Genomic DNA, 69,959 nt, shown 5'->3' with positions numbered 1-69,959 from the left:
ATGATCAGTTCCAATCTCTATATTTTATAGATAGGCTGAAGTCCAGAGAAGACACACAACTCACCCCAAATGCCAGAAGTAGTTGGCAAACTGGGATTAGAAGCCAAGCTTTAAGACTCTCAGCATGATGCTTTTTTCTATTATTCTTGCTGTACTGAAGTGGGAAGGGGGTGCTCTCTGGGGTGAGGATAATACAGCAGGAGGGCCATGTATATGTATGTGGATGCAATTATGACAAGGAGTATACACTATAATCCTTACTGATCCATCATCATCTTTATCATCAACAAGCATTTATTAGACTCTTACTATGTGCTAAATCCTGGGGGTAGAAAGAAAAGGAAAAAACAACCCTTGTCCTCAAGGAGCTTACAATATAATGAGGAATCTAACATACAAACACAGATGCATTCAAGGGGTGTAAATGCCAAGTAATCTGGGGGGGGGCGGCACTAACAGTGGGGAGGAACAGGTGAGAAAGGACACTTGCAGAAAGTAAGATCTGAAATATCTTGAAGAAAGTTAGGTAATCCAGGAGGAAGAGGTGAGGAGAGGGGCCACTGTAGTCCTGGGAGGACACAGAACGGACAAAGAAAAGGTGAGGAAGTTATTGCTTCTCTATGCCTTGGGACCATGTTTTGGTACTCAGCACAAACTACCCACTGACTGCTGTGGGACAGGAAGCAAGAGCCAATGTTGGGGTGTGGGATTTAAGGCATCTTTGAAGTCAGGAAACAAGGAGTGGCCCCAGAAGGGGAGAGAAGAAGGGGTGGGAATGGTAGACACCTGAGGTTTCACTCATGATGCCCAAGTTCATAAAAACCACGCCCTGCTAGGCACTTCTCTTACAATCCTCTTCTGTTCCTTCTTTGACTTTTGGGCAACTTTGAAAAGCTAAAATAGTGATAGTGGGGTGTAAGAATAGAATCCGGAAGAAGAGGACAGTCTAGGAGAAGTCCAAGGCGGTGGCTTATGCCCTGCCTCTTTGGATTGCCCTTCCTGTATGAAAAGCCCAGTCTTGGGTGTTGAGTGTTTGATGGAAGTATACCAGAGAAGCCAAAAGAAGGAACAGAAATGGTCCCTACCCTGGGAAGTTCTCTGGAGGAGCTAGGATCCTAGATCCAGAAAGATTCCAGGAAAGGAGTGCCTTCTGTGCCCAGGGTGACTATTGGGGGGTGGACGGGAGGAAGCAGGGAAGGACGGGACTGCTGTTTTTATTTTTATTTATTTTTACCATTAACATATAATAACAAATTTCCACGTAAGTTTTCTGATTATTTGATCCAAATTGTTTCCCTCCCTCCTTCCCTCCCCCATTCCATAGCTGGCAAGCAATTCAATTTGGATTATACATAAATTAGCATGCAAAACATTTCTCATATTGTTCATTTTTGTGAGTGACTAATCTCATAAAACCCCAACCCCCAAACACAAGCCCAGATAAACAACTGAAAAATCATATAAAACACGTACATACATCTGCATTCTGACTCCAGCAGCGTTTTCTCTGGAGGTGGAGGGCATTCTTTGTCCCAAGTCCCTCAGAACTGTCCTGGGTCTTTGTATTGCTGAGAGTAGCTCAGTCTACCATACTTGATCATTCCATAATATTGCTGTTACTGTGTTCGATGCCCTCCTGGTTCTGCTTTTTTCACTCTGCATCAGCCCATGTAGGTCTTCCCAGCTCTTTCTGAAATTGTCCCGTTCATCATTCCGTACAGCATAATAGTATTCCATCGCCATCACATATCATAATTTGCTCAGTCAGTCCCCAATTGATGGGCATCTGGAAGGGACTATTGTTAATCAGGGAAAGCTTCCCATGAGAGTCTTTGAAGGAGAGGCTGGGCTATTCAGGGACAGATTATTAACCCCAAGCCAAGAACTTCTGGCAAAGGTTTAACAACCATCTCTCAAAAAAAATACCTTTAATATACTGGTTTAAGTCTGCATTACCACTATTTTCTCCATCACGTTTCTTTAGTCTATATAATCAACAAAACAATAAATTAAGCCGTGATTAGTAGTCTGCTGATTTCCAGGGCACCAAAAATGCTCACACTGAAAATTTAACCATCAGTTCCCCAAAGCTAGTTTAAGCAGGTTCTGGGACACTCAGCCCCTGGACCTTTTGAACATGAGAAAAATCAGCAGGCTGCCCGCTTGGATTCAATCGCTCCGGTAGTGAAGCTTGAGTCTTGTTATAGACTCATCCAGCCTCACTAGGGGCTCTGGGTTTCAGGCACCTCACCCTCAAAGAAGGCAAACCTTCCTCCTACCTGTTGGCCTTTGTCTTCAGCTATGTGATCTTGACACGTTACTCCTCTGGACCCACTTTTATTATGTGTAAAATGAGGTCAGATCTTTTCCTTTCATTGTGTTACGTTTTCTACCTTCCAAAGGGCACACCAGGTGACCTTACATTTTTGGACCTTAGCTTGCCCCTTCCCCTTCCCCAACCCCCATCCCCTATGTGACTCCCGTCATATAAGTTTTGGGTCCTTTTCTTTCCCTAAGTTTTCTTCCAGGTTATCTACTGTGCCTGAAATACCCTCCTTTAGTGACTGTCTCAGGGGCAACCAGGTGGTACAGTGGATAGACTGCCAAGCAGGAAGACCTGAATACAAAGCTGACCTCAAACCCTTACTAAATGCCTAAACCATTTAATCCAATTTGCCTCAGTTTCCTCATCTGTAAAATGAGCTGGAAAAGGAAATAGCAAATCGTTCCAGTATCTTCCCCAAGAAAACTCAAAATATGATGATGAAGAATTGGACACAACTGAAAAAGGACTGAACAACAACAGTAAAACTGCAATGACTGTCTCTCCCATCAATGAAAAGGACCCTACTAGGCTTCTTCAGGAAGACTTCCTGGGCTCATTAGATGACCCATCATGATTTATCTTTCAACCTATCCCCATGTCAACATATAACTTTTAAGACTCCCTTCTTGCCACTCCATAAAAAGCTCTTTCTGGCCTTTCCAGCCTCACTCTAATTGTCCCCTCCTACATATAAGCCTTCTTCTTGCCTCAAGGTAAATTGTTCCATATCCTCTTTGTAAAATTGTCCCCTCTTGCCCTCAAGCATTCTCCCAGGCACACCCTACACCTGGAATGCCCTTTCTAATGGAGCCCATGGAATGGTATCCCTTCCATCATTTAAAAAAGAATGGAAAATGCCCTTTCTTTCAGGAAGGAGGGGAAGGTAGCAAGCAGCCAAGGGCACAGTATACATGTTATTGTTCGGTTATTTCAGCTGGGGCTGATTCTTCATGACCTCATTTGGTTTGGGGCTTTTATTTTATTTTTTTGGCAAATATACGAGAGTGGTTTGCCATTTCCTTCTCCACCTCATTTATAGATGAGGGAACTGACAGGGTTAAGTGATATGCCCAGGGTCATGCAGCTGCTAAATGTCTGAGTGCAGGTACAGGGTGTGCCTGGGAGAATGCACTCATGTCTTTCTAAATCCAGCCTTTGGCACTCTTTCCACCGCACTCTCTAGCTGCCCAACTGTATACAACAGGGATATTTTAAATATGACTTTCCATAGTTACATATATTTACATTTTAAATTGAGTTTTATTTATTTAAAAATTATTATACAATCCAATAAACTTGTATGATGGTGCGCATTTAAATTTATTCACTCATTTAAATTCATAAAATAGCATTAAACAGCTGTTTTAAGTCTGGCATGATTCTTTGTTCATTCCTTCTTTCCCATTTCATCAATTTTACTTTTTACAAAGTTGTTCTCTTCAGTGGATTTTTATGTGTCTTATACTAAGCTGTTGACTCTCATTTCCATTTCCCAATTTTTCTTCTTCCTCTCTTATTATTTTATTTTTAAACTCTTTTTTGAGCTCTTCTAGGAGTTCTTTTCAGACTTGACACCTTTCCACACTTTCCTTTCAGGCTTCACATGTTCCCATTTTGGCACTGTTGTTCTCTTCTGAGCTTGTATTTTGATCTTCCCTATCATTGAAGTAACCTTTTTTTTAAACCCTTAACTTATGTCTTAGAATCAACACTGAATATGGGTCCCAAGACTGAAGAGTGATAAGGGCTAGACAATGGGGTTAAGTGATTTGTCCAGGGTCACACAGCTAGGAAGTGCCTGAGGACTTCTTTGAACCCAGGATCTCTCACTTCTGGGTCTGACTCTCAATCCACTGAGCCATGTTGAAGTAACTTTCCAAGGTTAGGGTTTTTTTCTTTTTCTTTTGCTCATTTTTCTAGTCTTTTTTTTTTTGTGACCTTGCCTGTATGTTGAAGCTGTACTCTATGTGTAGGGTGGAGGGAATATTGTCCCGAGCTTGTATTGTGGTCTACTCTAGTGCTTGGCATCAGTCTAACTGCCTTTGGGTCCTACAGTGTGTTCTTTGAGGTGCCAGTCTGGCTGGCTTCCTGTAGGGAGGCTTTCAGCTATATTGTCCAGATGCTGCCTGTGCTGGTGTGATGGACTCCTTTTCCCCCTGCCAAGTTCCCCTGGGTACCGAGTATAGTAGAGTGTTCTCCCTGTCTTACCCCAGTGAGAGATCTTTTCTGCTGACTTTCTACCTGGTCCAGGGATGGAACACTGTTTCACTCTGTCTTTTGTTGGTTCTATCCCTTCAGAATTCGTGTGTGTGTGTGTGTGTGTGTGTGTGTGTGTGTGTGTGTGTGTGTGTGTCTTTGGAGGTAGATTCGGGGTATCTTGGAGCTCTCCTTACTCCACCATCTTAGCTCTGTTCATTCATGCTTAGACCTCTTCCAGTGATGCTGCTCTCTCTTTCTCATTCCATTTCCCTCACTTTTTCCCAATGTAACCAACATTTTAAGTGTCTACTGCGGTCGAGGCACTGTATGATGCGTTAGGAGGATAGATCCAAAGTTCCTAAGAGGCAACGTCCTTGCTCTGGTGACATGTAGTGCTGTAGGCATCAAAGCAGCCTCAGATGGGGAACCCCCACAAAGCTAAATCTGTCTGTAGACTCTCAGGCAGGAGCTCAAATGAATTAAACCCAACAAACATCCATTAACAGTCATTAGAGAGAAGATGCTGACCGTGGCATGGGGAGGGCGCTTGTAGTTGGATTCATAAAAACAAAAGATTCCAATGAAGAAAGACTACCTACCCTATCTATCCTCTCGGACTTCATTAATAAGGGGAGGAAATCTCCCCACAAAATAGCAATAGAATGACTCCATATCTGTAGAGGAGAGGTTAGAATGGCTCCAGAGATCCAAGGAGGGAGGAATCGCTTTTACCTGGAGGGGTGACGAAGGAGGGAAAGGATGTGTACAGGCAGATGAAAGTGGGAGAAGCTGGTTTCTAGCAAGGGCTATAGCATAGAGAATGCAAGAACAGCCTGAAACTAGGGAAGTTCAATTTGGCTGGAACAGAGAATAAACACAAGAAGAAAAGGGAAAGAAGCTAAAAAGGCAGGCTCTAGACTAGGGGACAGCTGGGTGACATCAGGGACAGGAGAGTGAGGAAGACTCATCTTCATGAGCCTCAGATACCTGTGTGACTCTAGGCAGGGCGCTTAAGCCTGTTTGCCTTGGATCCTCATCTGTAAAATGGACTGGAAGTGGCAAACAACTCTAGCATCTTTGCCAAGAGAACCCCCAATAAGGTCATGAAGAGCTGGACATGATTGAAAAGCCCCAAGCAACAATAAGGATGTAGGGATGTTTAGCATGGGCATGCGGAGCTTTGTGGGGTAGAGGAAGGCATGGTAACTATCAAGTCTTTGGGAAGGCTGTCAAGTCAAAGATGAATTAGGCTTGTTCTGTCTGGCCTTGATGACAAACTAGACACAATGGGTGGATGTTAAAAGGAGGCAATTTTAGCATTGATAATAGGGAAAACTTCTTTACAAAGGAGCTGGGGCACTTACTCTCTGAAGGTCAAGTAAAAAAAAGGATGGCTAGCTTAGGGGTATGTGGGAGAAAGCTTTCTTTTCCAGGCTCGGCTGGACTAGAGAGTTGTTCTGTGGCTTTAAGGAAGCCACTTCACAGCTAGGAGACCTCAACTTTCTCATTTGTAAAACGAAGGGAGTGGAACTAAATAACTTAATTCCCCTCCAGCTTGAAAATCCTGTGATGATTCCCAGTCGCAGCAGGGCTTTTTCAGTCTGTGACACATAGGTCTAGGTCAATCCCATCCATTTGGGGAACAGAATGCCTTGTTACTCAGATCTTAATTGGCTTCTTTCAGGGTCCAGCTCTGAATCAGTGCCATTATGGAATAGCTGTGATAGTCAGAGCAGCAGGAATGAAGTGAGAAGCTGAAGAGAACAATCCAACTGTTCACCCTGCCTCAGTGACTCCTCAGATTGGACTCTGCATGCCAAGCAAGCAAACATGCTCCCTCCCTTTGTGTTGGGTCATTCTCTCACTCTCCATGCCCCAGGCCAGGTCTTCCCCTTGGAAGAGGGGCTATGTGATCTAGAGGCAAGAACCTTCAAACTTGGGAATTAGGGGCTAAGTAGGGAGAGGCAGGTCAGGAAAGCCTGCTCATTCACTTACTGGATGAATTTAGCCAGATCACTTCCCTCTGTGGATCTGAGTCTTATTATTTGTATACTCCACAGTCCTTTTAAACTCTACACATTTCCCTCTAAACCTTGTTTCGCATGCACCTCTTCCAGAAAACCTGTAACTCCCCTCTCCCCCCAGCTTTGCTTCTCTACTTACCTCTCGCAGAAAAGCCTTCCCTTCCTGCTTCATTCCTTCCTTCTCCTCAAACTGTACTTTCCAAAATATCACTGGAAATAGAGCTGTGAGGGATTTATCTAATTCAACTCTCTCATTTTGTGAATAAGGAAACTGAGTTTGCAAGGGGTGAGCTAACTGCTCAGTTTCACACAACTAGTAATGAGTAAAATTGTTAAGTCCATAACTCCAAGTCTAGGATTCTTTCCCCTGCACTAAGCTGCTTCCCTGTGCCCTTCCTTCCTTCCTTCCTTCCTTCCTTCCTTCCTTCCTTCCTTCCTTCCTTCCTTCCTTCCTTCCTTCCTTCCTTCCTTCCTTCCTTCCTTTCTTTCTTTCTTTCTTTCTTTCTTTCTTTCTTTCTTTCTTTCTTTCTTTCTTTCTTTCTTTCTTTCTTTCTTTCTTTCTTTCTTTCTTTCTTTCTTTCTTTCTTTCTTTCTTTCTTTCTTTCTTTCTTTCTTTCTTTCTTTCTTTCTTTCTTTCTCTTTCCTACTCCATCATAGACCTGAAGTAAAACCTGAAGTGGGATTAAGAGGGACAGTGTCTAGATCCTGCCAGGAACCAAGAATCCAGGCCTTCATGGGCTGAACCTAGTGTTGTTTCAGCATTAAGACTCCGCATCTTTCAGGTACCCCTGGACACTAATTTGTTTAATTTACACAGCCCCTTCCCTCTATTCTGTTTTTTTCAGGTAGTGCCATGAAGGCTATGACCAGCAGAGAGCAGCAAACCCTTGCAATTATAGGTGGCTGGGAGCTTGTATCTGATGAACTCTGTCCACAGAGAGGCAGGTTTAGGCTTAGGAATATAGATTTAGAACTACAGAAAAACAATCCCCAAACCACATAGAACTATAGAATGCAGAGCCTGGAAAGGGCTCTGGTTATAATGAAATTTGACCTTTTCATTTTACAGATGATTAGTTCAATTTTTGCATTAAGTTAATCTCCCTCCCCAATACATGTAAAGATAGTCCCAACAGTTTAAAAAGAGTTTGGGGTCACGAATTCTCTCCCTCCTTATCTCTGAGGTGGCAAGAAAGCTGATAGAGATTTTACATGTGCAATCGTCTAAAACTTTGTTCCATATTAATCTTTTTGTGGAAGGAAAATCCAACAAAAAAAAATTTAAGAAAGGGGAAAAAAGTTTGCTTTGGTCCAGAATCAGACTGCATCAGTTCTTTCTCTGGAAGCAGATGGCATTTTTTAAAAATCATGAATTCTTTGAGATTGTTTTGAGTCATCATATTGATGAAAATAGATAAATCATCCACAGTTGTTCATTGTATAGAATCCCTGCTGCTGTGAACAATGTTCCTCTGGTTCTGCTTATTTCACTTTGCTTCGGTTATCGTAAATCTCTCCAGGTTTTTCAGAGCTCCATCTGCCTGTCATTTCTTATGGCACAATAGCATTCCATTCACTGTAACTTACTCAATCATCCCCCAAGGCTAAGGTGGCCCAGATCATTGACCGGCAGAACTATGATTCAGTGACATTTCTGCCTTCCTCACACCACTTGCCCTACTTCTTGGTGATGGTATTCTCTCTGGCTCTTTTGAAATTACTTTGTATTGAACTGGACCTGGAATCAGGAAGACCCGAGTTCAAATCCTAGATGTTGCTGGCTGCTGACTGATTGGGGTGGTGGTTGTGGTAACATCTTAAAATAAGAATACAATGAAGTTTGCCCTATCGCTGGATTCTTCCTTTCACTTGAAGCCATCGCTGTTATCAAGTGACCTCATTTCAACATTGTATCTCCGAGAAAGGCAGGCTCAAAGAGAGGGAGAGTGATGTGGAGCCACAGGCTGGTGAATCAGTTAGAACTTACTTATCGATAATGCTCCTTTGATTAAGTTCTGCATCTTATAAAGGTGTAGGTTGCAGTGTCCCGAAACAATTAAAATCGTACCTTCAAAGATTACTGATCATGCAAGATCACTACAAGAGATATCATCATAATAATGGAAAAGCCTGAAATATGATGAGAATTACCAAAATGGGACACAGTGACATCCGATGAGACCATGATGTTGGAAGGATGATACCCATAGACAAGGCTGCCACAAACCTTCAGTTTGTAAAAATCCAGTATCTGTGGGGTTCAATAAAGCAAAGCCCAACAAAACAATACGTAGATGCTCATCTGTACTCATCTGTACACTTGTTACATCCTGCTAGTCTGGGATGTTGGGAGGTTCAAAGGAGACATAAAGCACTTTGTGAATCTTAAAGTAGTTTTACAAATGCCATTGTTGTTGCTGTTGTTACTATTTAATCTTCGCAGGCTTCCAGTCTGATAATGACTTCATTCCTTGAAACTTTTTCTGAGTTTCTTATGAGTTCAGGCAATGTTTAGAGAACTCTTCAGGGATGTGCTGATAAATGTTTAACAACCGGATTTTTAAAAAAAATGCATGCACTCATACTTCTAAGTTCAATCTGCATTATTAACACTTCCTGAAGTCTAGACTCCAAGTGAAAACCCTTCAGCCCTGAGCCAGATTCAGACTCAGACTGTTTTTGTACCCTTAGAGCCAAGAATGGCTTTAAAAAAACATTTTTATGTACAATAAAACTTTATTTAAAAATGTAATAAGCCATTCTTAGCTCCTGCTCTTATAAAGACAGGAGGCCTATCCCTGCTCTACACAATTAACAAAACAATAAATCAAGCCCTCATTTGCAGTGATGGATTATTTCTGGAGTATAGATATACATACTGAAAATTTAACAATCAGGTGGCAAGCCCGTTTTCAGCACACTCCTGTTCCTAGCAGAGTAGTAAGATCTTTCACAGCATGCTCAGTTTTCTTTTTCTCTCTGTATCTCACAACTTCAGGGCTACTAGATAGCACAGTGGATAGGAATCAGGAAGTTCTGAGTTCAAATCCAGATTTGGACACTCACTAGCTGTGTGATCCTGGGCAAGTCACTCAACCCTATTTGATTTAGTCTCCTCATCTGTAAAATGTGATGGAGAAGGAAATGGTAAACCATTCCAGTATCTTTGCCAGGAAAACTTCAAAGGGGTTCACAAAGAGTCAGACATAACAGAAAAATGGCTAAACAACAACAAAATCTCATGACTTAGTTAAATGATTTGCCCATCATCTCATAGTTGCAGCATATGCCAGCTAGATGACAAAATGGATAGAATGCTGGACCTGAGTTCAGATCCAGTCTACGACAAGTTCTGTGAACTCAGGAAAGTGAACCACTTAACCTCTGTTTGCCTCAGTTTCCTCATCTGTAAAATGAGGGTAATAATAGCATCTATCTTATATGATCATTACAAGAATCATGTGAAATGAAATGAGATTGTGAAGCACTTAGCCAAGCACTAGAAGCACAAAATAGATGTTAGTTATGATGATGATAATGATGACATATTTTAAAATTTTATTTATTCATTTTTAAAAGATTTTTTCATGCTTACATGATTCATTTTCTCCCCCCCCCTCTTCCCTTCCCACTCCCAGAGCTGACAAGCAATTCCCCTGGGTTGTACAAATGTTATCACTTGATACTTATTTCCGTGTTATTCATTTTTGCTATAGAGCAATCTTTTAAAGCCAAAACCCCAATTCATGTACCCATATATACAAGTGATAAATGATAAGTATAATGGCAATATTTAGAGGCAGGACTCAAACACAGGTCCTCAAGGCTAACACTTTATTCTCTATTCCACACTGCCTTGAAAATAGATTTTGCATAGTTATTTTATTAATGTTTATTAAACTGAATTCTAATTCCAAGGCTAGTGTAGTGACCTCAGGGTTTTGACTCCTTCAGGAATGTGTAGCTTGGGTGGTGAGATGGGAAAGGAGGGGTGTTAGGGTTGGGAGGGGTGTAAAAGATGCAAGATATACTTCTGGGATTTAGGCTCTACTGATCTCTCAGAGTTGGTCCAAGGGACCTTGCCTTCAACCCTACATTGCATTCCTTCATTTGTTATTGTTGTTCAGCCCTATCCTGCTCTTTGTGACCCCAATTTGGGGTTTTCTGGGCAAAGCTACTAGAGTGCCATTTCCTTCTCCAGCTCATTTTACAGATAAGAAAATAGAAGCAAACAGAGTTAAGTGACTTGGCCAAAGTCACACAGCCAGTAAGGATTTTTCCTGATTCCAGGTCCAACACTCCATCCACTACACCATCTAGCTGCGAGCTGCATCACTTCATTAGGTCTCCTAGTCCTTGTCCTCAAGAATGTATTTGCTAGGGTAACAGTCTTGGGAGCCAGGTGTGTTACATTTTCACCCCTCCCTCAGGCTTTTCCCAGAACTGTCTAGTCTATGCTAATAGCTTAAGCCCCTACTAACTGTATTCCCCTAATTTTAAGAGTTCCCAGAATTCTAGTTTCCTTGCACCACTCAACCGTCATAGAAGCTTATTCAAAGGAATATTTACTTCAAAATAAAGCAAGAGGAAACATAAAAATATTCTCTTCTCTCCCTTCACTCTATCCTCCCTAAAGCTTGAGACTCTGGGAAAGGGATTCGGTTCTCAATTTAATTCATTTCCTATATGTAGGAGTTCTAAGTTCCAAGTCCAAATGCTCCCTCCTTTACCTTTACATTTCAGTACCTGGCTACTCAGGTCTTTGCTGCTGCTGTGACGGTAACCTGGACCCTCGAATTCTGGCTCCAAGGTCATCATGGCTCTCGGATCTAGCAGCTCCACCATCTATGATTAGAACCAAAAAGGAGACTTCTCGGGGCCACGGGGTCTAAAGGAGAGGTGGGAAGTGCCTTCTGTACATGAGCAGGACTGTCATTTTAGGAGGATTTGGATTATAGAGAGAAGGATCTTATGTCAAAAGCAAGTGCAGATTGAGAGAAAAATAAAAAGAAATAGAAATCAATAAAAGAGAAATTAAATGGAAAAGAGCAAAAAGGGAAGAACAAAGCAAAAATCCAAACAAAACCAAAAGAATAATACTTCTCCACCTTAAAGTTGTCCAGTAAGTACAAAAGCAGCCATATTTCCAGATTGTAGACATGCTTCTCGGATCCTAGAGAGTCTCTGTTGCTTCCTCCATGCTGATACAACTGCTAGGATCCATGGCGAGGGTCATAGCACAAGGTTTTGTCAGCAATGCAGTCAGAGCCTGGACTGCTCTTGCTCATCCTATAGGTAAAAAAGCTTTGCATCTAAACTTACTCCTTATCTTAAAGACTCCCGCTTGTCTGTGGCCCTAACTGGTCAGAGTACCTGTGCCCGACTTCAGAGACCCCCTTTTCTGCCTTTATGACTTCTCTCTGAGACAAATAAGATGTCACACATGTTCAAAACCTTCAACAGCCTCAGAAGATATTGGGGAAAGGGAGAAGGGATTGCAGGGAGAACCAATGATGAAAACTCATAAAGAATTCAAGAATGATCATCAGGCAGTGATAGTGGGAGGTTATCTCAAGGCAGCTATTAGGTGCTCACCTCAGATACAATAATTATTTAAAGGACACTGGAGAAAAGCTACTATTATCTTAATATGCGGGTAAAAACAATTACAAGGAAGGGCAAAAATGAACTCTGTCTTACCTTTGACATGTAACTTATGAGGATACAAGTTGTCATACTTCAAAGAAAGCAAACTCACCACGTGAACAAAAAGGATTACAATAAATCATACTTAATAAATCATTACAAAAGTGTCTTCTGCTTCCAAAATGAGGGTTGCCATTTTAGTATTACGATCATTAACAATATTAATAAGTAGTCGGTCATGGTGATGGTGGTAGTGGTAGATTACTACTAATTGACATCGACTATATTAATAATAACAGTGACTCAAGTCATCACTTAATCTTGCTTCCTCAGGTGGACACATATTTTTAAACCTCTTTCTTTAGTTTTTCTAAAAATGTTAAGAAGTGATACTTCCCCAACCTAAAGACTTTTCTAGACTTTTTGCTTTGGGCAATGCAGGAACAAAAGCTAAGACCTTCCTGTGACATTGGATTGCATCATAACTAAACTTGACTCTTGCCTAGATGGTATGATTGCCAACCCACCTCGTTGAGTGAGTTGGTGCCATGACCCTCCTGTGTTCTCATTTGAAACCCAAAGTTAGAATATTAATCACAGGGAGGAATTCCTGAGGGGCAGTGATCCAAGAAGGAAGTTAGTGTTGATGATTCTGGAATATTAAACCCAAACACCATTTTCTTGCTCAAAACCCCTTTAATTGTTTCCTGATATCTTCTTGGGTAGAGTCTCAGGTGGGCGTAGTGGACTTAGTGTCATTTTGGACATTCTCTCTTTCTTTTCGTCTCTCTCTCCCCAGAGTAGACCTCACTTGGCTATATATTTTTAAAAGTTGGTTTGGGCAGACTCAAGCCTAAATCGAAGAGTTCATTATTAGTATTAATGATTTTCTTGGATAATTCCAAACTGTTAGGAAGATCACGTTGTTGAAATAAGACATTGATTGATGGATAAAGACCATTCAATGACAGGTTCAACTTTGGCATTTTTCCCCAGTATCCAGACATCTGAAAAAGAAAAGTACCAGTTCTAGTTCTCATTGAATACTCTCAGACCATGAATGGACTGATAACTCTGCCTAGAGGGTCAATTTCTGTATCTGATGACCAGTCCCATGGGAAATGTGAGCCAAACCTCTGGGGTACCTCCATTATTGTACTTATTAGCCTGTTCAAGAGAGGGTCTAAATTATACATTGCTTAGAACTTATGATTCTACGCTTGAGGGAACTTCTGGAGTTTGGGAGAATGGAAGATGCTTCACCTCATTAGAAATTCATTATTGTTCATTGTTTCTTCATATGAATAGTTTATTTACTTGCTGATTCTATGCTAAGAGTAAAAACTCCTATGTGGAATTTTAGAATGTTTAACTGCTTTTTAAACTCCAAAGAGAACAATGTCAGTTAAAAAAAAAAAAGCTGCCATACAACAAGATACTCAGAGCAGGACTCTTCGTGGAAGCTAAAAGCCAGGGATAAACTGGATACTCATCTAAACAAACTGTGTTATATAAAGGCAGTGGAATATTATTGTGCCATATAAAGCAATGAATATGAGGAATTCAAATAAACAGGTGAAGACTTGTGTGAGGTCATGAAGAGTGAAGAAAGCAGCATCTGTGTCTGTAATAACAGAATTCTGATGAATACAGTAAAGAATTCCAGTCCTGTGAAACTGAGTGAAATGAACCTCAAACTTTTCCATATAGAGGGAGACAGGGGACTACGGAAGTGGAATAGAGAATATGCTGCTTGACCAAATTACTATATACATTGGTTTTTCTTAACCTTTACAAACAAATTATGAGGAGCAGCTAAGTAGCTCACATGCTGTTTGGATAGAGTCAGGCTTAGAGGTGGGAGGTCTTGGGTTCAAATCTGGACTCAGACACTTCCTAACTGTGACCTTGGGCAAGTCATTTGTCACTTAACCCCTATTGCCTAGCCCTCACTGTTCTTCTGCCTTGGAATTAATTAAATTGATTCTGACAGAGGTATGATGTGATCTGTTAGAGAGGTATAGTAATGGCTTCATTTAAAGTTCTTAAGGGAAAAAAATGCATTTCCCCCCTTTGATTGTTGTAACAGTTAAAATTTAGGAATATGGGGAGACTGAGGCAGGTAGAAATTAGTTTCCCTCTGCAAGGAGTATTATATTTTTTAGGGGTTTATTAAAGATTAAGGATTAAAGAATATACAAGTAAGAAACATGTGCCTAGGCCAGAGGCCTAGACAAAATAACCTCACATCATGGAAGAGATGCCTCTGCTCCCAAACGGAAGTCCAAAAGAAGAGAGAGAGACCCAAAAACCTCTGCCACCAGCTTAAATCCTTCCTCGATCTCAGCCCACCTCAGAATTCCCGTGAGATTACAAAGCATCTTGGGAAAGTGGAACAAAGGCTTGTGGGGATTGTAGTCCTGTATTCGAGTCTATTTTTTTACATTGTAGAACAAATTGTTTTAATCTATGGATGTGCCTTACTATTCTGTTAAAATCAAATTCTTTGACTTATTGATAAATACTTGAGAAAAAATATGGAAGGTAAGTCTTTTAAAAAGAGAGAGAAAGAGATAGAGGAAATGGAGATTAAAATATCAGATTAGCAAACGCTTTGCCTTTTTTGTTATTTTTAAAAGAATTGTCTCCTGGTTTCATTTATTAGTTAACTTTGTGTGTCTTCAACAATGTCTCTGCTTTTCAGAGTTTCTATTTTTGTATTTACTCCTTTTTGTTTCTTTTTTTTGTCCTTTTAGTTGTTTAAATAGTCTATTTGGTTTTTTCTCTTTTTCTCTTTTGTTGACTAAAGTTGACTAAAGTGTCAAACTTTTTGGTATCGGGACTCTTTTACACTTTTAAAAATTATTGAATATCCCAAACAGCTTTTACTTGTATGGGATGTCTATTGATGTTTATTATATTAGATATTAAAATAGTTTAAAATTATTTACTTGTCCATTCAGTTCAATTTAAAAATTTTAAATAGTTATTAGTAACTATAAAATAGTTAAAAATTTAAAAACAAGCCCATTACATGTTAACATAAAAAACATATTTTGTGAAAAATAACTCTTTTCCACCAAAAAAATTAGTAAGCGATATTGTTTTATCCACCTCTGCAAATCTCTTTAATGTGTGACTTAATAGAAAACAGCTGCATTCTAAATCTGCTTTTTTGCATTCAATATATTCTGGCAGGTTGTTTTAGTTGAAGTATCTGTTATAAATTCAGCTTTACACAAATATGTTATTACAAAAGTGAGAATTGTTTTTAATAGGTAAACAATGTGAGTTTTTATTATTTTTTTATTTTATAATAATATAATAATTTTATTATTTTTATATTATTTATATTTTTTATTATTTTATATTTTATATTTTTTATTATTTTTATTATTTATATTTTTATATTTTATATAATTTTATATTATTTATAATAATATAATAATTTTTTATTTTTATTATAAGAGTAGTTTTAACTTCCTCTGATAGAGTCTTGAAGACCCCCTCTCCCCACCCCAGAGTCCACAAGAATCAATGGTTTAGAGGTCACTTTCTCTTAAGGATTGCTTGGAGTCAGGCAAAGTGACATACCTGTGATACCTGTGATCTCTGCTATAATGGAGACTTGAGCTTAGGCACTTTGAGCTGTAGTGGGGCTAACCTGATTGACTGTCCACACTAAACCTAGCACCAAAATGGTGAAGCTTCAGAAAAGGAGAGAGAGGCACAAGACTGCCTAAAGAGGGGAGAGTCATTCCAGCTCACATTCAGAAGCAGATTATAACTCCTGTGCCATTTGGTAGTGGAATCAGGCTTATTAGGGTTGCTTATTTCAAAAAGAGAGAGAGAGAGAGAGAGAACTGCTTTGATCACACCTCAACATTTTGACATGATAGCTCATTATTGTCATTTTCTTGAATCTGTGATGAAATTGTTATTTCCATATGGTCTTTGACTCACCAATTTCTTTTAAATTATTTAATTTTCATTTAATTTAAATCCTTTCTTCAAGTGCCCTTAATTGATCATATCTTTTTAAAATACATGATCATTAAGGATATATTTGATATTTTTTATTTCTTACATGTGTTTCTTTCTTTTTCTTTTTCTTTTCAACCCTTACCTTCTGCCTTAGAATGAACTGTGTTTTCATTCTAAGGCAGAAGAGCAGTAAGGACTAGGCAATGGGGGTTAAGTGACTTGCCCAATCCAGTAACTCTCATCTCTATGCTTGGCTCTTAATAGACTGAGCCACCTAGCTGCCCCCACCCCCATGAATTTCTAAATGATTTTTAAAGAATTTCCACAGTATTTAAAAAGAGAATAAAAAAATCCGAATGGCAAAAGAAAAAAAAAAGAATTTCCAAGGCTAATATGGTCAGGTTTTGTAAATGCACTAGGTAAAAACATAGAAATAGGTGTTCTCTTCCCATTCAATGACTACCAGAAAATGATCATATTTAACTTTTAAAATATTCTATTCAAATCTTAAATTTACATATTATTAACATGTAATAACATGTTATTTGGACATGAATGACATGTAATTAATGTAATAACATGGAATAACATGTTAATAACAATTAACCTTGTTATGTTCAATCTCTAATTCTGAAAGGGGTACACAATTTCCAGCTATAATTTTGCTATCTAATCTATTTTTCTCTGCAATTCAATTAATTTTTCCCTTAAGCATTTAAATGCAATGTCACTTGATGTCTATATATTAAGAATTGATATTATTTCATTTTCTATGGTATCTTTTAGTAAAATTTAATTTCAATGTTCCTTTTAACTATGTCTATTTTTACTATTGTTTTGACCAAGATTATAATTGTTACCCTTGGTTTTAAATTTTTCTTTCAGCAAAATAAATTGTGCTCTAGCCTCTGATTTGAACTCTGCAAGAATCTTTATGCCTCAAGTCTTCTTAAAAGCAATATATTTTTGGACTTTACCTTCTCATGTTTTCTATTGCCCTTGTTTATTTTTGGGGCAAGTTCATCTCATTCATGTTTGTGGTTTTGATGGTTAATTCTGTATTTCCTTCCATCACAATCCTCTTTTGCTTACATTTTCTTCTCTTTGTCTCCCACCCCTCCTCAGTAGAATGAAGAGAAGGCTGTGAAAGAGAAGGAATGTGGCTAGCATTAGTAATCTATGATTGACATGGTCTACTTTCACTCCACTGCCTATCCTCTCTTCATTCCACACCCCTGTCTCTGGTTCTTATTCTTTCTTTGTTTTCTCCTAATATTCCCTTTATGACTCATGTTCTGAATAAGTTTATTTTACTTGTGACTATTCCCTCCCAGACTATTAAATCTCTCAAACTTCCCTTTACTTTCTTCTTATTTCTGCTGAATTGAATATGTGACGCCAACCCTATTTCTTCTGATTCCCATAAGAGAAAGTTCCATAGAATGCCCACTTCCCCTACCTCTTCCTTCAATTTTTTTGTATTCTTTTGTTCCAGAGACCCAATCATGAGAAAAAACTGATTCTGTTTAGTCTTTCTATATCTCTTCCTGGGACATTCCTTTTTCCTTCCCTTTCTTTTCTTCTTTAAATAAGAATAAAATCCCACCTTGCGCTTATCTCATTTTATATTCCCCATGACTCTTGAAAAGATTAGGATTCTAGGGGGCAGCTGGGTAGCTCAGTGGATTGAGAACCAGGCCTAGAGATGGGAGGTCCTAGGTTCAAATCTGGCCTCAGCCACTTCCTAGCTGTGTGACCCTGGGCAAGTCACTTGACCCTCATTGCCTAGCTCTTCCACTCTTCTGCCTTGGAGCCAATACACAGTATTGACTCCAAGAAGGAAGGTAAGGGTTTTAAATTAAAAAAAAAAAAGATTAGGATTCTGAAAAGACATTTTCCCTTTGTCTCTTATTTCAATGTAACCCCTTAATTAATGTTTAGCCCTTTCCAAATGTTCAAATATATTTATCCTTCTAAGTTTCTCTAAATTCATATATGAATTTCAATTGGGAATGCTATTAAGGGTTTATTTTTGTCTACTGAAGGCTGTACTAGAGAGGTCAGGAACCAAAGTTAGAAAGGTCTGAGGGGACAGATAAGAGAAAGCACTACTTCCTCTCTTAGGTAGGACTACACAGGGGAAGAGGAGAGGTTTGACCAAGGTCCAGAGCTGAGAGCTAAAGAGGAAATCCCCTTCAGTCTCTGATTTCTGGTTGCTTCCCTTGACAGAGATTTCCTGATTCCCCTAATCACATTAGATGAAAAGGGATGATCAGTCTCTTTGGAGTATACAGGAATGTGGGGTTTAGGATAGAGGGAAAAATAGGTATCCCTAAACTACTGTTAATACTAAATCCCCCCTCAGGGGTTGATGGCTCAGGTCTGGGGACCTAAGACCCTGGAGAGATGTAGAGTCAGGCTGTCGGATTTCCCTGATCTAGAGAAATTACAGATAGAGAATGTGTCTTCTAGTGGATAGTCTCTTCTGTTCACCAAAGGGAAAAGTCTATCCACTAATGAGGAATTGATGACTAATCTGATTTTCTTCATATAACTGAGGGACCACGACAGGTTGGGCTCAGCAGGATGATATTCTCTCTTCTTGTTCAAAAAGAGAAAAGGACCCTCTCTCCAACTATGCAGCTGGTTTTCTTAGCTAGAGATTCTAGTCCATCCCCCGCTGGTAGCAGAATTCCATCATCTTCCTGCATGATGTTTTTTCAACCACTCCTTAAAATGCAATCTGTAATTCTCTCACCCACAAGGCTTATAAACAGCTTTACAGGGTATATTATTCTTTATTGTAAGCCCTTATTTTTTATTTTTTGGAATATTGTGTCCTAAAGTTTTCTAAAGAACTGACCTTGAAGCTATAAAGATCTGGGTTTGGGTTCTGCCTCTGAAACTTAATGACTGTATGACCCTGAGTGAGTTATTTTAGTGCTTTAGACTTTACTCAGTGCTTTAGATAACTCTCTTAGATTACAAATTACAGAGAAAGTATATATTTGCATTGTTAGGAAGAGCCCCCTTAGGAAATCCTATTCCAATGAAGTCACAGGTTCAAGTCCTAGACTGCTCTCTCTTTTATGGTCGTTGCTGTCATGTCTCATATGTCAGAGCGCTGTCAAACTTATAACCTGTTCACCTGAAGTCATGCTGGAATCTTTGGCAAAATCCTTTCCCCAATGCCGCCAGGCTTCTGGTAGTCTGGTCTGGATGAAGATACTTTCTATTTTTTGTCTTTGGATAGATATCTTGATCCTCATTGGATTGGTTGTGGTTTTTAAGTCTCCTGGAATGAATGTGGGAGAATGGGCTTCTTTATGCTTTCTCATGTTGCTCTTTGATTTAGAAGTGAAGTTCTACGGTTTGAACCAGTAGCAGAACCCCTGTATGTGAGATCATGACTCTTGAAAACATTAGGATTCTGAAAAGACACGCTCCTCTTCATCTCTTACTCCCATGGAATCCCTTACTTATGGTCCCTTCCAAATACTCAAATACATTTGCCCTTCTAAGTTTCTCCTGATTCAGATATGAGCTTCAAAGTTACTACTCAGCTATGAAGCGGAACACAGGGCAAGTCATTTGGCTTCTGCAGGCTGGTGAATATCTGAGTTGCTCAGGGAACTTAAAAACTCCAGAGAAGACTGAGAAACTACAACCAGGCTGAGATGCTTGACTAGGAGAACAGGCTACGAGGTACAAAGTGTCCTCCTTTCAGCAGCTTCTAGTATGGGACACCCAGCACATCCATATAGTGGCAGAAATGGAAACAATACAAGAGGCATGTGTGGGTAGACCTGGAAACAGCTGGACAGAGTTGTGGAGCAAAGGACTCTCAACCAACCTATCTAAAAATCTCTGGGAGCCAGAATTCTCCCGTAGCGCAGTAGAGATTTGAAGGTGATTGAATTGAGGATGTGTGCTGTAATAGATATGTTGGAGAATAACCATTCACATTTCTGCAACACTTCAAGATGACAAGCACTTTCTTGTGAGTTGCACAGCTTAAAGAAAAGCCAAGAAAATGGGCAATCCTGTGAAATATCTCAAGTACCAGATCGTGAGCACCAGGAAATGAAGAAAGGTGAGTGGTGGGTGTCTCAGGGATCCTCCTATTCAGGTGCTGCCTTGTTTTGTCATAACCCTCTGCTCTGTTCAGGGGACTCTGTTCCCTACCTGGGTCCATGATTGTCTCTCCCCTTGGGATAGGTAACTATTCTTTTTTTTTAACCCATACCTTCCATTTTAGAATCAATACTGAGAAACTGGTTTCAAGACAGAAGAGTGGTAAGAGCTAGGCAATGGGGGCAAAGTGAATTGTCCAGGGTCACATATCAAGCATCTGGAGCCAAATTTGAATCCAGGTCTTCTCATCTCTAGACTTAGCTTTCTAGCTACTGAGCCAATCAGTTAATCCAAAAATTCCATTTCAAGGTGAGGGAATTGAAGCCCAGGCAGAAAAATGATTTTGTCCAAGCCCACATAGTAAGTTACTTGGGCGGCATAGAGCTTCTAAGTATTCTTAAAGCCTTTGCCACATGTCCTTCCTCAGCTTGGTTTTAAGCTCCGTCACTTCCTTAGATCCCCAGAACAGGGCTCCTTGGGGACTGAGTGTTTGAAAGGTGCCGGAGTTGCTCGATTCCTCTCTAGTGTCCACTTTGTATTCCCACAAAGAATCTCAAAAGGATTGAGGCATGAGGTCAGCTTGGCAAGTTTATTGGAAACACCAGATAACACATAGAGCAGCATATACAGTTATATGTTTGAGGACCTTCCCTCCCTTCTCTCCTCTCTTTGTAGCTTGATAGAGACCTTCCTGAGGCCAGCAAGCAACCTGAGGTCTCTAGCCAGAGCTGAGAAGAGACAGGAAGCCTCCAGAGATAACCCAGCCAACTGGTCTCATTTGGGCAAGGACCTTCCCTCCACCCTCCTGAGACTCTCTCCTTCTCAGAAACAGCAAGCACAGCCCTAAATAGAACTCAGTTGTAGGCTTTAGGTCCTACAATGTCAAACAGCCCAGCAAGAGAAATTTGGCATCTAGTAGTCAATACTCATACACACATTGGACAGACACAGTTCCTGAGAGAATCACCCTGGGGACAGCCCCAACCTCCAAGCCAAGAGTCTCTCTTTGAGGGAGAGACCAAACCCCGAGGGATCTAGGAGAGCAGAGACTTCTGAACCCCTTATCAGAGAAAGAGGGCAAAAACGATTTCATTTTTTCCTGGGAGAGAGAAAGGAAGCCAGGCGAGTGTGGACAAGAGAAACGTGTTTCAAGCACAATCAATTACTGTTCTTCAAGGAGAAGGAAGCAGGGGCAGGGATAATTTAAAATGAATGCAAAATATCCTAAGTTTAAAGATTTCTAGGGAGATGGCTCATCTAGCTCACACTCCACATTTAGCAAATAAGAAAACTGAAACTCAAACCAGTAAAGGGATTTAGCTGAGATGACAAGGCTAATAATTGATCCTGTCAGCACTCAAACACAGATCCTCTGAGTCCAGAGAGAGTCAGTGATGGCTCCACTCTACCACACTTCCTCCTTCTCTATTTCTTTGGCTTTGAAAGATGTGTTGGTTGACAGATGATACACTTTCCTAATCCTATTTGTCATGGGCAAATTAATTGTAATTTTCTTCCTGACTACACACTGATGGGAGCTGCCAGGGGACACAGGGGAAAGGCATTCTGGGACCAGTTGTTATCCATGTCATCTACAAGACAGATAGCTCCTCCAGAGAGGGGAGAATTTCTTGGCCTATTCAGATTGAGTGAGTTGGGGATTCGTTTAAGGGCATCTCATCCACAAAGTCCATATTTAGGCACCTTTTGGGACCAATGCAGGACTCCTAGACATGATTTTCTTTCTCTTTCTCTCTCTCAGGCAGTAGTGGCTCCTCGGTTCTTCACTCAGTACTTGGTTCGACGGGACGAAGTATTGGAGACAAACTGGACAGTGGAAGTGCGGCCACACCGGCCACCACTACTGCTGCTGAAACCCTCAGTGGGGAGACAGGGAACACAGGGGGCACATGCCTCACCCACCATCACAGTGCTTCCTCCACTGTTGACTGCCACATCCCCACCTGCAGCAGAGATCCTAGACGACCCCCAGATCAGACCCGTGCCACAGGAGCTACCTGAACTCCGGACACCCCTGGAACTCAGGACCCCACTGCTAGTAGTGGTATGGATATTGCTGCTCCCTGAGAAGCAGTGCCCACCACCTAGGGCATAGGAGGAACTGGAGACGAAGGGTTCTGAGCCACAGATCACGCCACCTCTGGAGCTGCTCACAGCTGGAGAAGGAAGGGGATCATCAGGAACAGACAGAGAATGTGATCTCAATCCCACCCTACACATACGTATTCCTCCAAGGCTCCCTCTAGTCAGGATGGGGCGGGAAGGAGGGCATTCATCATATGACTAAAATTCTGTTGTCTACTCAGCCCATAATCATTTTCTTCAGTAAGTTCAGTATTATTTAAGTTAGTATTCTCCAAGCACCCCCTCTCCCCAGCTTGATTATAAGCCCCTCCCAAGCCAGGGGAAGGTCTTCTCCCCAACATTATCCGGACAGGACCCTGCCACCAACATTCTATAACATGGATCTCCCCAGCCTTGGGGCACACTCCTCTTTCTACCATGCTGATCTGAATCCTTTCCAACCTTCAACCTTCAACTCCAAGCTCAATTAGCCATTTCTTCCACAAAACCCAACTCTGTGCTGCCCTGATGATGTCCCTCCCTGAATTCCTACAGCATTTATTCTTTGTATCTCTTGTAACTTAGCAACAGCTACAGGAAGGCTTTTCTGGCAATAGTGATATGACAAATTGATGGGACGATGGACCAGTGTCTTGGTTCTCAGGCATTTCTCTTGCCAAGACCTGAGGAGGTACAATGCACTAAGTGTTTAAGTTGACAACAAAAAAGGGTTACTAGAAGGTTCTATTGAGAAAGGTTAGGATTCAGCTCTGTCTTTACCTCCAGCCATCCACCAGAGGGCAAGCAGATCTACTAGAAGATGAATTTCCCGTCATTCTCTAGGGTTTTGCCCATGGAGGGTGAGGTCTGTCACTTGTTAGAACAGGTCAAATATTTCTAAGAAAGTCATATGCTTTCCACAAAGCCTTAGAGGCCTCTGGGGGGAAATCCTGGACAGCTATGAGAAGACCCCAAACCTTAGTCAAGTCCTTAGCTCATGATAGCACCTGCCTCAGCCTTGGACCCAAATGTGGTTTTGAGTATAGTAACTATCCTTACTACCCCAACTCCTGCCTATCGCCCCTGCTCCACCCTTCCCTCCAGGAAAAAGAAAAAAAAGACCATTTTCTTACATATATTCACTGGTCCAACACCTTCACAGATCCTAAGGGGAGAGAGGTTAAAAAAAAAAAAAAGATTGGCCAAGTGTATTGGAAAAAGTACTAAACGGAGACTCGAGACACTGGATTCTAATCTTGACTGAGATACTAGTGACCTTGAGCAAGTCACTTCTTTTATCTGGATTTCATCTATAAAATGAGGGAGTTGTCCCAGATTTCTCAGGTTTTTCTAGGACATCTATGAGTTGACAATTTGATTAACATTACTATTGTTCCCAGAAATCAGCAACTCTGATCCAGGAGGGCACTCCACAAAGGGGGTTCATAGCTTACTGATTTAAAAGTAGAATCGAATTTTAGAGATGGAAGACCTCAAGACCTCCCAATGCAACTATATTGCAGATGGAGAAACTGTATTTCAGAGAGAGGTGATGACTTGCCTAGTATCACATAGTGATCTTGTTGAGCCAAATTCATCCTTCTCTACTGAAGTTACCTTACTTGTCCCTTTCTGAAGAGGTAATTTGTTTCATAGGTCCCCTATTAATGGTCCTTCTCTCTGCCCACCTCCTTCTACTCCTCTAGAAAGCGAGTGCTCCCCAAGGTCCAACCTCAGTCATTGCTGAAGTCAAGTTGCTCACCTGTTCTCTTCACCTTCCAGAAGTTTCCGGTAGGCGGTGATCTCCACATCCAAGGCCAACTTGACATTCATCATGTCCTGGTACTCACGCAGCTGACGGGCCATGTCCTGCTTGGCCTGCTGCAAAGCTACCTCTAGGTCAGCCAGTTTGACCTTAGCATCATTGACGGCTGCCTCTCCCTGTTGCTCAGCTTCAGCGACAGCAGCTTCCATCTTGGCCCTCTGGTGGGTTGCAAAATGAAAGTGAGTATTCATACGGATTTATTTGTTCCTACCACTTGGAGAGGTCAAAGAGCCTCTGAAAGAATGCCAGGGACGTGTTGTGCTGAGGGACCGAGATGGACTTCCTCAAGAAAGACTTGCAAAAATTGGTGACGTCTTCAATGATTTTCTAAGGGATGGAGTTAATTCCTTCTTATCTCACCTTTCTAAAGTCTAGCACTGTGTCTCTACCAGCTTTGCCCCAGCTATATCCAAACCAATCTTCCATTCCCACACTTCTCATGTTCTCCCCCCTCTACGTCTCATTCATATTGTCTGGGTCGCTTTCCCCTCAACTTTTTAACTAGCTTTGCTTCTTCCCTCCTTCCCTAACTAACAAGCTCTTCTCTTCTTATTGCTAGTTCTTCCTAATAGTCTTTCTTGGGTCAGTTGTCTCATCCCCAACTCAAACATGCATTAATTCAGGATCATGCCATTATTGAAGTTCAGAGCTCTATCTAGCAATCTTGAATGGCGCGTATATCATTCTGTGACTCTGACTTCTTCCTCCATCCTTGTGGGAGCGCCCAGTGAGTTGAGCAAGGCAGGGCAGGACAAGACAGCACAGGACAGAGTGAGACTTGTTTCTCTCTCCCTGAGCTTAATCCTCAGCATTTAGAGGGAAATGTGTACACGCATGCACGGGACCAATGAGGGTGGGGCTAATTGGCTCACTCAGTTTTAGAAAGTCTTCCCCACAGGGGGAAACCTTTGGTCTCTACTCTCTCTCCTTTCTTCTGTGACTGCCAGTTCCAGATGATGGGCTTACCTGAGCCTTGGCATGCTCAATCTCAGTCTTCAGCCTCTGGATCAGACGGTTTAGCTCATTGATTTCATCACGAGTGCTCCGAAGGTTATCACAGTGCACGCCTGCTGTCACTCTCATTTCCTCATACTATACAGATGAAGGCAGAGGAGTCAAGAATCAGGCCACTGGTCTCCTGGTGCTTCGCCTCGGTGCCCTTAGAATCCAGTAGGAACCCACCCAGAGAGACCTAAAAGGAGAAGCTGGGAAATTCTATTTCCCTTAAGTCTACTGGCTGATAATCTGAGTAATAATAGCTAGCATTTATATAGCACTTCCTACATGCCTGACACTAAAAATATTATCTCCCTCGGTCCTCACAATAACCCTGGGAGATGGGGACTATTGTAATCACCATTTTACAGATGAGAAAATGGAACAGAGGGCAAGTGACTTGACCAACATTTTCTCCCTGAGTGTCTGAGACTGGATTTGAACTTGATTTCTTTTGGACCCCAGATCCCTCCCTTCCCAGCTAAACTGAATCTTCTTACAGTGATTTTCAGGGTCTTACAATAGCTCTTCTCAATAGCTAAGTAGTTGATCAGTTCTTAGTGATCCTGTCTGGGGTTTTCTTGGCAAAGACATTAGAGACATTTGCCATTCCTTTCTTCAGCAGATTAAGGTAAGTGACTTGCCCAGGATCAAATAGTTAGTGTATCAGGTCAGATTTGAACTCAAGTCTTCCTGACTCCAGTCTTAGCACTTTATCTGCTGTTGCCTTTATCTCCTTGTTGCCTTAGCTGAGTAGTAATTGATTCTAACTTTTCATCCTGGAACTGACAAAGTCGCTTCTCCTCTTCCACTGCTAACCCATCCCCTGTGGGGAGGAAAAATTGCTCATTTTACTGAATGCCAAACCCTGCTCCTTCCTGACTGACAGGAGTGTAATACTTTCCTCGGAGCTAGCAATAGACCCCAAGGGACCAGGTCGTGAGCCAGAGCTCTGTCAGAGCATTCCACGTAGGACAGCTATCGCCTGAAAAGTGCAAAAAGCTCATGCCCTCGGCCCCTTTTGTGTAGCACATAGGGGGAATTTATTGGGTTGAATGGCTCTGATTGATGAGGCAGAAAATACTATCACAGCTAAATTTCCTTTTCAATTTCCTCTTCAATTAGCTATATGAATGACTGCCTGACTTAGAGGAAGCTACGTATAGTATATGTATATATAGTATAGGTATAGTAGAGTTCTGGACCTGGAGTCAGGAAGACCTGAGTTCAAATCCTATATTAGACACTTTTCTAGCTATGTGATCCTGAACAAATCATCTAATTTCTCTCAGATTCAGTTTCCTCATCTGTTAAATGGGGATAAAAAGTCAAAATAAAAAGTGAGAATAAGCACTTATCTCAGAGTTATATCAAAATGAAATCATTTGTGACCCCTTAAAACTCCACATAAATGCTTGTTATTATCATTATTAATTACTCTTAAGTGTCTTGAACCCAAGTTATCCTGATTCCAGGTTCATCACTCTCTCCATCATGTGACACTGTCTCTCATAAGACTAGACTATTGAATTTAAAGAACTCAGCTAGCTCAGAGATCTAGCTCTAGGAGGCTGATGTCAGGGGGTTCAGAGAGCAATTCAGTGAAGGGGAAAGTTGTAAGGGACAATTGCAAAGGTCTATCTAGATTTAGGGAGACCTGTGTCTGTCCTTTGCCCTTCTCTCCATTCATCCAGCTCCACTTCCCAACACACATGCCCCATTAACTTCTGAGCGGAGATGTCATCTAGTTCACCTTAGACTGGTACCAGGATTCAGCATCAGCCCGGCTTCGCCTGGCGATCTCCTCATATTGTTCCTTAACTTCAGCAACGATGCCATCCAAGTCCAGGTCTCTGCTGTTGTCCATTTTCACAATGACAGATGTTTCTGAGATCTGGGAGTGGAGCAACCTGATCTCCTGCATGAATCAATCATCAGTCAGTCCCCAAATCAAAAAAAAAACATTTATTAAACCCCTACTGTGTGCCAGATGCAGACGATGCAAACCCAAACAAATGTACTCTCAAGACAAGTCAACATAACCAGGGACTACTTTGCCTTTTGACCTGCTATCTTGCTAGGAGCTTGAAAGATCAGATCTCATTCAACTACAAAGAAAATCACAGCCAACTCTTAGTTATCTTCCCTAGGTGGAAGGGGTAACAAGTCACCGCAGATAATATAAAAGAGTGGAGAATGGCAATCTCTTCTATTTGTATTTGGAATTATTGGGGTAATTTGAGGGGGCACAGATCTATTTACCTTTCTGAATTGTGTAGGTAAAAAGTGAACTTATCATGCTCCTTCGTTTTCCTTGAGCCTACACATCAGCTGAGCTGGAATGAATGGCCCACAGATATACTAGACACTAGAGAGAAGTCCCCTTCCATTGAAATGTGTTCTGGGCATAATCCACCCATTGATGCTTGAGAGCAGGTTACATCTCAAGAAAGAAAAGTCCCCAAACCTTGGGGGAACCACAGAATATGGGCAGGACAGGGGACATTCTCTAGCCTCTTCACTCATTTCCTTGGGCTTACTTCTGAAAATGGCTTTGCCACATCAAGTAGTTGATGAAGTCAGAGAAAGTCATCAGCCCTCTGGGCATGGGGAAATTTTCTAGTTGGCTAGTGAGAAATAGGATTGATAGTTCTAGAATTACAGAAGAAACACGTACCTCCTCATACAGTGCTCTCAGGAATTCATTCTCCTGCATTAAGGCTTCCACATTGGTGGCCAGGTCAGACTTATTTAAGTAAGCTGTATCCACATCCTAGGAGAAGGAGAGAAGGAAAGAGACCTAGGCTTGCCACTCCCAAGAACTAGGACTAGGGCTGAAGAAGGTGGGACAGACAACCTGGGACTAGAAAGATAAGAACATCTCATGGATTCAGGAGACCACTGGATAGTTTTGTGGTAGGTGGGTATTATGATAGCATGGCATTGATGGAGATGGAAGTCAACAGCCACTACTTCTCTTTCCTCTAATGCACAGAAAATGCAAGAGGGACATTTTTTACATTCAAATTTTATCCCAATAGCTACGTAAAGACAAAAGATAGTCCTGAAAATCCAGATTTGGAAAACCAATGTATCCAATCCCTGCTTCCCCAAAGATTCTGATGTCTGGGTAAGGTGGCTCTGGCATCCATCTTGAGGGTGCTTGGTATACAAAATATTTGCCTGTTCTGTTGAGAATTATCTTTCCTTTAGTTCTCACTCACCTTCTTCAGAGCCACAAAATCATTCTCTGTATTGGCCCGGCATACTACCTCGTCTTCATACCTGAAATGGCAAGAACGAGGAAACTGAGTTACTAATCTTGAACCAAACCAATTCAAATTGCTCATGATTCTCCAGAAGCCAGTTCTCTGTCCCTTCCCCACCCTTCACCTATATTACCTACAAACCCTTTCACAATTTAACTCCTATCTTGGCCTCAGTATTCCTCTTGCTTCCTCCCCCAGCACCATCCCTTTCTCTCTTGTCAGCCTTGTTCCACACATTCTTCTTCTTCAAGGAAACCTCTATTTGATCCTATCCAGAATCAAATGCTCTTTAATCAAATGCACTCCTCCCACCCCCAGTTCTGGTATGCTCAGTTTGCATTTAAATTCATTTGCACAAATTGCCTTGTAAGTGCCTTTACTTCTAGTTCTCTTTCTAGTTTTGTCCTCCCCCCCTTCCCACCCATATTAAGCTGAGAGAACTCCTAGAAAGAAATCACCATATCTCCTTCCTTTCCCTATTCTGTCCACCCTTTACTCCCCTCAACTATCCACAACCAGAGTCTGTACTCTGGAGGAAAACAATAAGGTGAAGGTTGGGGTTCCTATCACAATTTAAAAAAATATCTGAGCGTGTTTTACAACCAGTAATGATTATAATGCTTCAGACAGTGAATTTGGAGTTTGAGGACCTTTTTTCGTAGCCCAGATTGGCCACTTAGCAACTATGTGACTTTGGCCTCCCTGAGCCCAACTATTCCCATCTATAAAGTGAAGGAATTGGATCTGATAATCTCTAAAGTCGTCTTCCACATTAAGGACTTTTTCAGCTTCAAAAGCTCAAGGGGTCATGGCGGAGAACGGGAGTCATAAGCAATCGTCCAGTGACCTAAAGCTCTCTGTGTAAGGTTTCCCCCCAAATTCCTTTCATTTTCTCAAAGCAGGGTTTTGGACATGAAGAAAACTGTAAGACTCATTGATTTTTCTATTCCTTGGCTCAAGGCATTGCCTTGATGTGTTTGGCCACAGAATACCCAATGTTGCATTGAATCTAGACATTGTTTTCAGAAGAACTAAGCTAAGGTCTTCTGGATCTGATTCCTATAATCCCAGAATTCTCAGTGTGAAAGGAAACTGTGCCCTTATCCCATTAGCAGCAAAACACTCTCCTCCATTATCTTTTCTTCCCCCTGAGAAAAATGGACTACATTTTTCTAAACTTCCTCAACTAATGTTTCTCCTTTTGGGAAATTCGGCACCACCTCTAATCATGTTTCTTTCAGCTGCTGAACTGACTTTGAGATTCTTGAGATTTTTCCACTTGAAGTCTCTATGATCATTTCACACTCACTTCTTCTTGAAGCCCTCCAGGACATCCTGTAAGTGGTTCCTCTCAGCATCTAGCCGGGCTCGATCACTGCTGACCATATCCAGCTGCCGCCTCAGATTGGTGATGTAGGCATCAAAGAGTGGCTCCAGGTTGCTCCTAACACATTTCTGGTCTTGGAGAAAGTTCCACTTGGTCTCTAGGAGCTTATTTTGCTGTTCCAGGAATCGAACCTAAACCCAACAGGCAGAGGAACAAGAGCTGTGAAGGCTTTACACATCAACTACCCAACAGATTGGCCATGATATATTTTGTTTTCAATGACTCCTTGGCATGGCTATCTCTTCAACTGATTTTTACTCTACCACCACTTCCTAGTCCAGTAGGAGGTGGGAGAATATGATTCCTCATAATCAAGCTTATTGAATGGAAATGCCCTTACAATTCAAACAATCACCTTCCTTTCTTCTTCCTTTGGAAAAGCCAGCCAACAAGCTGCTTAAAGAGACAGAGGCCAATGGTAGCAATGTCTCTACTTGGGCTCTTTGGTATTGGTCTGAAAGGTAATGGGGGCTTTCTCAAGAAGAAAGTAAGGATCCACATAGAGTCAAATCAGTGGAACAGCCTCCTGGAAGTTCAAAAACACCCCAGAGTGACATAGAGATGACTTAGAGGCTTACCTAATATTGTAGGCTATCCATGAGGCAGAAACTACTCTCTGCCATGAGTAGGGACAATAAGTTGACTGTGCTTGTCCTTAAATATTAATTTATTATTATTTAATAATATTTATTAATTAATTAAAGACATTAATATATTAGACCCATTCACATGTAGAAATTGACTAAATCTGCATTTCCCCAAATGAAACAAAGTAGGGGCTTCTCTCTTTTTCATGGTCCACAAAGAATTCCTTTTGTATTACTTGTGAATGATCTAATTTGGCCACTTAGATGACTCTAACCTGGGTGATCTTGGACAAGTCATTTTAAATGAACGTTCAGGGTTTTTATCTGTAAAAATAATAAAGTTGGCTAGGACAGCCTGTGAGGTTCCTTCAAAATCTATAGCGATGATCCTAAAAGACGGTTGCTTATACTTCACTTGGGGGAAGGTATACACTCTCTGCACCCTGTAGTAAGGAGAGAGATATTGATCTGGATCATTCAGATGCAGAAAGACTTATTCCAAATTTAGGCTACTGAATCAAAGGTGGAGTTTGTTTTATAGAATGAATTATTGAAATCAGTGCTTTAGTCCTCCATTTCCCTCTCTGCATACAGGAACAGCCCTAGCTTTAGAAAACAAACAAACAAATAAACAAAAAAACAGGAATCTTCAATAACATCCATAGATCTAAGAAGAGACAGAACCCTAAAGTCATTCTATGGGTCTGAGGCAGTGTAGCTTCCCCCAAACCCCCAAGGTCCTTTGGGGCTCAACATTCAAATAAATATGAATAAGGGAACAGAAGGCAAGAGTCAACAAGACCCAGAGGGCTCTTTGGAGGTGGGCATCACATATAACCCAAATCACCTGTACCTTTTTTTGTTTTCCATATATAAGTGTGGTGGTTGGCACCAAACCTCTCAAGTTTTAAAAAGTAGAACACAAGAGAAACAGAAATATCCAGTCAATTATCAAGATATTTCCCATATCCAGATGATTTCTGGACTCCCTAAATATTTTCCAATTTAACTATTTTCCAATTTTTCCTAGGAATCTTTGATATTATATAGATAAGATCATGAACTTTGTCTGCTTCACACCTTGTTCAATTAAGAGTCCACTTGGGGGCAGTTAGGTGGTTAAGTGGATTGAGAGCCAGGCCTAGAGATTCCAGGTCCTAGATTCCAATATGGTCTCAGATACTTCCTACCTGTGTGACTCTGTACTTAACCCCCCTTGCCTAGCCCTTACCACTCTCCTTCCTTGGAACCAATACACAATATTGATTCTAAGATGGAAGGTGAGGGTTTTGTTTTTTTTAAGAGTCTGTTCAGTCTGTATCCTGTGCCTTGGAAGGTTGACCCAGAAAACACACAAAAAATGTCCAAAGCAGATCTGGAGAGCACAAGTGGCTTGACCCACACTCTGGCCTCTTGCAGTAGAGAGACATTCATTTTGTTATCCTGGCCCCAGAGTCAGCTGGTAGGATGGGTAGATACCTTGTCAATGAATGAAGCAAATTTGTTGTTCAGAGTCTTGATCTGCTCCTTCTCATCCTTCTTCACCCTCTGAACACTGGGGTCAATCTCCAGGTTGAGAGGTGTCAGCAGACTTGGGTTGACAGTCACAGCTGTGATGGAAGGGGCAGCCGGGACTCCGATTCCGCCAACTCTATACCCAAAACCAGGTCTGCCAAACCCATAGCCAATGCTGCCACTGGGTCCCAAGCCAATGCAACTTCCAGCCCCAAAGCCAATGCTGCCAGCAGCTCCAAAGCCAATATTGCTACCAGCCCCAAAGCAGGATGCACTGCTAGACCCAAAGCCAAAGCCAATGCCACTGCCGGTTCCAAAACCGATCCTGCTACCAGATCTAAAGCCAGTCCCACAGGGATAAGAGCTCACTGCCACCTTTCGGGGTGAACAGGATCCAAAATTGTACAGACTCCGGCTTCCAAAAGCACCCAATCCCCGAGAGCTGACACCACTTCGGCAGGAGACTGAGTTGGCATGGTAACGGTTCAAATTCTGGGGAACCACTGCTGAGCAGGAGCTGAAGTTGCCAACATGGCGGCCAGAGCTGACCCGAAAAGAGCGGCAAGACATGGTGGCTTCTAAGTTGGACGTTGAGGGTAACCAAGGAGCAATGGAGCAAACTGGTGCTGGTAGTCCCTTTGGAGCTAGTGGATTCTACTCAACCCTTTTATGCATTTGGCGATGTGAGGTTTGGCCCCATAAAAATGGGGAAAAAGCCATTTAGTGGCTTTTATGAGCTTGGGTTGTTAGCAGAAACTCTTCATGGCTATAACCTCCTTCACAGTGAGCTAATCAGAGGCACACCTATTCCCATCTCCATTATGGCCTATAACATCAAACTCATAAACATTAAGAACACATAAACACTAAAATGCTAACTTCTCCACAAGTCCGCCACAATTGCCCTTATGGGGACATTAATGTGCTATTGCCATAAAACCAGTAGGGTGGTTTTTCTGTAAATGTGGCTAACCACTGAAAAGTTAGAATGGTAACTGATCTGAGCAAGAGGATGGGAATAAAAGTATCTGCACATATGGCCTGATAAGAGAGATGGGGGAGGAAGTGGGGACAGGCAGTAAGGAAAGGCTGAGTCTATAAACTCCAAAGGGGAAGAATTATGTGATAACCTTTTGCATTAATGCAACTGTAGGGGTTAGGCCAATTATTCATTCATGTTTCCAAAGGATCTTTCGTATAGTTGAAATCTGGGGAAATGGACTTTATTTCGCCTCAATGAACCTTTTTGGTAGACTCCATAGAGTCAATGAGCTTGATTATTGACAAATTCTAGGTCACTCAGATCAGTGTAGACACCTTCCTGATATGAGATGCTTCATAGATAGTTATTCATTTTCATAATTCAGCAAATGCCTACTATATGCAAGTCATCATACTGGATATTGTTGGGGATCCAAAAATCATATGGTGCCTATCCTTACTGAACTCACAATCTAATTGGGAAAAGAATTTCTTTTAAGAACCTTGCCCAAGGATAATCTACATGGCACAAAGCAAAATGGAGATATAGGTACCAATAAAGTTCCTGAGTCTATGTAGCTAGCTGGACCATACTATTCCGTCCCTTTCTCTCCTATTTCCCCTCCCTACCCCCTTCCATTCTACCCACCTGATGCTATCACAGCTTTTTGGATCCTGAATTAATGAAATGGATTGATTGGACTGGGCAGGGTAAAAGCCCAGAAACACCTGGATGGAAAGTGGAATATTCAATTAATCATACAGATGTTTCCAAATTTAAAGATGTTTAGCATCATGTTAAATAAACATTTTGATGGCTGACTTTTTTTTTTTACTCCATATTCTGTTGACAGGAAGGCAAAGTATTCTTTTTGTTGATATCAGTTCAATTCAGCATTCATATATTGAGGACATATGCCAGGCACTGTAAAGTGGTTGTTTTTCTTTGTAAATTATTCAGATCCAGGAATTTATTCTCATGTAGAGACATCAACTAAAGAGGGACAAGTGATTAAGAGGGAAATGAAGATAAAAAAATGAATGGGTATGAGAAAGAAGAGCAAGGTAAAAAAAGAAAGTTAGGAAAAAATATAGGGAGAGGAAGGATTCAGCAACCTAGACTTGTAGTCTCTATGTAATTATAGAAATGAGAGAACTTGGACATTGAAGGAATCATGGGAATTTAATTCCAATTCTCCTGCATAAACAGATAAAATGAGGAATATAGAGTGGTGGTAGTAATGGATCCCCTAGGATACTCGGGACCCTAACAAGCATCTATATTATTTATACTTTGGTAGAGGGAGATTAGAAGACTGGGCTCCCAGCTGCTGAGGGGAAAGGCTTCTATACCTCAGCTACATTCTCTGTGAGAAAGTCAGAGGCTATGCAGAGAACTCAACTTCTTTTCCTTCTTTCCTCTTTTCTCCCTTCCTATACTTCCTTCTTTCCTCCTTTCTTCCCTTCCTCCTTCCCTCCCTTCCTTTCCTCTCTCCCTTCCTTCCTTCCTTCCTTCCTTCCTTCCTTCCTTCCTTCCTTCCTTCCTTCCTTCCTTCCTTCCTTCCTTCCTTCCTTCCTTCCTTCCTTCCTTCCTTCCTTCCTTCCTTCTCTCTATACTCTCATTACTCCTTCCCCATTCTCTCATTTTTTGATAAGTCACTCCCCCTAAACTCTTCTTCTCTTTACAATGAATTGGGCTCCTACATGTTCTGGACCCACTGTCCTGTTGTTCTATAAGGATTATCTCTGCATGTTTGTTATAGCATTTGTGAGGTTGTCCCACCCTGGCTTCTTTTACTAGTTTGAAGGAGGGAGGAGGAATAATTGAGATCCAGTCAAGCAAATCCCCTCCTGATGAGCTGTCCCTAGCAATAGTTTATAGGTCTGAGACATCATTTCTCCCAACTTTGCATAACACAATCCTCTGCTGCTTCAGGAGGGAGGAGGGGATGCTGTGCTGATTTTGCTGCTGTGACAGTTTCTTCTGACTGTTGTCAGCCTGTAATCCCAGATATCTGATGGCAGGAACCCAGCCCCAACAGCTGACAGGAATTAACATCAAGCGATTGACTGCTGGTTCATCATGATGCTATCTTAGGGCTCTTGGAACAATGGCGAAATGGTCATACAGAGAAGGAGAGATGGAGAAGTGGCCCTAGGGAGAGAGAAGGTGGAGGAAAGTGGAGGAAGGTGGAGGCAGGTAGAGGAGGGTGGAGGCGGAAATAGAAATTTTTGTTGGTTGGATTCCCCTTGGCTGGGGATAGTCCTAATGTAAGTGGCTGAGGAGGAGGATGTGGAAAAATTGCGATAGCAGAAATGCCTTTCATTTGACAAGGCACTCATTTCTGCTGAATAGATGAAAATCGATCTGGTGAGGCTTACTTGTTGTGGTATGTCTGGTCTTGTTTGTGAAGGAAGCTTTGTACTCTCCAGTTGGGAAAAGAAAGAAGCCAAATAGTATGGTATTCAGCCCTTAGTGCTTGGCCCTCAAGTGGGACTATCCCCAGACCCTTGAGAATCTCTCCTGCATTTAAAGACTTGAGAGGAGTGTGTGTGTGTGTGTGTGTGTGTGTGTGTGTGTGTGAGAGAGAGAGAGAGAGAGAGAGAGAGAGAGAGAGAGAGAGAGAGAGAGAGAGAGAGAGAGAGAAAGTGAGTGTGTGTGAATGTGTGTGTAGGAGAGCACCTCCTATTCTTCTATTCTCCATTGTTTCCTACCACTTGGGATCCCCTCTAGTGACTCCTTACATACCCTGCCTCTCTCCCCTGCTGGCCCTTGACCTTACCCTAGTATCTGTATCACTCTGTTCTTCCATTTTTCTCCCTTCTCTTTATAAGTTACTTAGAGAAGAGAAGCTTCCCGCGCCCTACCTGTCAAAATGCCCATTCAATTTCATCTCAGTCATAGAAATAACACAAAACAGAAAATATTTTCTCCTTTCTTCCTGAGTGGTGATGGAGATCCAACATATTTAATTTATTTACAAAAGAATGTGTGTATATGTGTGTGTGTGTGCATATTCTATGAGCCTCTCTATTTTAAAAAACCTGTACCATCTGTCTTAGAATTGATACAAGTTAAGTGCACTGAGGTAGAAAAATGGTAAGGGCTAGGCAATGGGGGTTAAGTGACTTGTCCAGGGTCATACAGCTAGGAAGTGTCTGAGCCCCGATTTGAACGCAGGTCCTCCTCCTTCCAGATCCATGGAGACAACTAACTGACTCTATTCTATGAGTCTCTTGGGGAAATGTACTGACAATTATCTCAAGGCTCAAATCCTTGGTTTCATGTTAAAGTAAATTGAACCTGTCTCCTTCCTACTTTGCCAGTCTTACACTTTGCTCTCTTCTCATTCTCTGATCTAGTTATACTGGCATACTTGCTGTTCCTTGCACTTAAGGAAGTGACTTATTTAGTAAGATGATACAATGGAAGTTCTTTCCCAAGTTCCCATCAAATAAATTAAATGAATTAAACTGAGGTCTGGGTATCAACCCACTATGAGAAAGTCATAATGAAGGTGCCTTGTTGCCTTGATGGGCATGAGGTCTTGGAAGTGATGATGAGAGAAGGGGATGAAATACCCAATGGGATGCTGAGAAACAAGCATTTATTAAGCCCCTACTATGTGCCAGGTATTATGCTAAGTGCTATATATAAGCTATATATATACACACGAAATGGTTACTTCTGAAGACGTAACTGTCACTGTGCATTGGCTTTTCCACTTAAATCTCCTTCACGCACAAGTATCTTTGTGCACACTCATCTATCCTAACCCCGTCCACCCTCTTCAAGACCTGTGGCGATGGGGGAGTGGCGACGCAACAGGTGAAGGTGACCACTGGCAGTTGTAGTCACGATCCTGCACGTAGGCAGCCCACAGACCAGTGGTCATTTGCCCCTGTGGGCAGCAGGGACGTTCGGCAGCATCCTGGGCAACTGAGAAGCCCTCTCTAGGACAGCACTGCTCACCCTAATCAAGGGAGGGGACTAGAAAAGGTGTCCCAAACATTGCCTGCCCTACAAACACCCGGTCAGCACACCGCAGCTGGCGGGTCATCCCCTTTAAGTGGTTGAAATCAAAAGAAACAAAATACAAAGAAACTCCTACTAGGAGCATGGAACATCAGGACGTTACTTGACAGAGAGAATACCCCAAGACCTGAGAGAAGAACAGCTCTAATCGGTAAAGAACTGGCGCGATATAACATCAACATCGCAGCCTTAAGAGAAACACGCTTACCAGAAGAGGGATCACTCAGGGAACCCACCACTGGATACACCTTCTTCTGGAAAGGTAGAGCCACAAATGAAGACAGAATCCACGGTGTTGGCCTGGCCATCAAGACCAGTTTGCTCAAACAGCTGCCAGACTTGCCTGTGGGGCATCAGCAAGAGGCTCATGAAGATCTGTTTGCCTCTCAGCAAAGACCAGTATGCCACAATCATTAGCGCATATGCCCCAACATTGACCAGCACAGAGGAGACCATCGAGCAGTTCTACTCTGACCTGAGTGCCGTCCTACACTCAGTGCCCACAAATGACAAGCTGATACTACTGGGAGACTTCATGCCCGTGTTGGTCAGGACCATGAAAGATGGAAAGGAGTGCTTGGCAAACATGGCGTGGGCAAAATGAACAACAACAGCCTACTGCTACTCAGCAAATGCTCAGAGTTCGAACTCACCATCACGAACACTGTGTTCAGAATGGCGAACAAATATAAAACAACGTGGATGCACCCAAGATCAAAACAGTGGCATCTCATTAACTACATCATTGTACACCGGCGAGACATCCAGGATGTAAAGATCACCAGAGCCATGAGAGGAGCTGAATGCTGGACAGACCACCGATTGGTTAGAGCGACTCTTCAAATGCGCATTGCGCCTCACCATCCAAAACGCGCCCAGACAGTTCGCGCATTTTACAAAGTGAGTCCTCTTAGAGATCCATCTTACTTGCAAACATTCCAGTCCTGCCTGGACAACAAGCTGTTTGCCAAGGGACCACTCACTGGAAGCTCAACCGAGAAATGGAACCAGTTCAGAGACACAGTGAAGGAAACATCAAAGGCAGACCTAGGCCCAAAACAACGCAACCACCAGGACTGGTTTGATGAGAACAACACTGCTATTGAAGACCTATTGAGAAAGAAGAACAAAGCCTTTATGGAGTGGCAAAATAACCCAAAATCTGCTCCTAAAAAGGACAGATTCAAGTCTCTCCAAGCCACGGCGCAGCATGAGATCAGGAAGATGCAAGACCAATGGTGGGAAAAAAATGCAGAAGAAATCCATAGGTTTGCTGATATGAAAAACTACAAACAATTTTTCAGTGCCCTCAAGACTGTCTATGGGCCATTAAAACCCACCACTACTCCCTTGCTATCCTCTGACGGTGACACTCTCATAAAAGATAAAAAAGGCATCAGCAACAGGTGGAAAGAACACTTCAGTCAGATTCTCAACCAACCTTCTTCAGTCAACCAAAGCGCCCTTGACCAGATCCCCCAAAACCACTCCATTGAACAACTTGACATCCCTCCTTCAATAGAGGAAGTCCAAAAAGCCATTAAACAAATGAGTGCAGGCAAGGCACCCGGTAAAGATGGGATCCCAACCGAGGTGTACAAGGCCTCCAGGCATTCCACATAGTGCTGACCAGCATATGGGAAGAGGAAGACATGCCCCCAGAACTCAGAGATGCCTCCATCGTAGCCCTATACAAGAACAAAGGCTCACGAGCAGCCTGTGACAACTACAGAGGCATCTCACTACTCTCCACTGCTGGAAAGATCCTCGCCCGTGTTATACTCAACAGACTCCTGTCATCTGTTTCAGAGCAGAACCTGCCTGAATCACAATGTGGCTTCCGACCAGATCGCAGCACCATCGACATGGTCTTCACAGTGAGGCAAATGCAGGAAAAATGCCTTGAGCAGAACCCGAGTCTCTACATTGTCTTCATAGACCTGACAAAGGCGTTCGACACAGTGAACAGGGATGCATTGTGGGTGATCCTCAGCAAGCTCGGTTGCCCAGCAAAATTTGTCAAACTGATCCAGCTCTTTCATGTCGACATGACAGGGGAAGTCCTATCTGGTGGAGAGACTTCCGATCGCTTCCACATCTCCAATGGCGTGAAACAAGGCTGTGTCCTCGCTCTGGTACTATTCAACCTATTTTTCACCCAAGTATTACAACATGCTGCAATGGATCTAGACCTGGGCATCTACATCAAATACTGACTGGATGGCTCACTATTCGACCTTCGCCGCCTGACTGCAAAAACAAAGACAACAGAGAGACTCATCCTGAAAGCTCTCTTTGCAGATGACTGTGCTCTCATGGCCCACCAAGAAAATCATCTCCAAACCATTGTGGACAGGTTCTCCACTGCAACAAAACTGTTTGGCCTGACTATCAGCCTCAGCAAAACAGAGGTGCTGTTCCAACCTGCACCAGGGAGGCCAATGAACCAGCCGTGCATTACAATCGATGGCACGCAGCTTCCTAACGTCAACACTTTCAAGTACCTGGGCAGCACCATCGCCAACGACGGGTCCCTAGACCACGAGATGAATGCCAGGATCCAAAAGGCCAGCCAGGCACTCGGGTGGCTGCGCTGCAAAGTCCTCCAACACAGCGGTGTAAACACTGTGACGAAGCTCAAAGTGTACAACGCAGTGGTCCTCAGCTAGCTCCTGTACGGTTGTGAGACATGGACACTGTACCGGAAGCACATGAAACAGCTGGAGCAATTCCACCAACGCTCCCTCCAGTCAATCATGAGGATCCGATGGCAGGACCGAATCACCAACCAGGAAGTCCTCGACAGAGCCAACTCCACCAGCATCGAAGTCCTGGTCCTCAATACCCAGCTACGATGGTCTGGACACGTCATCCGCATGGACCCACAGCGAATACCAAGACAGGTATTCTATGGTGAGCTGTCAGCTGGACTCAGGAAACAAGGCCGACCAAAGAAAAGATTCAAGGATCAGCTAAAGTCCAACTTGAAGTGGGCTGGCATGACACCAAAGCAACTAGAACTCGCTGCCTCTGACAGAAGCAGCTGGCGAACCCACATTCACCATGCCGCCGCCACCTTTGAAGATGAGCGACGTCGACGTCTTGCCGCTGCGCGTGAACACCGACACCAGGCCACAACCGCACCTCCCGTAACAACTGGCGTCCCATGCCCCATGTGCCCCAAACTGTGCGCCTCAGCCTTTGGACTCCAAAGCCACATGAGGGTACATCAAGATGATAACGCACAAAGACAATAGTCATTCTCGGTCACCGAGAGACTACCACTATACTATACTATACACACACACACACACACACACACACACACACACACACACACACACACACACATATATAAGTGCTAAGTGCTCATTTAATCCTTACAGCAACCCTGAGAGCTAAGTATTATTAATATCTCTATTTTACTGATAAAGAAACGAAGGCAGAGAGAGAGGTTGTTGGGTGACTTGCCCACACGTACATGAATAGCTTCCCATCTCTGTGCCTTTGTAGCATCCATCTCCCATGTCTGGAATGTTCTCCCTCTTTACCATTAACCCCTTATCTTCCCTTTGTTTTTTAGTTGGGTCCAGCTCTTCAGGACACTATTTGGATTTTTTTTTTTTGGTGAAGAAACTTGGAATGGTTTGCCATTTTCTTCTCCAGCTCATTTTACATATGAGGAAACCAAGGCTAACAGGATTTAAGTGACTTGCCCAGGATCACACACATCTGGGATGGTCCTGTGCCAGTGGCTCCCATGTCTCAGAATCAATACCAAAATTCTTAAAAGAGACCTTGAGAGTATCTTTGTATCACTTCTTCTGACCTCCGTATGGGCAGCTTGTCTTGCGTGAGTTCTCTATAAAACATTCTTTTAAGCAAATGTCCATTTGACATACAAATGTGGCCAGCCCACTGAAGTTGTACTCTCTGAAGTAAAGTGTGAATGCTTGGCAGTTCACCTTGAGAAAGAAGCTAAAGGGAAATGGGGAAGAAGTGCCAGCGGATCTGCTCCTAAAGTCCTATTTGCTTGGTCAGTGTGATAGGAAAGCAAAGATCCTGTCTGGGAGGCTCCCTGGTTACCGTGCTAGCCCCCTACTGAAAATCCAGTACACTCAATTCTGCTGTTGCAGGCACTAAGCAGACATCTTGTCATGTGTGACTTGATGAAAAGCTTCTTCTACAATGTTGTGGAACTGGTAGGAGGGGTCTAGAGTGACTAATCAGGATCTAAGAACATTTCCTGGGAGTCCTACGTGGGCATTTTAGTTGAGTTGAGTATGAAGAGGGTTGGATGCTTGACTTGGCAGTCAAGCCAAACTGGTCAGCTCTCTGTTCCTCACACCTGATACTCCATCTCCTATTGCCTTGCCTTTGTACAGGCTGTACAGCATGCCCAGAATGTACTTCCTCCTGACTTCTGCTTCACAGACTCCCTCGAATTCAGCTTTAAGCACCACCTTCTCCATAAAGCTTTTCCTGACTGCCCTACCCAGTAGTTAGTGACCTCCCACTTTAACCTCCTTGAATTTAACTAACTTGTATTTGTTCCCTTGATATTGTTCCTCTATATACTTATATGGGTACTTGTCTCCTCAAATAGAATTTAAGCTCCCTGCATGGGAGTTATTATTATTATTATTATTATTATTATTATTATTATTATTATTTTTGTATTTGTATCCCCAGTGCCTAGCACAATATTTGGCCCATTGGTACTCACACATGGTACTTGCAGCTAGGTGGTGCTGGATCTGAAGTTATGAGAGCCCAAGTTCAAAATAAGCTCAGATATTGCCTGGGTGACCCTGGGCAAGTCACAACCTCTGTTTGCCTCAGTTTTCAGTAAAGTGGGGACAATGTTCGCATCTCCCTCCCAGAGTAGTTGTGAGGATCAAATGAAATAATATTTGTAAAGCACTTAACAAAGGGCCTCACATATAGCAAGTATTGTATAAATGTTAGCTGCTATTATAATGCTAATGAGTTAATAATTGACTAATTTAACATTCTGTTACTTATTCCTTTTGAATTTTTATCATTAACTATTTATATTCTTTTAACAATAATTTTTGAGTTCCCAAATTTTCTTCCCCTCTAGGTAGAAATAAGTAACATATCATTTTATTCATTTATCTTTTTCTCAAATGATGATTCTCTAGTGGGAAGAGAGGAGGGGGGGCATTTCAATGTAATGAACAAATAAACAAACTTAAACCAGAAAGAAAGAAGACAATAGGACATTAAGTATATATGTGTCAAATCAGGCAAAGTATTTCCATATTAACCATGTTGCAAAAAAGCAAGAAAAATAAAATAAAAATTAGAATTCAATTTGTACTCATTTGTGAAGTGTGAATTGGAGATCAATATGCCCCCTTGAGTGTGATGCACCTGGAAGTGGCCAACAGAGGCCATGTTATAAACGTAGAAGGTAGATTTATTTATTCAAATGCACGTGATATTGCTTCAGTGGGCTGTAAACTCCTCAAGGATAGGAATGGTTTTAAGATTTTCTTTTTATCTTTGATACCTAGCCTAGTAATTGTATAAGTAATCAGTATTTGACCAGTATTTGCTCAATTGAAAAGAACCTAGTCAGCTTCCACTGTCTGGTCATTTTCCATAGACTTGAAAATGGCTATTCTACCACTCTTTAGATCTCCTTTTTCTACATTTTCTCTTCTTGTTCTCCCTCTCTTACCCCACTCCCACCTACAGAGAAAATATTGCAGCTTTTCCCACCTTTATAACATGTCTCTGAAACGTGCCCATATTCTCTGTGCCTCCAGAGGGGAGAAGACTGGAAAGAATTGGGATCAAGTAGGTACAGTTAGAAGAGCCCTGGATCTGGCAGCCTCTTATTTTGCTTCTGCTCCTCTTGCTGCGTGACCTAGGGCAAGTTAACTCACCTCTCTGCCCTCTAGTTTCCTTGTCCATAAAATGAAATAATTGGACTAGTTCAAGTCCTGATGTTCTGTGATTTTATGAAGTCTTGAGGAGAAGGGGAATAAAGAAATGTGGGACCAAGAGCAATTAGGGAGAGGGGAAGAGTATGTAAAAAAGGGGGCAGCAGTGAGCAGCTATAACTATGGAGTAGAATTGGGTGGGGACAGAGTAGCTATGTAGAGAGACATCAGAAAAGTATAAACACAGGCAGTTGGGGGAGATGGATGGGGGACTAGAGATGATAGAGGGGAGGCTTTCAGGATCTGAATAAGAGCAGTTCTCTGTTCTTTCCTCCATGTTTCACCTCTGATTACTCTTCATTTTTTCCACATTCTTCATTAACTTCACTAGACTAGAGGTCAGACGATTTGGGTACCATCTGCCAAGGACAAGCGAGATAGTCAGAGAAGACATGGCTTTGCTTCTTACTCCTCTCACTCCAAACAAAGTTACAAAGACGACACCAGGGCACGGTATCTATCATCCTTGTCTCCTTAAAATCTCAACTCTTAGTCAATAAGGAAGGACAGTTAAGTGAAGCAGACCAGGAGTTAGGAATTCTCGTCCATCCTCAGACACTACTAGCTGTATGACCCTGGGCAAGCCACTTAATCCTGTTTGCCTCAGTTTCTTCATCTATAAAATGAGTTAGAGAAGGAAACTGCAAACAACTCCAGTATCTTTGCCAAGAAAATCCCAAATGGGATCATGAAGAATCAGAGATGACTAAAAACAACTGAACAACAACAAATGGAGAAGAGGGAAAGGGAAGGGTGGGATAAGTTATACCTAAAGGCATATGTCCTTCCTAAGAAATAGCCATCCTGAGGATGTCCCTGGTCTCAGGACATGTGCAAGTACTAGACCCATCCTAATTGAGAAAAACAAGATGAAAATAATAGTGATCCACAGATAATAATTGTAAAGCACTTAGCACAATGCCTAGCACATTGTTGCTTAAAGGGTACTTATTCCCTTTCCTTTTTCCTGCAGGTTCATAGAAATGCCCTCATTATTTGGTATTATTAAGTTCAGAATAAAAGAAGTTTTTTTAATTTTTTATTGTTATGTTTATTGTCTTGCAAAACACACTTCCATATTGGTCATTGTTTCAAGAGCAAAGTTAGACATAACCAAAACCCCAAAATAAAACCAAAAATACACTGATGTGAAAGAGGACTCCAACAGTTCTTTCTCTGGAGGTGGAGAGCATTCCCTCTCATAAGTCTTTCAGAATTGTTCCAGATCATTGCACTGCTGAGAGTAGACAAGTTTTCACAGATAATAGCTGTTATTGTATATAACGTTCTCCCAGTTCTGCTTGTTTTGCTCTGTATCAGTTCCCATAGATCTTTCCAGCTCTTTCTGAAATCATCTTGCTTATCATTTTTTTTAAATTTTATAATATTTTATTTGATCATTTCCAAGCATTATTCATTAAAGACAAAGATCATTTTCTTTTCCTCCCCCCACCCGCCATAACCGACGCATAAATCCACTGGGCATTACATGTTTTCTTGATTTGAACCCATTGCCATGTTGTTAATATTTGCATTAGAGTGTTCGTTTAGAGTCTCTCCTCTGTCATGTCCCCTCAACCACTGTAGTCAGGCAGTTGCTTTTCCTCGGTGTTTCTACTCCCACAGTTTGTCCTCTGCTTATGAATAGTGTTTTCTCTCCTAGATCCCTGCAGATTGTTCAGGGACATTACACTGTCACTAATGGAGAAGTCCATTACGTTCGATTATACCACAGTGTATACAATGTGTACAATGTTCTCCTGGTTCTGCTCCTCTCACTCTGCATCACTTCCTGGAGGTCGTTCTAGGCTTATCATTTTTATAGTACAATAATAATATTTTATTGCTATCATGTAATTTGTTCAGTCATTCCCCAATTGATGGACAATCCCTCAATTTCCAATGTTTTGCCACTATGAAGAAAAAGTTGCTATAAATATTTTTGTACATGTAGGTTGTTTCCCCCCTTTTCCCCTGTATCTCTTTGGGATACTGAGTAGTGATATTACCAGATCAAAGGGTACATCCAACTTTATAGCCTTTTGGGTATAATTTCAAATTGCCCTCCAGAATGGTTGGATCAGTTCACAACTCAACCAACAATGCATTAGTGTCCCAGTTTTGCCACATCCCCTCCAACATTTATCACTTTTCTTTACTGTCATGCTGGTCAATCCATGGTGTGAGGTGGTACCTCAGTGTTGTTTTAGTTTGCATTTCTCTAATCAAATGTGATTTAGAACATGTTTTCAAATGATTATTGATGGCTCTGATTTCTTCATATTATAATTGTTCATATCCCTTTGACTATTTGTCAGTTGGGGAATGAAATCGAGAGAAGTCTTTCAGTATATGTATATATAGAAAAAAAGTGGAGACCTCCCTTCTCAAAGCAGGGTTCAGGGGAGAGAGCAGATGTAATAGAGAAAAAGGTTTGGGGATGGTAAAGGGAACAGGATCTAGGAGAGACAACTGATGTTTAGGGTTGGCTCAGAGAGAGAAGAAGGGGTTTGAAGATTTCCCCCCTTCACCTTTCCCTCCTTAGCTATGGCTGCTCTCCCAGATTTGCTCTTGTCCCTCTTGTCCCCCTCCACTACTCAAGACCAAAGGGTTTCTTTTTAGGAAGATGTCTCTTCCCTTGATCTGTTCACTCACACTTGATTCACAGCTTGGGGAAAAGAGAACTACTTTAATGTCAATTAAATCAGGGTAATACAAAGGAATAACTGGCAGGAAAAAGAACGGGAAAGGAAAATGGGAAAAGGGGGTCCCCATCTCTCTCTAAAACCCTTTTCCCTCCCTCCTCGAGTTTGAGGGGGAACTCTGGCTTTGACAGCCTGGGCTCCCTGAGAGAAAGTTGGGTTGACTAACCCTGGGTTTGGCCCCTTGGCCACAGTTCAGACCCAGGGCAACAGGAGCTGAGGTAAAGTCTGACAGAGATTCAAATGCCTTTCTCAGGTTTCTCTTCAATAGTCTTTTTCAATTGGGAAATGTTGGGGGGAAGGATTTCCAGTCACAAGCAGGAAAAAGTAGGTAACCCTCAGGAGAAAGTCTTATTCAACCTTCTCACTTCGACTTCTCCAGACTGAGAGACCAACTACTCTTCAGAGGGGAACTTCCTGCTTCTCCTCAAGATTCCATCCTCCTGGGGCCTCTCCCCCATCGAGGTGATCAGATCCACACACTCTTCAGCCTGGCACTTTTCTTACGTGCCAGCCTCTGTCACAGGAATGGCTTGTATTCTTATAAATTTGACTTTATTGTTTATAAATTTGAGAAGTTAGACTTTTAACAGAGACATTTGTTAAAAAAAAATTCCTCCAGTTTGTTGTTTCCTTTCTAATCTTGGCCAGGTGCGATTTTACATCTTACAGTACTCTCTGTCTCTTGTTAGGTCATAAATTCTTTCCTTCAAAAATATGTGAAATGAGGTGACATTAAAAAACCACCTTATTTTCTGTCAAGACAGAAGACCAGCAAGGGCTAGGCAATTGGAGTTAAGTGACTTGACCAGGGTCACACACAATTTGGAAATTTCTGACACCAGATTTGAACCTAGGACCTCCTGACTCCAAGCATGGCATTCTGTCCACTGTGCTATGTTCCTGCCTTTTAAATGAAGAGAACTGAACAGACATGACTACTTTTTGGACATGGTAATCATGGAAGCAGGATGACTCTGAGGAGGAAAACCTGGGTGCCTGGGTGCCCTCAAAATAATCATGAAATTTGGGTCACGTGGGGCAAGAGCTTCATTTTGGAAGTGCTGAATTTGTGTTGGGGCTCTTTGGTGGCGATGTTCAGTAGGCACTTGGCAAAACTGGACTAGAGTTCTGCAGGAGGGGATGGTTTGGGGTTAGACATAAAAACTTGGGAGTCATTCTCAGAGAGATAATTGAACCTATGAGGATCAGATGAGCTCATCAAGGAAATTTAATGGGACAAAAGAAGATGACTCAGGCAGAACACTTTTCTCACAACCCCCTGAAATGAATATAGCAAGGATCACTCCCATTTTACAGATTAAACTAGGAAGCCCACAGAGATTAAATGACTTGTCCAAGTTCTTATGGATAATAAGTTTCAGAGGTAGGATTGAAACCAAGGGTGTCCTGACTTCTGGAGGAGCTTGCCCACTTAGTTTAAGGTTTCCAATGCTGGGAGATCGTATGAGCTCCAAGAATAGGGACAGCATGCCCATCTATCTGCATTCATTCCACAGCTGTGCCAACAAAGCGTCAGTAGGGAATTTCTCCTAGTTATCAGGCAGACTCCAGGAAAGAGATGAATGTGAACCCTAGCATGGATTTATTTCCTCTGGCTTGGCCCTGGTGACTTTTTACATGTGATTGGGGTCCAGAAGCACAGAGGAAGGGCAATTGCCTGGAATGTTCTCCTTCCTCACTTGCTTCCCCTGCTTCCTTCAAGACAATTCAAGTCCCCACCTTCTGTAAGAGGTTGTTCTCCTGCTTGTGCTTTGCCTCTGAAATGACCTTCCATTTACCCTGTATTTCTTGTATGTTCATTTTTCCTGTTTGTTGTTTCCCCCATTAAGATGTGAGCTCCATGAAGGCAGAGATCATGTTTTTGTCATTTTTGTATCCCCAGTACTTAGCACAATGCCTAGAACAGAGTGAACACTTCATAAATGCCTGTTGACTTGCCATAGTATGTAGGTGCAGAGTTTTTGCATGTTGTCTTTTTAGGATGTAAGTTCCATGAGGGCAAGGACGATATTTTTGCTCTTTTTTATATACTTAGGACTTAGCACAGTGCCTGGTATATAGAAGATGCTCATTGAACACTGTCAACTTGGCACTCTATGTATGGATAGTGATCCCTCACCTATCGCAGGAGTTACTTTCCAGAGGCCCCCGTGATAGGTGAAAATTCATGAAGTAGCGCTGTTATATTCATTTTATTATTTACATATATTTTAGGTTTTATAAACCCTTCTCACTCTCTTATAAACCTTTTCCACACTCTTATTAGCCTTTCCCACAGTCTTATAAACACTGAGCCAATCAGCACCCAGGATACAGAACACAGCACTGTGGTTGGTCACCTTTCATTCAATCAGCCAATCTCACGTTGGCAGACTTGTGCAAGTGGTAGTGGAATGGCGTTCATCCCATGATTTAGCAAAAACTCCATGATACAGAATTAGATTTTTTTTTTACAAACCCAAGATACAGGGAAGCCATGATAAGGGAACCATGATACAATGAGGGATGACTGTATCTTGTATGTTCAGAGTTGTTTGCATGTTGTCCACCCCATTAGAATGTGAACTCTTTGACGACAAGGACCATTAAAATTTTTTTTCAACCTTTATCTTCTGCCTTAGAATGGGTACTAAGTATTGGTTCTGAGGAAGAAGAGCAGTAAGGGCTAAGCAATTGCATTTAAGTGACTTCCAGGGCCATACAGCTAGCAAATTTCTAGATCCAAATTTGAACCCAGGACCTCCAGTTTCCAGGTCTTATTCTCTATCTACTGAGCCACCTAGCTGACTCCAAGGACCATTTTTTAAACTTTTCTTTGAATTCCCGGACTTATTGGCTCCAGAGTCCAGACTTGGAATTGGTCTATGCCCATGATCCTCAATCAGACAGCATTGGCTATTATCCCGACCTTGTGATTCTGATTAATGGGCCAAGGTCTGTGTTGGGTGAATGATAGCCGCCTGATGAGATGAGGTAATTCTGTGTCAGACAGCAATTGACATAGGGAAAAGAGCTCTGAAGTTGGAGTCCAAACACTTAAGCTTCTATTTGAGCTCAGCTTCTTTTTAGCTGTGCAACCTCAGGCACATTGCTTTAATTCTCTGTCTCTGTTTCCTCACCTGTTCAATGCATAGGTTGGATCAGATGATTTTCCAAACCCTTCTAACTCTGTGACTCATTGAGGCACATAGGGATCAAAGGAATATAGATTTAGGTCCTACACCTTCCTTTTACAGATGGGGAGGTGAAGGTAAGTGATTTCCCCAAAGTCACACAGCTGGGAAATTGGTAGGATTTGAATCCTGATCTCCCTGATTCTAAATCCAGGGCTCTACCCACTATATGAAGCTCAGAAAAAGGAATCCTGATCATTATAGGGAAACTGCTATAGATTCAACATGGGATCCTACCCCCACTGTGTCCTTCACCAGATGGAAGGGAAAGAAATATTTTGTAATTGTTGCTCAATCATTTTCAGTTGTGTCTGACTCTTCATGATCCCTTTTGGAGTTTTCTGGGTAAATAGACTAGAATGAATTGCCATTTCCTTCTCCAGATCCCTTTACAGATGAAGAAATGCAGGCAAACAGAGTTAAGTGACTTGCACAGGGTTACACACCTAGGAAGTGTCTGAAGCTAGATTTGAACTCAGGAAGATGTCTTCCTGACTCTAGGACCAATCCACTACACTACCTCGCTGCTCCTACATAACTACCCATGATGCAATAGGCACTTTACAAATACTATTTCATCTACCCTGAGAGATAGGTGCTATTACTATCCACATCTTATAGTTGAGGAAAATAGAAGTTAAATGGTCTACACAAGTAATGAGTGTCTGAAGTTGCATTTGAACTGAGGTCTTCCAACTCCAGGTCCAGCACTATTCACTTCACCAGCTGGCTGCCTAGGAACATATAACAGAGAAGACGCTGGGATGAACTCTCTTTGCACATTCTAGCTTCTCTACTTCTTTCCCCCAGGGCAGAATACTTCAGTCCCATCAAAAAAAAAATGGGGAATAAGGAAAAGCTGAGGACCTGGTGGCTGGACAGCTCCCAGGCGTGGCCATGGTACTCACTAGGTGTTTGCCTTCATAAGGATTTTCTTCACCCAAATATCAGTCCGTAGAAGTTTATGTGGCACATGTCCAGGAATTGCAATAACTGGAATGTTGTTATTTATACGTGTTATAAAAGTCGTGCATAGATTGCTCAATATTTCCCATAACTGACCAGGAATCTCCTGGTCTAAAGTCTTTCCGCTCACTGGATGAAATTAATGGACCTTTATCGGATCCCCTTTCCGACCAAAGGACTCCTATCAGTGTCCCATCTGGCACCTCCTACATATCACGTTTCAGAGGATTTATTCATCTTTTAGAGTCCTTCACACATTTTTTTAACCCCAACCTTGTATCTTAACATAAATATTGTGGATTGGTTCTAAGGCAGAAGAGCAGTAAGGCTTAAGCAATGGGGGTTAAGTGACTTGTCCAGGATTACACAGCTAGGTGGAATCTGATTCCAGATTGGAACTCATGACCTCCTATCTCCAGTTCTGGCTCTCAATCCACTGAGCCACCTAGTTGCCCCACCACCTCACCCTTCATCCATCACAAAAAAGTTTCCCAATGATACTGATCTTCAGATTCTTTGATTTTTTAGTGACTTTTCTGTGTCTTGGGTCTGAGCACCTTTGCAGAGGAACCTGGGATCCAGAGATACTGGCTATGCAGGTAACTACTAGAAGCAGAGCTCTTGCTCATGAGCACCCTCTAGGGCTCTAAATGAGCCGACCAGGGGATTCCAATCAAGCAGCATAAATATTATAGAACCAGGGGCAGGGTGTCTGAGGAGAGGGGGCAGGAAAGAGGCACACAGTAGGCAGAGAGGAAGTAGGGAGGATGGAACGAGGATCAAGTGTAATTTCCGGGGGGCGGGGTGGGGCTGCTCTAGTTTCTCTGACTACAGACCCATAGTAACTATTTGGTCAATGTTAGCCAGGCTTCTCCAAGCTTTTCCTGCCAGCCTCAGTCCCCATCACCATTAGACTACAGACATGGGAATAAAAGAAGGTGTCAGGTAAAACTTCAGCAAAGCCAAAAACGTTCTATAGAGTCAACTTTCAGTTGTCTAAACCAGCAGAAGGGAGAAAATAGTCCCAAAGCCCTTTCCATTTCCTGATGCCCCCCTTGAACCCAATTCCCAATTCTTGTTTAGGTAGCTATTAAAATTAACTTGCTTTCCCCAGGCTTGCTGAGAGATAAAGCATTGGGAAGCCCCCTGATTGTAGAAGGATGGGTTGAGAATAAATCCTTGTCCAGACAAAGAACTGAGCAAAATGGATGATTCAGTGTTTTGTGCAATGGTCTGTTTTGTGAAAAGATTGGGGAAGGCTGTCTGCTATTTTAGAGCATCCTTTGTTTACCTTGCCAGCGGCCTGGGTACATTATCAGCTCCTTGAGGTTGAGGTCTGTGCGTTAACGTCCTCAAATCTTGTCGGCCCTCTTCTCTACCCCTGTCCCCACTCATACAACAATATCTAGCACAGGGCAGGTCAGATATGTGCATCATTTCATGGAAAATTGAAGAGTATTTTTAAATAAAATACCCTATTGTGCCACCAAAAATGTTATGAAAAGGTTGATTCCAGAGAAACGTGGGAGGATTTCTATCAACTAACATAAAACGAGGGAAGTAGAATCAGGAGCATAATGTATAAAACAGTAATCACAGGTGGCAAAGTGGATAAAGTGCCTGGCCTAGAGTCAAGAAGTCTCATCTTCTTGAATTCAAATCTGGTCCCAAACACTAGCTGTGTGACCCTCGGAAAGTCACTTAACCCTGTTTGCCTCAGTTTCCTCATCTGTAAAAATGGGCTGGAGAAGGAAATGGCAAATTACTTCAGTATCCCTGCCAAGAAACACCTAAATGGGGGTCACCAATAGGAGATGGGACTAAAACAATCAAATGAAAACAATTACATTGTAAAGAAAAATGACTGAAAGATTAAAGAATTCTGGTGGAAAAATGACCAAGTATGACTCCAGAGAACCAATGCTGGAGCATACTGCCTGCCTCTTGATTGAAAGGATGCACTGAAGAGGTAGAACAAAACCTCTATTTTTAACATAGACAGTGTTGAAATTGGTTTTGCTTGACTATGCATGTTTGTTGGGGGGGTGTTTTTGTTTTTACATTTTTGTGGTAGGGAGGGGAGGGGAGAAAGAGAAAATGAATGGTTGTTCATTGAAAAACAAAAGAAACATTAAAAAAACACACAGTCAATGCAGAAAGTTTGGAGCTTGTAATTATGCTGGAAGCTGATTGGGAATCCAGGACTGAGAGGACCCAGCAGATTCCCTAACCAGGTCAGTGGATGTTAGCATTTGTGGCCAGAAGAGCCACCAGACACAAGCTTGATGCTTGAGCCCCGGCCGCTCCCACAACTGAACCCACCCTGAGGGGCACAGGGAACATAGAGGTCCCCAGTGCCCACCACAACGCTGCCTGAGCTGCAGCCCCCACTGCTCCGAATGCCACTTAGCATGGGTGTGCTCACCATGCAGGGTTCATACAAGATGGCACCTTTAGAACTGCTGACAGCTGTAAGAAAGAAAAAAAGAGGAAGGAGGGAAAATATTTATCCAGGACATAGTTCTAGTGAACTCCCATGTCAAATCAAACACTGCAGTTAGAACTGCAAATCCCCAGACTCCATTCTGTAACGTTACCTGGCGCTCTAGTCAAGTAAATCTGCTCCCATCCATCACCCACACCTCTTTCTGCCTCTTAGGCTTGGAAGAAGATCATTTCCCCAACCTGGAACAATCTCCTTCCATCTCTCTCTAGCTCGGACTCTCTTCCCCTTCCAAACTTTCCTTCACATTCCTATCCTATAGATTAGACTCACTGGCTCTACTTCCTCTGATCTCTTTCCATTCCTTCAGGATCAAAGTTCAGAGCTCTGAGAAATGGGCTCCTAATCCTAATCTCCTTTAAGTCTCTGCCCATTGCTGCCTGCATCTTAGCTCTTTTGCCAGAATAGATGAGTCCTGAAGTCAGGGACAATGCTTTTTCTTCCTCAGTATTCTCTCCCTTGGACTTAGGAAAAGACTCCATCCCCAGGAGGCACTAGAACATGGGGCTGACTACTTGGATGGACAAAGACCAGAAATGGACCAATACTTCCTGGACAATAGCCAACATCCCCACTCCACCAGATCCCATAACTATCTGGGACACTTGTCTACTTACATATATTCACAGGTCCTACACCTTCACATAACCTGGGAATAATGGAGAAAGGGAAGGAAGAAGAGACATTGGAGTATCACAATGGAAGAGGATGAAGAACGTAAAAACATTATGATCTGATATGTTTGTGTTCCCTCCCCACCCCACCCCCACCCCCTGCACCCCAGACTAGAAGGAACCAAAGAAATTGGTTTGGAATAACTTCCTTTGTAGGCTTTTTTTGGCCACTGTTATCCTTGGCTAGAATAAATAATCCAACGTTAACTGCTTATGGAAAGGGCTAAAATAGATGGGCAATAGGAAAGAGAACCAGAAACAAAAATCCTGGAAAATCCACAAGGTGAGTCTTTAACTGATTGATGGTCTTTTAACTGCTAATCATTCTGCTCACCTATGTTCCTCTCCCTCTAGCAGCCTCCTGTAGGTAGCGATCTCGATGTCCAGCCCCAACTTGGAATTCATCACCTGTTGGTACTCCTTCAGCAGACATGCCATGTCCTGCTTGGCCTTCTGCAAGGCTTCCTCCAGCCCTGCCAGCTTGCACTTGGCATCATTGAGGGCAGATTCTCCCTGCTGCTCAGCCTCAGCTATGGCACTTTCAAGTCTGCAGCGCTAAAGTAAGACACAGAGAAGGATTGTTGAGGATCACCAGGGATCACCAACATCACTAATAAGAATGAACTAGGGTGGGAGGGAGCAGCAGTTGGGTGGATTGAGAGCCAGGCCTATAGATGGGAAGTCCTGGATTCAAATCTGACCTTAGACACTTCCTAGCTGTGTGACCCTGAGCAAGTCACCTAATCCACATTGCCTAGCCCTGCTCTTCTGCCTTGGAATCAGTACACAATATTGATTCCAAGATGAAGGGTAAGAGTTTTTTTTTTTAAGGAAAGAAAGAATGAACTGGGTTTTCCAGACCATAGACAGAAAATGGCAACCATATTTTCTTTCTTTGAGGAATTTAGAATTACTTCTCTTTAACCCATTCCAAGCACAGATTTCCTTTTAAACAGTAGGATAGTGCTTTGGAGCAAATTGATGCATATCTAATGGTTGGCTTCACTGGATTTTAAGAGAGTTAAGTTGATTTCACAACTTGTTGAAAAATCCCTACCAGACCTATAATCATAAGATCAAAGACTCTTAGAGTTGAAGGCCATCTAGTCCATCCTCCCATCTAATGTGAGAAACCCCTTTATAGCAACCTTAACTGATAAACTTCCAGACTCTGCTTGAATAGTTCTGGTAATGGGGAAATAATTTCCATGACAGCATATTCCATTCTTGTGCAGCTCTGGTTTGGCACCTCTTTTTAGATTAATCTCAAAACCTACCTTCTTGCAAAATTCACTCTTTGATTCTAATTCCACCTTCTGAAACAACCCATTCTTCTATGTGACAGTCCTTCAAGAATGGTCCTAAATGAATAAATGATCCAGCATATGGACTAGTAATTCAGAATAGAGCTACTGCCAGCGTGTGTTGAAACCAGCTCCAGGCAACTAGAAAGAGCCAATTGTTAAATTTCCATTGTGATGTGAATGTTTATACATTGGAAATCACCAAATGCCATAAATTAGGGCTTGATTTATTGTTTTGCTATCTAGATTTAAGAAAATGTTTGTAATAGAGATTAGTTTAATTAATTAATTAAGTTTAGCCTATCCTTTTTTCCCCATGGAGAGATAGCTAAATATTTGCCAGAATACTCTTGCCTTCAGCGAACAGTTTAGAGCCAGAGCTCCTGGTATCTCCCCAGAGCCTCACCTGGGCTTTAGCATTCTCAATTTCTTGCTGTAGTCTTTGGATTAGTCGATTCATTTCCAGGATCTCATTCTTACTGTTCCTCAGGCTGTCACAGTGGTTTCCAGCTGTCAGTCTTAGCTCTTCATACTAGTACAGAAGAAGTTCCAATTGGGTTAATTCCAGTTGTGTTCCTTCCTAACATCCAGAGTTCTGTACATTGATCTCTACCTGCCCTTGACTCTATCTGGGTCCTGTCTCTGTCAATCTGGGTCCTGTCCCAGCTCCATCAGACTGAACTTTTGCCAAGAGAATCTTTTCTTGCTGACTACCACCACCCTCATTTTCCTTCCTTGAAGGAGGGTGGGAAGCACGGGCACAGGATAGGGCTTCACCGTCAGTATGCTCAGATTCCAATAAGACCAACTGACTTGAAGACTAGTAGCCAGAATTAGACTAGCTCTGCTCAGATTCTTTCATTCAAAAATAATAAAAAAAAAACTCTACAGCTCTTGCTTTAATTTTTAAAAATTTAACTTAATTTTCTCCAATTACATGCAAAAATAGTTTCCAACATTTTAAAAGAATTTTTGAGTCTTGAATTCTCTCCTTTCCTCCCCCTCACTGGTGAAATGGTAAGCAATCTGATATCGATTTTACATGTGTAATCATGCAAAATATGTTTTCATATTAATCCTTTTATAGAAAGAAACTCAAAACAAACAGATTTTAAGAAAGAATTACTTTAACTTCTGGCTGATTAAAAATATCTTTGTTTTCTGGATCTAATTTCCAAATCATGACTTTGGTAGGAAGGAGTTCTCTAAATTCACATTAACTGATTTGAATTTTTGGCTCTTCATACCAAATAATCCTAAAGCTCATTTCTTTCTGGTTCTGGGACTCACTCTTGTTATTGTGGTTGTTCCTTTTCTGGGAGAAGATTTACCTTTTAATTTTGTTTAGATGAAGAGGGAATGATCACAGAAATGAGTTTGTACTCCCTTGAATATACCTGGGCAAAGGACAGCCCAAGGGAGTAGGGAAGAGTCAAGCTGAGATGAAACTTAGGCTACTATGAACCATAGAACAGATAATTGAGATGATGACTTTTAAAACATTTCTTAATGTCTAGACCTCCACCTCCAATATTCTATAGGTCACTGTGCAAATGTTTATCTCACCTCCTACCCTCTAATTGCCTGATTGCACAAATTAGTAGCCACATTAATCATTATTTCTGCTTGGCCATTAGTAACTCTTCCATTCTTCCAGTCTCTCTCACGCCCAGTAAGTAGCCCTCTAGCATCACTATCATTGCCAAATGGTATTTATTGAGGGCAACTTAAAAGCTAGACCTGGACTGGGAACTTCCAATGAGTCTTAGGGTAAATAAAGCCTGGGCACCCTCTGCTCCTTGATGATGGGTCTGGTCTGTTAGAACAATCTCCCTCCCACATCCCTTAGCTGGGACTCTGTCCTCTAGCAGCCAAAAACAACACTATCTGGAATTTAATTTGCTGAGCACCCTGTCACTTCATTGGCACTTCATCAGTTAGCTGTCTGCAGTTTTTTTTAGGGGAGACACCTATTCCCTGCATCCTTCCTCTCACAGAAGACAGAGGACTTTCTGGTTTTCCTTACTCGGCATTGGTACCAGGCTTCCGCCTCAGCCTTGCTCCGACTGGCAATGTCATCATATTGAGCCTTAATCTCAGCAATGATGCCTTCCACGTCCAAAGCCCGGCTGTTGTCCATCTTCACAATGACTGATGTCTCAGAGATCTGAGACTGGAGCAGGCAGATTTCCTGAACAAATGGGGAACAGAATTGGAAAATCAATGAGATCTTCATGGCAGGGAGTTGGGATAAAGGAAGAGAAGCAACTTTGGACAAGACCAGAAATGATGTTTTCCAAAATGATTTAATTACGAAATGACCATATTTTGTTGTCTTTTCATATATTTTCTTATTGAGTCACTGCCTCCCTTCTTCACAAATAAGCATCATCATTGCTTATACTTAAAGAGCAGAAAACACAAGGCCAGATACTCAGAGAACCCCTGTCCTCTGGTTGAAACCAATATTGAAGCTGAGAGAACTCAAGAAGATTCTTTTTCTAGGAGGCTTCCTGCCCAATAGCCACAACTTTAGAACTCTTTGCATGGCAATGTCCTCAATGGCTACAGTAGGGGTTCTTCGCCATTTTTGGTATCATGGACCTCTTTGGCAATCTGATGACATTTAAGGATCCATTCTCAAAATCATATTTTCAATGAATAAAATAAAATAAACAGAATTACAAAGGAAACCGAAAGTTAGTGAAAAGAGACATGACTTTTTCCCCACACAAGTTCAGAGATTTCCCAATATCTATCAATACTCCCAGCTTAAGAACTCTTGGGCTAGAAGCCAAAATCACACCCCGTCCATATATTACCATAGCATGGGTTCATTTACCTCCTCATACAAGTTTCTCAGAAAGTTGACCTCCTGAACCAGAGCTTCAACATTGGTCTCCAGGTCAGCTTTCATCAGAAAGGCTGTGTCTACATCCTAAAGAAAGATAAGACACATGAGATCCTATAGCTAGGAACCTCACAGGTATTGCTGAGAGTCTCCAAATCCTCTCTCAGCAACAGGCCATACTTCACTAATTAGGGCAGATTTTGCAGACTGTTTAGCAGAGGAAAGAAAGGGTCCTATGGTTCCCTTTTTCTTTCTTTTTTCTTTTTTTTGAATGGTAAACTAATCTCATTTTATTTTATTTTATTTTTTTAATAGTATTTTATTTGATCATTTCCATGCATTTTTCATTAAAGACAAAGATCATTTTCTTTTCCTCCCTCCCACCCCCCGTGGCCGACGCGTGATTCCACTGGTATCACATGTGTTCTTGATTCGAACCCATTGCCATGTTGTTAGTATTTGCATTAGAGTGTTCGTTTACAGTCTCTCCTCTGTCATGTCCCCTCAGCCATTGTAGTCAGGCAGTTGCTTTTCCTCGGTGTTTCTACTCTCTCAGTTTGTCCTCTGCTTATGGATAGTGTTTTTTCTCCTTGATCCCTGCAGATTGTGCAGGGACATTACACTGCCACTAATGGAGAAGTATATGGTTCCCTTTTTCAATAGATGGAGGAATGAAAGGATGCTATAAACAAAGGAGGTGGAAGCATCTATATATCACGACTTGTCTTTAGGGAGGAGAGTAAGGATGCACTTACTAGGAAAAGCCTTGGGAGCAGAGGACTTGAGGTGGGTTTGGTTTGATTTTAGGGACACCTATATTATAGTTTCCTGAAGCTGTGATTATCCTGACCTAATTGGAACTTCCTTGCTTGAAGTGTCTCTGCATAGTTGAAAAATTATTAGGACATTCTTTGTTTATATATGTCAACCTTCAATTATCTAAGCATCTTAGACAAAGTTGATTTGGGGTGTCAGAGGGAGCCTTTTAAATTTGCTCTAGTATTAACTCAGTTGTCAGCCTTTCTTTGTAGATGACCCCAAACCTGCTGTGCCTTAATGAATTGAGGGGCTTTCTAAACATGGGAAGACCTGAGTACTTTAGTAAAGTTCTTTTCATTACTTGTCAAACTGTGAGCCTCTTCATTGTATCTTCCCCTTCATCTATACATGTCATGCTAAATACGGCAACTGCCTGATGAATAATTTTGAATTTAAAGGAATTATGTGGACAAATACTAGCCAACCCCTCCCTCATCTTATGATGTGACAGGAGGCAAGAGGCATTTGTTAAGCAATCTGCCTTTCCTTTTGGGTGACAGACAAGGGGAAGAGTAATGATAGTATTACTGAGTACTGTCCAGGGTCCCGGTATTTGGGGGAACCTACCCAGATGGTTCTAGGAAAGTTTCTATGCCCTGCCTTCCCTCACCTTTTTTAAAGACACAAATTCATTCTCAGCGCAGGGTCGCAGGGATAGTTCTTCCTCATATCTGAAAGGCAAGGAGAGAAAATTGCTTTCTTCTAGTATGTTTCATTTGGAGGAGACTTCTTAGGATTATGAGATTTAGGATGGGAAAAAACCTTAGTGGTCATTGAATTCTGCCTCCTTTTTTTTTAACAGATGAAAAAACTGAGGCACAGAGAGATGAAATGATTTGTTCAAGGCCACGGAGATAGTACCAGAGCTAAGATTCAAACACACAGCTCCTTAAACCCCAAATCCAGTGTTCCCCCCTTTCCTTCTACTCTAGCCCTCCCAGAATAAGAGCTTTTAGTTCTGGACAGATGGGTTTCTAGAAATCCACCTAGAAACCAATGGAGGCATTTAATAAAGATAATCTCTTAGTCCAAAGCCTTGCACATAGAATGTATTTCATAAGTGAATTGAATACTTTAAGGGGCATTTAATTTCCCTCATGTCTGGAATGCTCTCCTGCCTTTCCTCGGTCTCTTAAAATCCTTAGTTTTCTTCAATGCTGGGTTTAGGACTTACTTCTTAATGAACTCAGCACCCACCCTTACTCTTTTGGAAGTTCTTCCTTGTATGGACTCTCATCCTAAGAACTGGTCTGAAGAAGTCCATTTCATCCTCTTCTTTCTACTTGCAATTGGGAAAGAATTGAATGGTAGCTGTTGAAGAGGGGGAGTCTGATGAATGGGACCCTTTATGTTGAAAGCTAATATATAATTCCTGATTCTTGCTAACTGAGCCAAATATCATTCTCCCTCTAAACACATGGGATATTAGAGGGATGTCAATTACACAATTCTCTGAACCCACATAATAACAAGTTTCACCATTGCTTACATTTAAGTCAAAGATTACACCTTTCGAAGCATCTGCATCACAACAACACAGTTGGTAGTTAGCATTGCCCCCATTTTACAGATGAGGACACAGCCTCTGAGAGGTTAAGGGATTTTCCTAGGATCACATTGGAGTCTCCTGACTCCAAATCCAGTGCTGCATCTATTGCTCCAAAAGGAAAATTGAGACTTATTCAACCTCAACCAATATGAGCACTTTTAATACTGGGTCAGAATGATTGAATTTGACTTCCACGTGGTTCTGGAGATTAAAATAACTTCTATTTTTAAACTTTTACCTTTTGTCTTAGAATCAACACTGTGTATTGCTTCCAAGGCTGAAGAGTTGTAAAGGCTAGGCAAGCAGGGTCACATAGCTAGGGAGTGTCTGATGCTAAATTTGAACCCAGGACCTCCCAAGTCTGCTTCTCTATCCACTGAACCAGTTAGTAAACCATTAAAATAATTTCTTATCTCTCCTCTCTTCAACAGAACCCATTAATGGCTTCCTCAAACACAGCCTCCTGCCCAAGCATCTTTTGTGATTTTCTCTCTTGTCCATCATATAACCCCCAATTTCTTTGTTCAAGTTTAATGTTCTAGCCATCACCAAATGAATATAATTTCTCCTATAAGAACATCCCTCTCAAGATTTTTGTTGTCTCATAGCCATCTCTGGTATATATTGTATCGTGTGTTATACCTGGCTTCTCCCTTTCCTTCTGAAGTCAGTACCAGCCTCTCTATTTTCAGGAACCTTTCTTTGACTAATTCTACTTGAAATCATTACTCTCTGTGTACTTAGTGCTTACCCACTGAGTTTCTTATACTTCTTTTGCTCATATTTCTCCATTTCTGAATTTAATCCCTGAGCATATGTCCTTTCACTTTTATCAGCTAGGTAGAACAATGGATAGAGTATTAGACTTGGAATCAGGAAGATCTGAGTTTGAATCCTGCACCAGATACTTTACTAGGCAAGTCAACTCACCTTTCTTGAACTGTAAAATGGGTATCATAATAGTACATAGCATATGTGGATCAAATGAGATAATATTGTTATGATGTTTCTTTCACAAACCTTAAAATGCTACATAAATCATACCTGTTATTTTTCTGATTATTATAATTCTCACAACATAGGCATCATATTTTCTCTTACCTGCCCTACCCCATCTTACACAGACAAGGGTCATTCAGGGTAGACTAGATAGCCTGGGGATTCTGGTTGGCCATAAACATGCCACCTCTTTCCATCTTTTTTGCACAGTTTCCTGGCATCTACTTTTTCCTTGCCTGGAGTGAGGGAGGAGGGTAGACTCACTTTCTCTTGTAGCCCTCCAGCACATTCTGCAAACCATTGAGCTCCGTCTCCAGCCTCACGCGGTCCCCTACCACACAGTCCAGCTGCTTCTGAAGGGTGCTGATGTAGGTGTCAAATATGGGTTCGATGTTGGCCTTGCAACATTTCTGCTGCTGTAGAAAGTTCCATTTGGTCTCCAACAGCTTGTTCTGCTGTTCTAGAAAGCGCACCTACCAACCAAATAGCCAGGAGTTCTGTTAGGAGGAGGGAGAGCCTGGAGAACTATGTCTAACAGGCATAACTTTGTGCTGGGAGCTGAGGAAGATGCAGCTGATGTCAGGCACAGCATGGAACTTATGGTCTAGTAGGGATGAAGACACCAGCTTGGATCATTACAATACACACGATTATATAGCAAGTGCAGTCTGATTTAGAACGTGAACCATGACACAATCTCCAAGAGGATCTTCAAACATCTCCAGTTCTGACCTTCCAGTGCATCTTTATACTTATGGAAGATGACTTCAGAGGTGCCCTCAACCCTTCTCATGGGCTAGAGGGCACCAAGGGGAGAAGTTGGATTGGAGGGTCTTTTGAGCTACAGTAGCATCCTAGAGCTACAAGTATCAGTATAGACTAGGATGTTAGAAGTGGAAGGGATTGAGGAATCATCTAACTCAATCTCCTCATTTTTTCAAATAAGAAATCTTGGATGCTACCCCAAGTCTAGAATGGACTCCCTCCTCATTTCAGTCTTGTAGAAAGCTCAACCATTTAAAAAGTATAACCTAGTGCCAGCTCCTATACCAGGCCTTTTCCAATTCTCCCAGTCTCCATCCCAATCATTGCCCCCTACTTCTAGACACTCTGCATTTACTTATCAGTATATTATGTTGTAACCCCCCCCCCCAGTGGAATCTAAGTTCCATCAAGGCAGGAATTGTTTTTATAGTTTTTGATCTTTATATCCCCTATGCCTAGCATAGTCCCTGGCATGTGGTAGGTACTTTAAAGTGTTGAAGTTGAAGTTGAAAGCCCAGATACATTTCATGGCATAGTAGAAAGAATGTGGAGCTAGAAGACCTAGGTTCAGAGACCCGGATCTTATACTTATTACTGATATGATTTGGAGTAGGTCATTTTCTGCCTCAGTTTCTTCATCTGCAAAATGAAAGTGTTGGCCTAGATGACTATTTCCTTTCATTTCTAAATCTATTATTATTGTTAAGTCAAGTCAAGTGTCTTGACCAAGAGTATACGGTCAATTGATGGCAGAGTCAGAACCAGAATCCATGTTTCCAACTTTCTGTAGGGTGTTCTTCCCTCTAAAACTCGCTTGCTTTCAGTGTTGTAATGATGATGACAGAAACAGCAGACATGTAGATATTGTTTTAAGTTTTGCATTTTTCTCACACCACACAAATAGGTAAGTAAACTCAGTGATGAATAGATAAATAGATTGTCAGATAGATGAATAGAGAGACAGGCAAAGACAAATGGGTAGATAGGAAAGAAATTGATAGATCAATACTAGACAGATATATAAATAGACAGGTAGGTAAATAGATAGATGAGTAGATAGAGACAGACAGATAAAGACACATATAGGTAGATAGATACAAAAAGGTATATAGCTAGATGGATGGATAAATGGGTAGGTGGGTAGGTAGGTAGGTAGGTAGATAAGTAGGTAGATAGATGAGCAGATAGATGGAAAGATAAACAAATAATAACCAGTAAATAGAGAGATAGATAAATAGGCAGACAGAGAGATATATCAAGAGAGACAGACAAAGACAGATAGGGAGACAGACAGACAGACAGATAGGTAGGTAGGTAGGTAGATAGATGAATAGATAAATACAAATAGATAAGTTATTAGGCACTTGCTATATATCCAAGCTATATGAAGAGTTAGGAGTTTATTTGGGGTCAGAATTCATTTTTCCTGAAGTTCTTTTCATTAAGCCAGAATATTCCAGAAATAAGGAGGCAATAGATCTCAGTGACTTGACTAGAGTAGTGGATTAGAGTCAGAAAAACTTCAGTCAAAATCCTGTCTTTCACAGTTACAGTTGTGTGGCCATAATAAGTCACTAAAGTTCTTTGAATCTCATTTTCCTCATGTAGAAAACGAATTGTCTGGACTCAGTGTCCTCTAAAGTCTTAGGGTTCCGGGATAAGAGGAAGGAGGAAATCTGTATGAATGCCATTTTTTTTTCTGGTTAATTAAGGAAGAATCCTAGTTTTTGTCTACATTATTTCATTCAGTCATTTGCTCAGGTAGTCATTCATTTTCAGAATTTCTTTAGTACAAAATTCTGTAAGCAAATAAGACCTACACCTATCAGAAACCAAGAATGGAATAATCTAATCTGAAAAGTAAAGATATTCAAGATGCCACCCAAAGTGACATACTATGCAAATTTGTACTATATTTAATGAAAAAAAAAAAGATGGGCATTGGAAGTATTTCTGCCAAAAACAAACCACATGCCAACAATTGAAGCAAAATAAACACAAGAAAGATAAAAAAATAGAGCAATCAAGGAAGGCATGGATAATGGAAATAAAGGACCTAAAGGGGGAAATAAAGGGAAAAATAATTAGCAAGAATAAGATGGCTCTACAGTTAAGAATATCAGCAACAAAATAAAAAATGAATCAATGAAAGATTTTTCTTAAAACACACAAGATCTGGATGAAAAAACTTAAATAAAAGAAATAGTGGAGAAATAGTTTTCAAACATCACTGATGAAATTGTAGAATATCAGAGTAGAGAAGAAGGAGATACAGAAAAATTTGTACTGTTTCTTAATCAAGTAAATATTAGATAATCAGGTACAAACAAAAGCAGTTCAAAGTTTCTGGGAGCCATCAGGCCACAATGCCTTGACATGTGGTAGCTAAGGAGGCCACAGAGTGGCCCTTGGCACAAAGTGGTCAATATATACTGTTTGAAGAATTCACTTATGGCTCTCTAGGTCTCTGCCTTAGTTTCCCTATGAGTTAATTAAGGTGAGAGAAATGGAAGCCATTGGTTATGATTATTCGAGGGCACATCTGGTTTTCTGGCTTCCTCTAGGACTATGGTAGACCCCAACATGGACTTCCCAGCCAACCCTGCCTCAATCTTCTCACCTTATTGATGAATGAAGCAAATCGGTTGTTGAGACACTTGATCTGTTCCTTCTCATTCCTCTTCACCTGCTGGACACTAGGGTCTAGATCCAATTCCAGAGGGATCAGTAGGCTCTCATTGACCGTGACTGGAGTGATGCAAGGAGGAGGTCCACAGGCTGCCCCAACCCGGTAGCCAAAGCTGGGCAAGCTGCACCTGGAGGCAATTCGGGGTTTCCCGTAGCCTACGTTGCACAGGCTTCTGGAGCCGAAGCAGCCCATCCATCGAAGGGTCCCTGGGCCCCCTACCTTGCATGGCCCCTTACTCACGGACGAGTAAGTCACTGTCCTAGGGATAACAGCAGAGCAAGAGCTGAAACTCCGGCCACCACACTTGGAGCCCATCTGGAAGGAACGGCAAGACATGGCAAAAGAGACACAAGTCAAAAGGGTCTGTCTGGGCAAAGGAAAAGTGGGGACCAGCCACTGGCACAATTCTCAATCAAGTCAACACAGAACTTTCCCCCCTTTTTATCCGATTGGGGGGTTGAATTGCTGGGCTAGGTTAAACCCTAAGTAACCATTAAATCACTTTTATGAGCTTGGGGCATCAGTAACTGCTAAGGCCCAAGCTGGATAATTATGAATGGAGAAGAGAGACCAATGCCCTGGATGGTTGAACTATATAAAAATCCCAATAGTCTCCCCTTTCTTGTTTATGAGGGTGATGAAGGGGGCTGCCCAGACAGGTGCGTTTGATGTGTGGAAGCAAAGCCCCAAGGAAAGTGAGAGTTGGTGGTTTATCCCACTTTATGGGAGGTGAGGAAGGGGAAGACTGGCTCTTTACTTGAATGATTATATACCTCAGCTACCCTCAGACCTCAGGGAAAATTAAATATGCTCCAAGATGCCCTGTCCATTTTGCTAATCACCCTTTGGGGGCTTTCAAGGACTCCTGAGACATTAGTCTCCTCTATGGGTTCCCAGATCCAGGTGGTCCCAAAGAAAATGACTTTCATATGGGTGGGATAACTTTCCCAAAGCATTCTGGTACACCTCCAGAAAATTAGGGCACTTTTGTGACCCAAAATGCCCCACAAAATACCTCAAAGGGAACAGGTTATCCTAGAGATCCTGAGAATAAAAAACAGGGATTTCTAGCCAGCTTACCTGAAGGTAGGCTGACTAGAGATTCCCTTGGAGTGTGGAACATGGAAAGAATATTTAGTACTATGGACAGACCTTTGGCTACATATGCCTAAAAAAAGTCAAAAGAAATTTGAGTCATGAGCGAAATAAAAAGCAGGTAGAAACTTGATCGAAACCAGGTCTAAAAGTTATAAACTAGGGACACCTAGGTGGCTCAGTGGATTGAGAGCCAGATCTAGATATGGGAGGTCCTGGATTCAAATCAGACCTCAGATACTTTCTAGCTATGTGACCTTGGGCAAGTTATTTAACCCCAATTGCCTGACCCTTGATATTTTTCTGCCTTGGAACCAATGCACTGTATCAATTCTAAAATGGAAAGCAAACATTCAAAAAATATAAAAGCTATATAATACACTTCTCAGAATTCCCCAAGTTAGGATAGACACTTGCCAGTGCTTGATGATAAGAATAGCTAACATTTATGAAGCACTTACTATGTGCTAGACATTTTGAAATTATTTTCTCACTTGATCCTTATTTTAAATATGAGGAAACTGAGGCAGATAAATGTCAAGTGACTTTCTCAGGGTCACACAGCTAGTAAATGTCTGAGGCTGGAATCGAACTCAGCTTTTCCTGACTCTAGGTCCAGAACTCTATCCACCGTGCCACCAGCTGCCCTTACTTTATCAATGCTGGAACTTCATAGGATTTTGAGCTGGAAGTAAAGTATTTCATTCCCCAGGTTATAGATGAGGAAACTCCATTTCAGAGAGAGAAGGGATTTGCTTCATGTCACAAAGGTAGTATTAGTAGAGCCAAGATTTAAAACCAGTTCTTCTGACTCCAGACCCAGTGTTCTTTCCATTACCCCAAGGCCCTGGCTAATTTTCATCAAAGCATCTGAAGATGCTACTATTGACATATAATGAATGATTTGTTGGATTGGATTAGAATGAGCTGACTCAGTATTTTATGTTTCTATAGTGGAAAGAATTCAAGAAACTTGACTGTGAGCACCAGATCTTAAAACAGCTTTGGTCATTGATGGTGGTATGAAAATAGATCTAATCCCTGGCCTCTCGCAGTTTGAGTTCTGTTATCTGGATATTGGAGAAATAATACACTTTCTACTTCATGAGGTTGTTTAAAGGAAACTTTAAAAAGCTATAGGAGCAGAAGCCAGATGTTTTGGTGTCATCTTTTATGTTTTAATTTTGTTTGGATAACTTTTGTCTTCATGACTTTCCATGGAATCTGCTCTTTTGGTAACTGACACTTAGCTGTGCCTTTTGCTGTTCTCTGAGCTCTGGGGAGGGAATGAAGGATACGAGGTCTATGAAAACGGCTGGAAAAGGGAAAAGAGGGTGGTGAGGAAGGACTTTGAAGAAACTTGAGATAAACTAGGAGCAGATGCTTTTGAGCCTGTCAGAATGAGGAGAGAAAGCTCTCTCTCTCTCTCTCTCTCTCTCTCTCTCTCTCTCTCTCTCTCTCTCTCTCTCTCTCTCTCTCTCTCTCTCTCTCTCTCTCCTCCCTCTCTCTTTCTCTCTTTCCCCCTCCCTCCCTCCCTCCCTCTCTCTCTCTCTCTCTCTCTGTCTCTCTCTCTCCCTCCCTCCCTCCCTCCCTCCCTCCCTCTCTCTCTCTCTCTCTCTCTCTCTCTCTCTCTCTCTCTCTCTCTCTCTCTCTCTCTCTCTCTCTCTCTCTCTCTCTCTCTCCCTCTCCCCCCCCTGCTAATCAGGTGGCCTTTAATTCTTTGTTGAAATAGGTTGTCATAAGTTTTTTATTGTTGTTGTTGTTTTTAACTTTCAAACATTATTCATTGGAGACAAAGATCATTTTCTTCCCCCCCCCCACCTCTCCCATAGCTGATGCATGATTCCACTGGGTATCACATTGTCCTTGATTCGAACCCATTTCCATGTTGTTGGCATTTGCATTAGAGTGTTCATTTACAGTCTCTCCTCAGTCATATCCCCTCCACCCCTGCAGTCAAGCAGTTGCTTTTCCTCGGTGTTTTTACTCCCACAGTTTGTCCTCTGCTTAAGGATAGTGCTTTTTCTCCTAGATCCCTGCAGATTGTTCAGGGACATTACACCGCCACTAATGGAGAAGTCCATTACGTTCGATTGTACCACAATGTATCAGTCCCTGTGTACAATGTTCTCCTGGTTCTGCTCCTCTCACTCTGCATCAATTCCTGGAGGTTGTACCAGTTCCCATGGAATTCCTCCAGTTTATTATTCCCTAAAGCATGACAGTTGTTCAGCCATTCCCCAATTGAAGGGCAGCCCCTCATTTTCCAATTTTTTGCCACCACAAAGAGCGCAGCTATGAATATTCTTATACATGTCTTTTTCCTTATTGGCTCTTTGGGGTACAAACCCAGCACTGCTATGGCTGGATCAAAGGGCAGACAGTCTTTTACCGCCCTTTGGGCATAATTCCAAATTGCCCTCCAGAATGGCTGGATCAATTCACAACTCCACCAGCAATGCATTAATGTCCCAACTTTGCCACATCCCCTCCAGCATTCATCACTTTCCTTTGCTGTCATGTTAGCCAATCTGCTAGGTGTGAGGTGATACCTCAGAGTTGTTTTGATTTGCATCTCTCTGATTATAAGAGATTTAGAGCACTTTTTCATGTGCTTATTAATAGTTTTGATTTCTTTAACTGCAAACTGCCTATTCATGTCCTTTGCCGATTTTTCAAATGGAGAATGGCTTGATTTTTTTGTACAATTGATTTGGCTCTTTATAAATTTGAGTAATTAGACCTTTGTCAGTGGTTTTTGTTATGAAGATTGTTTCCTGATTTGTTGCTCCCCTTCTGATTTTAGTTACATTGGTTTTGTTTGTACAAAAACTTTTAAATTTGATGTAGTCAAAATTATTGATTTTTACATTTTGTGACTCTTTCTAAGTCTTGCTTGGTTTTAAAGTCTTTCCCTTCCCAGAGGTCTGACATATAAACTATTCTGTGTTCACCTAATTTGCTTATAGTTTCCTTCTTTATGTTCAAGTCATTCACCCATTCTGAGTTTATCTTGGTGTAGGGTGTGAGGTGTTGATCCAAACCTAATCTCTCCCACACTGTCTTCCAATTTTCCCAGCAGTTTTTATCAAATAGTGGATTTTTGTCCCCAAAACTGGGATCTTTAGGTTTGTCATAGACTTATCTTGCTGAGGTCACTTACCCACTGATCCTCCTTTCTGACTCTTAGCCAATACCAAATTGTTTTGATGACCACTGCTTTATAGTATAGTTTGAGATCTGAGACTGCAAGTCCTCCTTCCTTTGCATTTTTTTTCATGATTTCCCTGGATATCCTTGATCTTTTGTTCTTCCAATGAACTTTGTTATGGTTTTTTCTTAGTCAGTAAATAAGTTTTTTGGTAGTTCAATGGGTATGGCACTAAATAAGTAAAGAAGTTTGGGTAGGATTGTCATTTTATTATGTTAGCTTATCCCACCCATGAGCAATCAATGTTTTTCCAATTCTTTAGATCTAGTTTTAACTGTGTGGAGAGTGTTTTGTAGTTGTGTTCATATAGTTCCCGTGTTTGTCTCAGCAGATAGATTCCTAAGTATTTTATATTGTCTTGGGTTATTTTAAATGGTATTTCTCTTTCTAATTTTTGGTGCTGAAATGGGTTAGAGATATGTAGAAATGCTGATGACTTATGTGGGTTTATTTTGTATCCTGCTACTTTGCTAAAGTTGTTAATTATTTTGACTAGCTTTTTGGTTGATTCTCTAGGATTTTTTAAGTAAACCATCATATCATCCACAAAGAGTGATAGCTTGGTCTCCTCATTGATGATTTTAATACCTTCAATTTCTTTTTTCTTCTCTAATTGCTACTGCTAGTGTTTCTAGTACAATGTTAAATAATAGAGGTGATAATGGGCATCCTTGTTTTACTCCTGATCTTATTGGGAAGGCTTCTAGTTTATCCCCATTCCAGATGATGTTTGCTGATGGTTTTAGATATATACTATTTATTATTCTTAGGAAAGGCCCTTCTATTCCTATACTTTCTAGGTGTTTTCAATAAGAATAGGTGTTGTATTTTATCAAAGGCTTTTTCTGTGTTTGTTAATATGGTCAATTATGTGGATGGTTTTCCTAATATTGAACCATCCTTGCATTCCTGGTATGAATCCTGCCTGGTCATAGTGGATAACCCTTGTGATGACTTGCTGGAAACTTTTTGCTAGTAACCTATTTACGATTTTTGCATCTATATTCATTAGGGAGATTGGTCTATAGTTATCTTTCTCTGTTTTTGACCTGCCTGGCTTTGGGTTCAGTACCATGTTTGCGCGTAAAATGAATTTGGTAGAACTCCTTGGCTTATTCTGTCAAATAGTTTGTATAATATTGGGAGTAGTTGTTCTTTGAATGTTTGATAGAATTCATTTGTGAATCCATCTGGACCTGGGGATTTTTTCTTAAGGAGTTCTTTGATGGCTTGTTTAATTTCTTTTTTGATATGGGGTTGTTTAGGTAATTTATTTCTTCCTCTTTTAGTCTAGGCAATTTATATTTTTGTAAGTATTCATCCATATCACCTAGATTGCCATATTTGTTGCCATATAATTGGGCATAGTAGTTTTTGATGATTGCCTTAATTTCCTCTTCATTAGAGGTGAGGTCTCCCTTTTCATATTGGATCCTGTCAATTTGTCTTTTTTTCCCTTTTTTAAAAATTATACTGACTAGTACTTTGTCTATTTTATTTGTTTTTTCAAAGTACCAGCTTCTAGGCAGTTATTAAATCAATAGTTCTTTGACTTTCAATTTTATTAATTTCTCCCTTGAATTTTAGGATCTCTAATTTAGTCTTCATCTGAGGATTTTTAATTTGTTTGCTTTCTAATTTTTTAATTTGCATGCCCAATTCATTGACC

The 69,959-nt window shown here is 41.6% G+C and overlaps 2 protein-coding genes across 2 annotated transcripts; both read right to left on the bottom strand.

Annotated features, from left to right (window-relative positions):
* Positions 1-20,888: 20,888 nt before the first annotated feature.
* Positions 20,889-32,567, bottom strand: KRT84 (keratin 84). The gene is made up of 9 exons (XM_056798177.1): positions 31,942-32,567; positions 29,798-30,006; positions 28,444-28,504; positions 27,897-27,992; positions 26,973-27,137; positions 25,190-25,315; positions 24,161-24,381; positions 23,532-23,563; positions 20,889-22,490 (listed from the first exon to the last, which is right to left on the bottom strand). Exons 1-9 carry the CDS (start codon positions 32,545-32,547, stop codon positions 22,102-22,104), a joined length of 1,905 nt encoding a protein of 634 aa, XP_056654155.1. The 5' UTR covers positions 32,548-32,567; the 3' UTR covers positions 20,889-22,101.
* A 19,420-nt stretch (positions 32,568-51,987) lies between these two features.
* KRT82 (keratin 82) lies at positions 51,988-64,377 on the bottom strand. Its single transcript, XM_056798176.1, has 9 exons — positions 63,916-64,377; positions 60,795-61,003; positions 58,593-58,653; positions 57,155-57,250; positions 56,339-56,503; positions 54,719-54,844; positions 53,343-53,563; positions 52,952-52,983; positions 51,988-52,300 (listed from the first exon to the last, which is right to left on the bottom strand). The coding sequence occupies exons 1-9, from the start codon at positions 64,318-64,320 to the stop codon at positions 52,077-52,079; spliced, it is 1,539 nt and encodes a 512-aa protein (XP_056654154.1). The 5' UTR covers positions 64,321-64,377; the 3' UTR covers positions 51,988-52,076.
* Between the last annotated feature and the right edge of the window lie 5,582 nt (positions 64,378-69,959).

Source organism: Monodelphis domestica, chromosome 5 (assembly GCF_027887165.1).
Source record: "Monodelphis domestica isolate mMonDom1 chromosome 5, mMonDom1.pri, whole genome shotgun sequence".
Taxonomy (NCBI): domain Eukaryota; kingdom Metazoa; phylum Chordata; class Mammalia; order Didelphimorphia; family Didelphidae; genus Monodelphis; species Monodelphis domestica.
This window is presented reverse-complemented; position numbering and strand designations above follow the sequence as displayed.

Coding starts and splice junctions, on each gene's coding strand:
- KRT84 (XM_056798177.1), bottom strand. CDS start 32,547: ATGTCTTGCCGCTCTTTTCGGGTCAGCTCTGGCCGCCATGTTGGCAAC. Junction 27,993..28,443: donor ATTTTGTGGCTCTGAAGAAG/GTGAGTGAGAAC, acceptor TCCTTCTCCTAG/GATGTGGATACAGCTTACTT. Junction 27,138..27,896: donor TGAGAGCACTGTATGAGGAG/GTACGTGTTTCT, acceptor TGATTCATGCAG/GAGATCAGGTTGCTCCACTC.
- KRT82 (XM_056798176.1), bottom strand. CDS start 64,320: ATGTCTTGCCGTTCCTTCCAGATGGGCTCCAAGTGTGGTGGCCGGAGT. Junction 57,251..58,592: donor AATTTGTGTCTTTAAAAAAG/GTGAGGGAAGGC, acceptor ATCTTTCTTTAG/GATGTAGACACAGCCTTTCT. Junction 56,504..57,154: donor TGAGAAACTTGTATGAGGAG/GTAAATGAACCC, acceptor CCATTTGTTCAG/GAAATCTGCCTGCTCCAGTC.